The sequence below is a fragment of the Oncorhynchus nerka genome, linkage group LG14, assembly GCF_034236695.1.
Source record: "Oncorhynchus nerka isolate Pitt River linkage group LG14, Oner_Uvic_2.0, whole genome shotgun sequence".
NCBI classification, from domain to species: Eukaryota; Metazoa; Chordata; class Actinopteri; order Salmoniformes; family Salmonidae; genus Oncorhynchus; species Oncorhynchus nerka.
In genome coordinates, this window is record NC_088409.1 from 76,146,821 (window position 1) to 76,218,909 (window position 72,089).

Genomic DNA, 72,089 nt, shown 5'->3' on the forward strand with positions numbered 1-72,089 from the left:
GTTAATGTTGTAAATAGCAGATTTTTATGGAATATCTGCATAGACGTAAAGAGGCCCATTATACGCAAATCATCACTCCTGTGTTAGCTAATGCAAGTGCATCATTTTAAAAGACTAATTGATCATTAGAAAACCCTTTTGCAATTATGTTAGCAAAGCTGAAAACTGTTTTACTGATTAAAGAAGCAATAAAACTGGCCTTCTTTAGACTAATTGAGTATCTGGAGCATTAGCAATTGTGGGTTCGATTGGCCAAAAACAAAGTACTTTCTTCTGAAACTCATCAGTCTATTCTTGTTCTAAGAAATGAAGGTTATTCCATGCGAGACATTGCTAAGAAACTGAGGATGTAGTACAACGCTGTGTACTACTCCCTTCACAAAACAAACAGGCCCTAACCAGAATAGAAAGAGGAGTGGGAGGCCCCAGTGCACAAGTGAGCAAGAGGACAAGCACATTAGAGTGTTTAGTTTGAGAAACAGATGCCCCACAAGTCCCCAATTGGCATCTTCATTAAATAGTAACCACAGAACACCAGTCTCAACGTCAACAGTGAAGAAGTGACTCCGGGATGCTGGCCTTGGCAAAATGGCTAAAGAACATCAAAGTCAAGGTATTGGAGTGGCCATCACAAACCCTAACCTCAATCCTATAGAAAATGTGTGGGCAGAACTGGAAAAACCTGTGCGAGCAAGGAGGCATACAAACCGGACTCAGTTACACCAGCTCTGTCAGGAGGAATGGGCCAAAATTCACCCAACTTATTGTGGGAAGCTTGTGGAAGGCTACCTGAAACGTTTGACCCAAGTTAAACAATTTAGAGGCAAAATAATAATTGAGTGTATGTAAACTTCTGACCCACTGGGAATGTGATGAAAGAAATAAAAGCTGAAATAAATCCGTCTCTCTACTATTATTCTGACACTTCACATTCTTAAAATAAAGTAGGTATCCTAACTGGGGCGGCAGGGTAGCCTAGTGGTTAGAGCGTTGGACTAGTAACCGGAAGGTTAGTTCAAACCCCCGAGCTGACAAGGTACAAATCTGTCGTTCTGCCCCTGAACAGGCAGTTAACCCACTGTTCCTAGGCCGTCATTGAAAATAAGAATTTGTTCTTAACTGACTTGCCTGGTTAAATAAATAAAAATAAGACAGGGAATTTTTACTAGGATTAAATGTCAGGAATTGTGAAAAACTGAGCTTAAATGTATTTGGCTAAGGTGTATGTAATCCTCCGACTTCAACTGTATGTAGATATTCCATATAAAATTTACAACATTAACAATGTCTCCACCGTATTTCTGATCAATTTGATGTTATTTTAATGCACAAAAAAACGTGCTTTTCTTCCAAAAACAAAGACATTTCTAAGTGACCCCAAACTTTTGAACGGTAGTGTAACTTAAGATGCCTCTATTGAGAGCAAAATGTAAATGTTTCAGTGGAATGTTGACGTGTAATAGAACTGGACACGTGCTTTTGAACATTTGACACATATTTAACGCAAACATTTATCATTTAACCTACTGCTTCAGGAAGGAAGGAAAGTGAGACACATTGCGACATAAAATCATATTCAGAGGAACTAGTATGGTCCCTCTCTCTGCGTATTCATACAATATATATACTGCATATTTTAGAGTCAGAGGGAATTTGTCTCACAGCTTCACATTCTCAGAGAGGCTCATGTACATGAGACGACCAGGGTTTGAGCATGCTGATGAGGAAATAATTGTATCCCTAACAGGAAAACTCCGGACTGCATCAGTGACTGGTTCTGAGTGATGGATTGACAAAATAAAGTAGAAGTACTGTTCGTCCTGCTCTCTGGAGAACGGGCCTAAATTGGTGGTCCTTATTGTTTGTTCCTGTTTACACCCAAAATCACACTAGCAAGGAGCAACACAATAAAGGAAGCGGCCAACAAAGACGGTTGTTCCTTGTCTGGGTTTCCTGACAGGAATGCAATCCTCTACGATTGTCTTCTCATCTATAGCACCTCCACGTCAATACCACCCCAGCTCCCTTCATCACAAGATGTAAATCAGCCAGTGGTTGTCACGGCGAATCAAGTGTCAGTGTGGCGAGGGTTTTGCAGGCAGGATGTGGCGGTGGGGCCTAGTGTCAGCAATGTCAGGTTCAGCTTCCTGTGCCTTAATCACTTCAGTATGGGGGCCTAGGCCTCGGGTTGCCTGCCCTGCTCACCACCACCCAGGCCAGTCCACTTACAAAATGCAGGGAGCAGTAGACCAGCCCCTCACCCCCACCCGCTCCCCTGGCTTTGCATCCATAAATATTAAAGATCTGCTATAAGTGACTGGGGGAGGAGGGCGGTATGGATGATTTCACAGTCTAACTATTATAACCCGAGGTAAGGAAATCCAGACTGCTGGGATGCAGGAGCGGAGCGGAGCAGAAAGAGAGAGAGAGACAGAGCGACAAAGAGAGAGAGAAAGTGAGAGGGGGCAGAGGAGGGATCTGTGTGAGAGAGGCAAAGATAGGGATCAAGGGAGAACATGGATTGCTGGAAGGCAGGTAGTTGGAAGAAGTTTGGAACTAGAGCTGGAGCTGGCTTGATATGGAATGAAGCCTCGGTATTCAATTGCACCTCATGTTCTGACAGCCGGGCTACAGCTCTTCACTACAAAGCCATTTCTATCACGCCACCTCAGACCAGAGGGAATGTGATTCAGGCCATGAAAGAATGACAGAGGGCTTCTTATCCTCCCTCCAAGAACCCAGGACCACTGGGTCTGCAGCGCCGCGCAGAGCTGTCAGACAACACTGTGTGTGTGTGTGTGTGTGTGTGTGTGTGTGTGTGTGTGTGTGTGTGTGTGTGTGTGTGTGTGTGTGTGTGTGTGTGTGTGTGTGGTGAAAAGGTCCAAACCAGGAGTAAGGGGCCCATTCAGCTCTGACCCCCCCAATCCCCTCTCCCCATGTCTTCCCTGGGGGCATCTCAGGGAGGCTGCATGTACGTGTTAGTGGAGGTGAGGTCAGGAGGTCAGGGGGTCAAGCCCCTTCTAACCGTTCCAGTGTGTTGGGAGATGTCAACCCGAGTCCGTCAGATTGTAATAGCAGGCTAGGGTTTCACCCAGGAAAGCTGCTAGTAAGAAAGAGGAGATATGGGGACGGCTTAGAACAGAGTGAAGTCCGTGAAACATTTTGAAATCCTATATTCATCCTCTGTTAAGGCAGTGACTGAGGTTTGGTGTGACACATTGGTCAAGGAAATTATTTGAATGTAAATGACAAATCATGCAATACTGGAATGATATAATGCAAGAGATGGTCAAATATCCTCTTGCTTCCATTGTTTCTTTGTTTTATCTCCAAGGCCACCTGTATGTACTGTTTACTTAGAGAGAGAAATCAGTCAACCATTCTTTTACATTACCATTGTATACTGTTCTGTGTCATTTACAACAAGCAGTGGGGACAACAATGGTGCAAAACAGTTTGTTGTTGTTTTTAATCGCAGGCAAACAGATGGGCTTTGCTGAAACGGCCCTGTGGGAGTCCCCCATTTGTGGTGAGTGCGGCGAACTGCAGGATTTACGCCACAAGGAAATGAAGCGATTACCCAGGAGGCTGCAGGGAATGGGCGATGGGCTGTGAACTCAGCGGGGTAGGGACCATCAAATCGTCCCTATGTGAAGCCCTGGCCACCCTCCACTGTTCTGCTGGTCAACCATCTTACCCTGCACTACATTCCCATGCCACAAATAGAATAAGGGAGGAAAGAAACCAAAACAATTATAGATGGACTCTGAGTTACTGTCAGGAAGTCTCACAAACCTCTAGCAAAGGCTAACTCGAGCAAGTGTGACTAACTCGAGAAAGTTTGTCATTTTAGGAAGCATATACAGTGGTAACACAAACGGGTGTCAAAGGTTACTGGAGAGTAGTGGTCCATTATCTACTCAGCACCACTGAATGGACAGATTCACTTTTTTCATCATCATAAAATGATTTTTTATTTAAATCCCCTTTTTCAGAAGCAACAGCTACTCTTCCTTGGGTCCACACAAAACGTGATGAGTGTCAAAACACTGATAGACAAGGACAGTCACAAACATTACATTTACAATGATATGCAAATTATGAAACAAAATAAATATGCTATTGTAACTTAAGCCTTTGTATAAACCTTTGTGCATTTAGAGTCTTACATCCTGAAACCCTCTCATGAATGAACAAACTAGTACGTGTGTGTATTTCTGTAAGACTGTTCACCTTTTTCTATATGGTACCAGTTCAGGTTAAACAATGCTAGCTGGTTTAAACAAGGCAGCCTCTGTCACATCCTCTTACCATTGCCATGGATATATAAAAAAACAAAAACACAAAAAACATGTTACACTACTGTGTCTAAACCAAACGGCCTGGAACAAACGTTCTCACTTAGGGAAAGAAAACAAAAAAAAGGACAGATGCCAAAAGAAGCTGAGCTTAAATCAATGCAATTTCCTCCCCTCACTTCTCTGGCCAGAGGAAACCTTTGGAGTTTTCCAGACTTTTTTTCCTCCTGACATAAATTGCAATGCATATAGTGGGACTGAGGTAGCAGGTGGGGGCTGAAAGGGTGGCAGGGGGGCGGAGGGGGATATATTTGTCTGTCTGCCAGGATGCTCTGTGTTTTTCTTAGATCAGGACACAAGCATAAAAATCTAGTGCATTTCCCCCACTTCAGGAAGCTCTGCTGCCATAACTTCAAATACAATCATTTCCTTTTTGGAAAGAGGGAGGATTATCCCACTTTCATTTATTTATGTATTTATTTATTTCTGCCTTGAAATAAAAGCATTGGAGAAAAGGGGGATAGATGGTTGGACCTCTAGCCTGTGATCCTAAAAGAGTTTTGATAGGTGTGTTGCTGAATTTAGTTACGGTTCAGGGATTAAACCTGGCTGACTCTGTCCCTGGTGAGGCGCCATGGAGGTGGGTTGGGATGGGACAGCCGAGCCTCTGAAGAAAACAATAACACTGGGAGCTGTCAATACAGTGAACAACACAACACACTGAACATCTAAGGTATGCAAAGAACCGCAACCCTTTATTTCAAATGGGTGGATTGTGTGTTTCAACTTTGACAATGTCTTGCTTTCTTCGAATAAAAATGTAATTGATAGGGACATCAAATAGAGAATGTGATTTAAAAACATAATACTATGAATGTGAATATGTGCTCTCATAATACTGAAAATGCTAAGAAAAGGAAAGAGGAACCACAAAAAGGTTATGTAGGTTGTTTTATAATCAGTGAATAGAATAGTAATCATTGGGTCTCCAATGGTCTCCTGTATAGCATCTCAGTCTGTTGACTGGTTTTCAGGGTAAGACAACACTTTGAACACATTGCAATGCTTTCAGCAAGAATGAGTGGCAGAAAATGTAATGCTATTATGTCCTCTCGATTTGACTGGATGTCCAGTGGGAAGGCCTGTCTGTGTAGCCACTCTCATTCATTTAAGCTCGTGAACGTTTTGAATTATATCTTGTATACTTGTTGTGGTTTCCCTGCTCTAACCCCAAATTGGTGGCTTCCTCACATCTCCCCCACAGCTGACCAGCCTTGTCTCTGCGGTCTCAACCCCTCCGAGTAGACCATGGTGCTCACTCCCACATGCTGTTGGTTTGCAGCACATACAATAGACACACTGCCTTAGCAAACCTGAAGGGTCTGTGGGACGAGGGCTTTTGTCGGCCAAAACCAGCAACTCCATACATCCCAGTGTTGGTCTAGTCTAGCCCAGTGTAGAAGTGGAGGTTGGGGTGGTGCAGGGTAGTTAGCATTCATCCCCATGGGATGCTCCAGACGTGTTTCCATCAACAGTGGGAATGTGAAGGCAGGGTGGGAGTTCTGCTCCCCTCAGACTCAGATTATAAATACAGACATTACGTCAGTGGTGTGGTGTGTCGCGGAGGTGGCGGAGATGGGGGAGAGGTGAACCGGGGAGAGAGGCCTTGTCTGGGCAGGGTTTTTCATTTGAATTATTAGGATACCCATTTTCTGATACCAAAGGCGACAGCTAGTCTTACTGGGGTCCGACATACATTTACCCCACTAAGACTAGTTGTCGCCTTTGGTATCAACAAATGGGTATCCTAATAATTCAAATGAAAAACCCTGGACATACATTTAAAAACATTAACATGTAGTTTGTGTGTGCATCTATCAGTTACACATACATGTCAGTACATACACACATTATTGGGAGAGGCATTGTGCTGTGAGTTGTTGCTGTATGTGTTTTGTGAAACCAGGACTGCTGTTCACTTGCACTATATAAGATGGAAGGGAGCTCCATGCACTCATGACTCTGTATAGTACTGTGCATTTCCTTGAATTTGTTCTGGACCTGGGGACTGTGAAAAGACCCCTGGTGGCATGTCTGGTGGGGTAAGTGTATGTGTCAGAGCTGTGTGTAAGTTGACTATGCAAATAGTTTGGCATTTCCAACACATTCATATTTCTTATAAAAACAAGAAGTGGTGCAGTCAGTCTTTCCTCAACTCTTAGCCAAGAGAGACTGACATGCATATTATTAATATTAGCCCCCCGATTACAATGAAGAGCAAGACATGTCGTTCTGTTCTGGGCCAGCTGCAGCTTAACTCAGTCTTTCTTTGCAGCACTTGACCATGTGACTGGACAATAATCAAAATAAGATCAAACTAGAGCCAGCAGGACTTGCTTTGTGGAGTGTGGTGTCAAAAAAGCAGAGCATCTCTTTATTACGGACAGACCTCTCCCCATCTTTACAACCATTGAATCTATATGTTTTGACCATGACAGTTTACAATCTTAGGTAACACCAAGTCATTCAGCTGAGGTCTAGAACTTAGGGAATGCGGGTACCTAATACAATGATCTTAGTTTTAGAGATCTTCAGGAACAGTGTATTACTGGCCACCCACTCCAAAACAGACTGCAACTCTTTGTTAAACAATTTAAAGGCAATGCTATCAAATATTAATTGAGTGTATGTAAACTTCTGACCCACTGGGAATGTGATAAAATCAAATAAAGCTGAAATAAATAATTCCTTCTACTATTACTCTGACATTTCACATTCTTAAAATAAAGTGGTGATCCCAACTGACCTAAAACAGGGATTTTTGCTGGGATTAAATGTCGGGAATTGTGAAAAACTGAGTTTAAATGTATTTGACTAAGGTGAATGTAAACTTCCGACTTAACTGTACGTCTAGAACTGAGAAGCAGCACCCACCCTCATAGAGCCATCCAGAACAGGCAGACTTTTTCAGTAGCTGTGTTGAAGACTGCATGTTGAAACGGAACCTGTTATCTAGTAAATGAATTCCACTTGGCATGTGGAGATAATAGTATACTATGCAGCAAGGACATAGACAATAAAATTAGAAATGAAATAGTTTGTTTCTGAGTATTTTGGGAATGATTTGTGTGCCAGTGGATTAGAATAGTGTCTGGGTCCGGGATTCACTAAAGCCTCTCTGCTCTCCTGTCCTCTCATTCCTTTTTTATTCCTACTGCTTCCTCTCTGCCTATTGTTCATGTGGTGTGGACGCAGCTTCCTGGATTCCCGCTCAGCGAGGCGAAGGCCGAGGCTCCGACTCCCTGCCAAGACACCTTATCTAGACCTGGCAGCCTGAAAACAGGATGGGAGAGGACAGAGGGGCTGGCTGCATGGGGAGGGCTGGCTGCATGGGGAGAGGGGGCTGTAGGGGATAAGGCTACAGGAGAAAGGCATGGTGGTCTGCCCTTTAACACTGGGGGGGGGGGGGGTCTGATGACATTGGGTCTGGAGGATCTCTCTCTCTCTTCTCTGTCTCTCTCTCTCTCTGAGTGAGATCTCAGCTCATCTTCAGCCAGCTGCAGCCCCCTGGTCCTGGAGACTCAGAACAGGGCAGCACGGCTGTTCCTTAATTGTACACAGAGGGTTAACTAATAATAAGCATGTAAATCTCTAATGGCTGAAAGTGGAGGAGAGATTGAACTCATCACTACTGGTTTTTGTAAGAAGTGTTGACATGCTGAATGCACCGAGGTGTCTATTTAAACTACTAGCACACAGCTCGGACACCCATATATACCCCACAAGACATGCCACCAAAAGTATTTTCACAATCCCCAAGTCCAGAACAGACTATGGGAGGAACAGAGTACTACATAGAACTCTATTCCATGTGAATTTCACCAGGTTCATATATTAATATGTCGTGTTGATTCGTTATTATCCATGCCTGCATCCTGGGAGAAGGGGAGTGTGTACTTACTTTTTGCCCTGCGTGCTTGTGCTCAAATAATTTTGATGCACTATGAGAGGTAGGCACGCTTTTTCTGTCTTCAGAAAAGTTTGATTCTTTTAAGTACAATGTCATACACACAGTGTTTTGTTCATGAATAATGATGTATATTTAGAGGTTACTCATAAGTGGATGGTATTGTTAAGATGTTGTACTTTTTACGATGATATCAAAATTCTGAATTCAACATGTGGATAATAGCTAGCTAAGGTATTAGCAGGTGTGAACGATGTGTGAACGTATGTGTGAACGATGGCTAGCTCCTGGAACGATCCCAGTCCCTTGTATTGTGCATCTGTTGTAGAAAGAGGCGACGATTTGCAGAACATATGTGGCTCTACAAATGTTTTATTTCCTTTTGGATGCAGATGCAGGATGCAGAGAGTGAGTTCTGCTTAATTAAAACTACCTGATCTCCAAAGTCCACGTCTATAGTCTCAATCAACCACACACAACGCAGAGTTGCAGCGGTGCAGTATAGCACAAGCAGGAGAATCAGATTTAAAAAACAGATCAAATCAAAGTTTATTTGTCAAGTGCGCCGAATACAACAGGCTCTAACCAAAAGTGCAAAAAAAGGTATTAGGTGAACAATAGGTAGGTAAAGTAATAAAACAACAGTAAAAAGACAGGTGATATACAGTAGCGAGGATATAAATGTAGCGAGGCTACATACAGACACAGGTTAGTCAGGCTGATTGAGGTAGTATGTACATGTAGATATGGTTAAAGTGACTATGCATATATGATGAACAGAGAGTAGCAGTAGCGTAAAAGGGGGTTGGCGGGTAGCTATGCAGATAGCCCGGTTAGCCACTGTGCGGGAGCACTGGTTGGTCGGCCCAATTGACACACAATGTAAATCATCCGGGTAGCCATTTGGTTACCTGTTCAAGAGTCTTATGGCTTGGGGGTAAAAACTGTTGAGAAGCCTTTTTGTCCTAGACTTGGCACTCCGGTACCGCTTGCCATGCGGCAGTAGAGAGAACAGTCTATGACTGGGGTGGCTGGGGTCTTTGACAATTTGTCGGGCCTACCTCTGATACCGCCTGGTGTAGAGGTCCTGGGTGGCAGGCATTTTAGCCCCAGTGACGTACTGGGATGTACAAACTACCCTCTGTAGTGCCTTGCGGTCAGAGGCCGAGCAATTGCCATACCAGAAAGTGATGGAACCAGTCAGAACTCTCTCAATGTTGCAGCTATAGAACCTTTTGAGGTTCTCAGGACCCATGCCAAATCATTTTAGTTTCCTCAGGGGGAATAGGCTTTGTCGTACCCTCTTCACGACTGTCTTGGTGTGTTTGGACCATTCTAGTTTGTTGTTGATGTGGACACCAAGGAACTTGAAGTTCTCAACCTGCTCCACTACAGACCCATCGATGAGAATGGGGGCATGCTCGGTCCTCCTTTTCCTGTAGTCCACAATCATCTCCTTAGTCTTGGTCATGTTGAGGGATAGGTTGTTATTCTGGCACCACCCGGCCAGGTCGCTGACCTCCTCCCTATAGGCTGTCTCGTCGTTGTCGGTGATCAGGGCTACCACTGTTGTGTCGTCTGCAATTAATGATGGTTTTGGAGTCGTGCCATGGCCATGCAGTCGTGGGTGAACAGGGAGTACAGGAGGGGACTGAGCACGCACCCCTGGGGAGCTCCAGTGTTGAGGCTCAGCGTGGCAGATGTGTTGCTACCTACCATCACCAGGATCCAGTTGCAGAGGGAGGTGTTTAGTCCCATGATCCTTAGCTTAGTGATGAGCTTTGAGGGTACTATGGTGTTGAACGCTGAGCTATAGTCAATGAATAGCATTCACACAAGTGTTCCTTTTTTCCAGGTGGGAAAGGGCAGTGTGGAGTGCAATAGAGATTGCATCATCTGTGGATCTGCTTGGGCGGTATGCAAATTGGAGTGGGTCTATGGTTTCTGGGATAATGGTGTTGATGTGAGCCATTACCAACCTTTCAAAGCACTTCATGGCTAGGGACGTGAGTGCCACGGGTCTGTAGTAATTTAGGCAGGTTACCTTTGTGTTCTTGGGCACAGGGACTATGGTGATCTGCTTGAAACATGTTGGTATTACAGACTAAATCAGGGACATGTTGAAAATGTCAGTGAAGACACCTGCCAGTTCGTCAGCACATGCCTGGAGCACACGTCCTGGTAATCCACCTGGACCCGCAGCCTTGTGTATGTTGACCTGTTTAAAGGTCTTACTCATGTCGGCTATGGAGAGTGTGATCACACAGTCATCTGGAACAGCTTATGCTCTCATGCATGCCTCAGTGTTGCTTGCCTCGAAGCGAGAATAGAGGTGATTTAGCTCTTCTGGTAGGCTCGTGTCACTGAGCAGCTCGCGGCTGTGCCTCCCTTTGTAGCCTGAAATAATTTGCTATCCCTGCCACGTAAGACGAGCATCGGAGTCCGTGTAGTATGATTCAATCTTAGCCGTGTATCGACGCTTTGCCTGTTTGATGATTCATCGCAGGGCATAGCAGGATTTCTTGTAAGCTTCCGGGTTAGAGTCCCGCACCTTGAAAGCGGCGGCTCTACCCTTTAGCTCTGTGTGAATGTTGTCTCCATGGCTTCTGGTTGGGGTATGTACGTACAGTCACTGCGGGGACGGCATCCTTGATGCACTTATTGATAAAGCCAGTGACTGATGTGTTGTACTCCTTAATTCCATCTGAAGAATCCCGGAACATATCCCAGTCTGTGATAGCAAAACAGTCCTGTAGTGTAGCATCTGATTCATCTGATCACTTTTTTATAGACCTAGTCCCTGGTGCTTCCTGCTTCAATTTTTGCTTGTAAGCAGGAATCAGGAGGATAGAGTTGTGGTCGGAATTACCAAATGGAGGGCGAGGGAGAGCTTTGTACACGTCTCTGTGTGTGGAGTACAGGTGATCTTGAATTTTTTTCCCTCTGGTTGCACATTTAACATGTTGATGGAAATTTGGTAGAACTGATTTAAGATACACCTTATGGAACAGCAGAGACTGTGAAGAGACACACATAAACATGATAAGACACGGACTCTACACACATGGATGTTGTATTGTAGATATGTGGTAGTAGAGTAGTGGCCTGAGGGAACACACTTAATGTATTGTGTAAAGTGTTATGAAATGTAACGTCAAGTAATATTTTAAAATTGTACATAACTGCCTTAATGTTGCTGAACCCCAGGAAGAGTAGCTGCTGCCTTGGCAGGAACTAATAGGGATCGTTAATTAAAGAAATAATAAAGAAAGGTCCAAGGCCAGACATACCAGCTAGCCAAACACAGGCCTTTACAAGGCAGCCGTCTCATTAAAGGGACATAATAAACACGGCTGTTGTTTGTTGGTCTGTGATATGGCTCACCACCTCTTTTCAAGGCCCAGTCATTGTTGTTTTTATTTTGGTTCTCACCTCTCACTTTGATATCAAATCTATTTGATGAGTGAATGAGATGTAGGCCTACTGTTGTTCAAAGTTCACTCTCTCTCTCTTCAAGATCAAGCTAATTTGATGTTATGTGTGAAGCTATCTTGTCACGATGAACACCCAGAAAGAGAAAGGCAGGGATAGCGGATTTCTAGAGGGTTTGGGGACAAGCAGTCAAAGTGAAAGAAGATTGGCACATGTTGAATCAAAAGTAGTGAAAATTCATAGCCCCCTGAGCCCTTGGGTTTAGACTTCAGGATGAAAATGTGTGAGTTGTCTTCAGGTTGGCATTTTAACAATTACTTGGTTCATGTATTTTTCAGCATTATCTGTTTCAGGAGCAATGAGTCATTTACTATTTTCAGGTATTTGATGTATAACTTCAGATATCATGTGTATTTGGCAGAGACACCTATCCAGAGCAATGTTGTCAGTGCATTCAACTAAAGTAGGTGAAACAGCCACATATCGCATTTTTTTCCTAAATTCTCAGCTGAGGCAAATGAACTCACTTTGCCAATTAGTTTGCCAATTTAAAAAAAATTATAGTCACTTTACTTTGAAACACACAATGATCTAGGCTACACTACATGGTGAACATTCCCCATGATTTTAGTTATGGATTGAAAGAAGAAGAAGTATGTTTATTAAAATGGCACATCAATTGATCTTGCCTTTTACGTAATCAGAGGGTAAATATGACCTGTGTGTTGCTGACTGACTAAAGCCGTAACTATACTTTGAGCCAGAGGGAGCACACAATAAGAAGCCTTGAGAGTGTGACATCAAACCCCTCCACAGGAGGTCCTCATCCTATATCCAAATCTTCTATATCACCTGCCTCTGGACTACATGGAGCAACTCCCCAGGAAATTGCCTAACTACAAAATTAAGTTCATACTTTTGTTGCGGCTGTTAGGCAGGCGTGCGTTTTGGAAGGACGATGCAGCACAGGATAGCCTGGGGAGTTTACTTTACCAGTGAATCGGGGACACTTGGAACCAATTAAAGATGAGAGGTCTGCCAGCGTTCCTGTCTTTCCTCTCCCCCATGTACCGTTTTAAATCTTGTTTCCCTCTCTACCGCTCTCTTTTTTTGCTGTGCAGGTAGGGTAGCTTCCTTCCACCTTTTTCTGACTGTAGAATATGGTGCAGGGAGGGGAGGGGTGGTGGGTTGGAAGTTGAGATATACTAACCCCTGGCTGCTCCCTTGTATCCTGCTGTTTCCACACACACACACACACACACACACACTTTGTAGAACATGGCCCAGCCTCTTACAGTAGGAGAACCCCAGCAGGGCAGCAGGGCAGCAGGGCAGCAGGCCTGTGTTTAGGCCAGAGTCTCTCTGTGTCCACAAGCACTTGCACTGTATATAATACTACCATCAGGTGATCTTCTGAAAGAACAGGAAAACAAACCAAGTTGCAATTTCTCAATGATATCAGTGAAAAATGAGCGAAACAATACAAAGAAAGAGAGTGTGGAGGGATTTAAACATTGTCAGGTTAACAGGATGAGCGCTTAGCACCTAAGTCCACTGCATTTCACACTAGCAGGTTTGCTGATGGACCACAACCCCTCTGCAAGTGCTGTGTGAAGCCGGGGAAATCGCAATTAGCATTCCCATGTATGTGTACAACCTGTGGGGATGACATGCAAGTACCACCACCTACCACTAGATGGCAGGCAAACCCTGCACATTTCTACTTGTAGATCGCTAGGGCATAAGCAATAGCATTCAACCAGCATATGATTAGGGTTAGTATTTGTGAAGCCTTCTTGATTTTTTTATTTGATGGAATATGCAGTCGGTTGATGTAGGCAAAGTATGTGCACATAACTTCTCAATGACTTCTCCAGATGTGTGTGCGTGTGTGTGTGTGTGTGTGTGTGTGTGTCTCTTTCTGCCAGACTGTTTTTGCAGAGCCATCTTTGAGGGTTATCAAAAGCTTAATTAGATATTTAACAGGCTACCAATTCCCATCAAGTACTTTGTCCTTATTGCTCTGATCCAAAGAGAGGAGGGAAGGAGCCCAACGTGACATTACTCTTCTAGAGTTGAGAACATGGAGTCCCTCAGTGCACCTGCCTGTTCCATGATGTCTCCAGGGTTATGTGTAACTTGGGGGAGAAGCACTATCCCAGCATATTTGATTGCATTGACTAAGAGCTTCATTGTGCTTTAAAAAAGTGTTGTACTTTGTAAAGGATGACCTCTTAGATAGACAAAGATACCGGCATTTCTGCTGGGGTGGCAGGTAGCCTAGTGGTTAGAGTGTTGGGCCAGTAACTTAAAGGTTGCTGGATTGAATCCCTGAGCTGACAAGGTACAGTTTGTTGTTCTGCCCCTGAACAAGGCAGTAAACCCATTGTTCCCTGGTAGGCTGCCATTGTAAGTAAGTTTTTGTTCTTAAATAAAAGGTTACATTTCATTTTTAAAAGAATGGTCTTATTTGGACATCATTCTCGAGGGTCCTTGTTCGTTTCATTCTTAGAAAGCATCTCTCAGCAGGCCTTGTGCAAACACTGGCCTCTTGTTTAGGGCAGGGTGTGTTCTCTCAGACCACTCCCTGGGTCTAATTACCACAGAGTTCTTTCCAAATTGCAATTACAGATAAACAGAGTGGGTGATGGGGACGGCCGATTGTGGAGGCCGAATGGGCATTATCTGGCATCAGCCTAATTGTTACAAACAATCTGCCCAGTTTTCTTTACCCTCCCCTCTGCTGTGATTGTGTAGTGCGTACTACAGGGGCAAACTGTTTATGAGCCAGCTCATTTGGGAGCACTTTGAAGTCAGCGCCCAACCTTTCAGAAGCATTTTTTCAACAGCCTAGCTGCGTTCTGGGATCCTTTTTTAAACAGTTGTTTTTGTTGGAGTCAGACGATAAACAGCCCATTTGGAAGTTGTTTTTGATTCGTCATCGGAGATGGAGGGAATGCTAAGAGCATGACATACACTTAACTTTTGATGTCATGTTCCCAAGACACCGAAAGCACATTTTTATGTTTCAATCTGTTTTCCTTTATCCTGATTTTGTTGTATCTTCAGGGATTGCTGCGGCTGTGTCATTCACAGAGCCAATGTGTTCTCCCTTTCACTCTCACACTGTTCCATTCAAGGCACATGTGCAGCAGTATGAAACATGCTACATGTGACGTGTGGTTTTCTCAGGGTGTCACTGGTGAACAGATGCTTGGACTGTCGGAAACCCCAGACAGCGGTTTGGTCTCTACATCATGTTGTGAGGGAAGGAGAGAGGGCGTTAGGGAGAGAGAGAGAGAGAGAGAGAGAGAGAGAGAGAGCGAGAGAGAGAGAGAGAGAGAGAGGAGAGAGAGAGAGAGAGCTGGGAGTGTTTCACAAAGAGGGGGTGAAACCAGGAAACTGTGGCCTAGTCTTTCCCTCGTTCTCTCTATTCTTTAGTCACAGTGAAGAATAATCATCAGACCCTCCTGCATGGGGAGAACAGGAAATGACACAATCCGAAGAGGAAGTGCTGCATGGTGACCAGTAGCTAGCCAATTCGGGAGGGGGGTGAGTGAGGGGGTTTGTTTGTCTTGGCCTAACCCAGGGCCTAGCTACGCCACTGTTTCAGCAGTTTGAAGGAAGGAAACAGCTGGATAGGGGAGGCAGCTAGGGGCAACAGTCTCCAGACAGCCGTTGGCTTGCTACAGTTTGAGTGAACATCAATCAAAAGCACAAGGTCAGACCAGACCTCTGCTATATTTAACCACAGCATGTTAGCACATTTACACGAACATACTGTCACTGTCTCAGAACAGTAGCCTAAACTCACACACACCTTGAGGAGCAGGAATAATGGAATTAAAGCTATCCAGGTGTTCTCAGACAGGCATAGTTTGCATGATTGTTTTTTTAAAGTAAAGGTATGATTCAATTAGAGGTAAAGTTAAAAGTCGTTAATGAAAGCTTCTAACTTTCCCAGTCAACCGTGCCACCGAGCCGCCCACATCATCACAAGCAGGCCAAATGGGTGGGTTGCTTCTCTGTGGCTTTCTACCAGCAAGCCTAGCTGCATCTATGCCATTTGGTAATGAACAACACATCAAATTTATTTATATAGCCCTTCGTACATCAGCTGATATCTCAAAGTGCTGTACAGAAACCCAGCCTAAAACCCCAAACAGCAAGCAATGCAGGTGTAGAAGCACGGTGGCTAGGAAAAACTCCCTAGAAAGGCCAAAACCTAGGAAGAAACCTAGAGAGGAACCAGGCTATGTGGGGTGGCCAGTCCTCTTCTGGCTGTGCCGGGTAGAGATTATAACAGAACATGGCCAAGATGTTCAAATGTTCATAAATGACCAGCATGGTCGAATAATAATAAGGCAGAACAGTTGAAACTGGAGCAGCAGCACAGTCAGGTGGAAGTTGAAACTGGAGCAGCAGCATGGCCAGGTGGACTGGGGACAGCAAGGAGTCATCATGTCAGGTAGTCCTGGGGCATGGTCCTAGGGCTCAGGTCAGTTGAAACTGGAACAGCAGCATAGCCAGGTGGACTGGGGACAGCAAGGAGTCATCATGTCAGGTAGTCCTGGGGCATGGTCCTAGGGCTCAGGTCCTCCGAGAGAGAGAAAGAAAGAGAGAAGGAGAGAATTAGAGAACGCACACTTAGATTCACACAGGACACCGAATAGGACAGGAGAAGTACTCCAGATATAACAAACTGACCCCAGCCCCCCGACACATAAACTACTGCAGCATAAATACTGGAGGCTGAGACAGGAGGGGTCAGGAGACACTGTGGCCCCATCCGAGGACACCCCCGGACAGGGCCAAACAGGAAGGATATAACCCCACCCACTTTGCCAAAGCACAGCCCCCACACCACTAGAGGGATATCTTCAACCACCAACTTACCATCCTGAGACAAGGCTGAGTATAGCCCACAAAGATCTCTGCCACGGCACAACCCAAGGGGGGGGCGCCAACCCAGACAGGAAGATCACGTCAGTGACTCAACCAACTCAAGTGACGCACCCCTCCTAGGGACGGCATGAAACCGCACCAGTAAGCCAGTGACTCAGCCCATGTAATAGGGTTAGAGGCAGAGAATCCCGGTGGAGAGAGGGGAACCGGCCAGGCAGAGACAGCAAGGGCGGTTCGTTGCTCCAGAGCCTTTCCGTTCACCTTCACACTCCTGGGCCAGACTACACTCAATCATATGACCCACTGAAGAGATGAGTCTTCAGTAAAGACTTAAAGGTTGAGACCGAGTTTGCGTCTCTGACATGGGTAGGCAGACCGTTCCATAAAAATGGAGCTCTATAGGAGAAAGCCCTGCCTCCAGCTGTTTGCTTAGAAATTCTAGGGACAATTAGGAGGCCTGCGTCTTGTGACCGTAGCGTACGCGTACATCACAATGTATAGATGGAAAACAAAATGCAACGTTTATATTGTGTGCATTTCTGTGTGTGTAATGGGTGCGTGCTGGTGGCAGGGAAGTCAGGCGCAGGAGAGGGAACTTGGTATAAACGGAGCAGTTTAATAAAAATTCAAAAACTCCGGAAACCAACATATACAAAATGAAATAAGCGGATGCAAACCCGTCACGCACCAGAACATAACTAGCACCAATACATACAACAAACAATCACTGACAAGGACATGAGGGGAAACAGAGGGATAAATACACAACATGTAATTGATGGGATTGAAACCAGGTGTGATGGAAGACAAGACAAAACCAATGGAAAATGAAAAATGGATCAGTGATGGCTAAAAGGTCGGTGACGCTGACCGCCGAACACTGCCCAAACAAGGAGAGGGACTGTCTTCGGCGGAAGTCGTGACAGTGTGTGTGTGTGTGTGTGTGTATGTTTGTGTGAAAGCGGGAGAAAGAAAAAGAGAACAGAATGCTGACCAGACCTGTCAGTTGTGTTGAACCTTGGCTGTGCTGTGACTGACTGTGGTCCAGAGGGGAGGCTGAGCAGGTAAGAAGAGAAGGCCCTCAGGGATAGGGTTAGGGTTATTGGGGGAACCCTGGGTGCCCCAGTGAAAGATGCCGTCAGCTCCACATCCATGACCTCAGCGTATTATTCCTTCTAAATCTCTACATAAACCAGCACAATAAGACAGACTTCACAAAAACAAAAGCCTGTCCCAGGGGATGTCCTTGAGGCCCCCTTATGCTGAGAAAGGTTATTAATAAGCACGGTGTAATCTGTGGCACATTTTAATAATCATCTGATATTAATTAGAAGCAGCTGGTTTTGGTATTTATAGGATGATATTACATTTCATTGAATCTGTCACCCAGCTGCAGAGAGTACATCTGGCAACCGGACTGCTCTGCCTTGGATGCAGCCTCTCTCCTCTTCCTCGCTCTCTCTCTCTCTCTTCCGCCCTCTCTCTTCTCTTGTTCTGCTCAGCTGTTTTTCATTTTTAAATGCTACAAAAAAGTCCCTTTTTGGATGGATAATAAAATGGCAATGTTGCACTACTTGGCTTCTAAAGAAACAACGTGAGGTCTGGAAAGAATCGCAGTGCATTTGTTGATGAACGAGACCTTTATCTTCACTTGTAAAGTCACCCTGGATAAGAGTGTCAGACAAATGAAGGTATGCTACTATGTTTAAACAGTTTATAATATTAACTACTGATCCTAAAGTGTCACAACAGCTAGGCCTAATATCACATGCTAAAACAGTGCTACGTCCACAAATGTAATGACTAACATCTAATATATCTGTATACTTTCACATTGTCAAACAGCCTTCGGTCTCAAATCATGTCGTACCTTGAATACAATGAGACATGATCAAATGTCTATTTTTTTATTTGTGGGAATACTTGAGAAGAGATTTCAAAAAACTAAAATCCCACAAAAATATAATGTTAGAATAATAATGAAGACACCAAAACTATGAAATAACACATATGGAATCATGTAGTAACCAAAAAAAGTGTTAACAAATCAAATTATATTTTATATTTGAGATTCTTCAAAGTAGCCATCCTTTGCCTTGATGACAGCTTTGCACACTCTTGGCATTCTCTCAAGCAGCCATGACCACAACCCCATCGAACACAGTTGGGATGAATTGGAACACAGACTGCGAGCCCGGTGTAGTCTCCCAACATCAGAGCCCAACCTCACTAATGTTCTTGTAGCTGAATGGAAGCAAGTCCCCGCAGCAATGTTCCAACATCTAGTGGAAAGCCTTCCCAGAAGAGTGGAGGCTGTTGTAGCAGCAAAGGGGGACCAACTCCATGATTTTGGAATGAGATGTTCGACGAGCAGGTATCCACATACTTTTGGTCTTGTAGTGTATTTGTGTCCCTATAATAAATCACGGTCAGTGCAGAGGCTCAGATCTGGCTACAGACTTGTGGCTCTCACGATATGTTGGATTGCATTTCTTTAAAAAAAAAATCAGACTTAATGTTCTCATCCCTTGGGCTATAAACAAGGACGCAAAGACAAACATGTAAAAGCTGTTTCCATGGTCACATATAGACATACACACAGACATACACACAAACATATGCAGAAACACCCCCCACCCACAACACACACACACAGCCTTCTCCTCCTAATAATGCTAACCAGGCCTGATTTACACTCCCCATGATGTGTGACCCCGACCCACAACATGCTAAACTGGGAGCTAATATTTACAGACTGTCTGCTGTGTCTCGCCATGGAGATTTTCACTGGATCCTCACGCGTCTGGGTCTGGCAGAGAGAGACTCACGCTACATCCACAAGCCCTGGGCTGAGGCTGCCACTCCCTGCTCCATTATCAGTCTGTTTGCTTGTGGCTCAGACTGCTGTAGTGTAGCCTGTACAGTACAGACATCCTGACCCAGTCACTACTCACTACAGGACAACAGGTAGGTACAGGAGCTGTCTGTCCTCACAGATTCTCTTCTTATCCTCTCCTTTTCCGTTGGCAACCTTTCTGCTGGCTTCCGCAAACAGTACATACCCTCTCTTGTACGTAGGTTAGTGGGGTCTGTCTTCACTGGAAAGGATGGATAAAGACAAACATTGGGATCAATATAAACTGATGGGTAAGCAGGGATATTGAATGGCCTGGCTACTAGTTCAAATTCAGTTCAGGGTGACTATCTCTTCAACTCACTGGTCCAATTGTTGAACTGGATACTGTGTGTCATCATGAGGCCATGACAGAAGTGGTGTGTCAAGAGTTCAGAACATGTGGGCCTGTCTGACTTACTTTAGGGTCACTGAGACAAGAGCCAGCGAGGTACATAGAAACGATGTGCTGTTGGAGCAGCGGGCCACATATTTTGGGCCAAGTGTATTTGAGCAGAGTGGACCCAAATGAAAGACACATTGGATCGCAAAAATGTTGCATTTGCAGTTGTACGAGTTACTGTGGAAACAGGATGGTTGGTCGAAAATAATCGAGGACGAATGTCAGGGCTGAGTACTCTGGGCTTGTACTCCAACACAAGGCTAAACAGTTAATCCTGCATTGTGGGTTTTATTTACTTTGCATTATTGAAAAGCCTGATAAGTGTGTCTAACACATATAAAAGGGATCCAAGCCTGCAGTGAGGCACATAGTTTGACAGGGGGCAGCAATAAGCTGCTGAGAGGATGATGTGGTTTAAATGGATCTCCAGCGAGTCGACAGCCACACACTAAGGACATGAAGTCATGAACTTAAGTAGATCACACTCGTCCTAGTTTTTCCCATTTTGTCTCCATTTGATTCTCCCCAAGCAAAAGACAAACATTTTTTGCTACATCTTTTTTTTTTTAAATAGCATCTGCCAGCACTTTCTGGGTTGCACTCATTTCACCAAGAGAGGCAATTTGTCACCTCGGAACACAGCGTAACTTGAGATATGAAAAGGCTTGTAGTCTAGGCATTCCAGTATTGTGCAATTGTTCCCTGTTCTAGAAAAACAGTGGTGGAAAAAGTACCCAATTGTCATACTTGAGTAAAAGTAAAGATACCTTAATAGAAAGTTACTCAAGTAAAAGTGAAATTCACCCAGTAAAATACTACTTGAGTAAAAGTCTAAAAGTATTTGGTTCTAAATATACTTAAGTGTCAAAAGTAAATGTAATTGCTGAAATATACTTAAGTATCAAAAGTAAAAGTATAAATCATTTCAAATTCTTTATATTAAGGAAAGCAGACGGCACCATTGTCTTGTTTTTCAAATGTATGGATAGCCAGGGTTACACTCCAACACTCAGATATAATTTACATACAAAGCATTTGTATTTAGTGTCTGCCAGACCAGAAGCAGTAGGGATGACCATGTGTTAAGTGCATGTAAGTAAGTATGTAAGTGCATGAATTTGACCATTTTCCTGTCCTGCTAAGCATTTATCATATAACGAGTACTTTTGGATGCCAGGGAAAATGTATGGAGTAGAAAGTACATTATTGTTTTTATGAATGTAGTGAAATAAAAGTTAAAGTTGTCAAAAATATAAATAGTAGTGTAAAGTAAAGTGCAGATACCCCCCAAAAAGTAGTAAGTAATACTTTAAAGCATATTTACTTAAGTACTTTACACAACTGTAGAAAAGGGGAATATAGTGCTGAAGATGACACATTGTTTGCTCTATGTCTTTCTCATTCAAATTATTCAGATTGTTGTGCAGGTCCTCAAGGCCATTTTATCACCGGGCCTTTCCACATAGAAGAGACAAGCTCTCAGCTCACAGGCTTTATGAGCCCACAGAGCCACCTGCAGAGTTTACATCACCCCAAAGACACAGACTGTGAAAGGTGATACCCTCTATGACAGGGAGTAAAGAAGGGACAACTCACAGCTTTCTGCTTTTATTTCCCTGTCTTCATCCCACTGCACTGGCCTTCTGTGGTGGTGCAGGTTACACATGTCTCCAGGGTCTATGCCTGAGCTCCACTTAGGTTTGATTTAGTTGACGTTCAGAAAGTGTACTACTGTTCATACAGATCAATCCTTTACGACAGTGTTATAACCATAGGTAGAAACACTACCAGGCTATTTTATTCTTCATCATCAGACTTATCGTTGAAATAAAGGCAAATGTTATTCCTCCCAGTATAAATCATATAAAAGCAGTTGGATGATTTTTGGTGATCATCATCAGCCTCCAATAGTCTGGAATGTGGGTCGTTGTGAGACTGACCGGATCTCCTCAGTGTTGGCCTCCTTATCGCTCCCTATCCCTCACTTCCCTCAGTGGCAGTCAACCAAGATGGATGCTGTGTTGCCAGGTCCAGGGGGTAAGAGAGGGAGGCAGCTCATTATAAGGCCCAGGGAACTGGCCGTTCTAACTGGCAACCCTCCTCTACTGTACTCTCCTATGGAAATGGAGGTTACATTGGGCCAAAAGATCCACGCAAGAGTTCAGGCACTTGAGCTTGGCATTTATCATAATATTTACATTCCTTGATAATCTCAGTAGATCTGTTTATGATATTTCTCCCTCTTTGATTGTTTTTAGTTCTTTTTCCTCCAGCCTCATATCAGGACCTACGGCGAGGATTGCCATGGCCTGAGATTTGGACTTGATGTTGTTTTACTGTTTTAGAAATAACAGAGTATTTTTTGTCTTGTTCATTATTTTATCTATAATAGATTATAATATATGATCAAGGTCATAAAATATGATCTTTTAAACAAATTCCACACATTTCAGTGTGCGTTAGTGTTTTACACACTAGAGGTGAAATGATAAACACACAATATGAAAACAGATCCATTGTTGTATTTCTGTCATGTCTATTATCGAATGATTCTGAAAAGCACTTTGTTTGGACAAAAAGTTCAAAGGTTTGACCAGACTGTTGTAGATGCTGTGGCTTTCCTCTAAGCAGACAGAAAGCACCGGCTCTCTACCCCTGGAAAACCTGTAAAAAAAAAACCTAGGCCATGTAATTTAGAGGGGGATCCATTTCCACCGCGCTCCATTTACTTTTAACTGTTTCAGCCGCTCTGTCCCACACCTGGCCTCTGAGTGTGGCACTGAACAGAGCGTGCACTGTTCTGCACCCAGACAGAACTGCAGAGCCATGCAGAAAATAAATCAGATCCATGTTCATTACACAAAAGCTGTGGGCAGATTTATTTCATTGTTGGACTTTCTCATTCTGAGCCACGACTTCTCCTCTTTTTTTCTCCTTTCCCTCGCAAGTGAACCTCTAGAGGGGGGCGTCTATTGGTTTTGCGTCTCCACCTCCGTGCTATCTTGACTCTGTGGTTTTGTAGTGGTCTGAAAAATGCTGGCCAAGCCACCCAAAGGACTCTGTAATGGCCCTATCTGGAGCGCCTCAACTCCCTGAAACAACATAGACAAACCTGCATAAATACGCTTCTCTCCGCAGATCAAGAAGGAAGAGCCCGTGGATATAATCGGCCTATTAAGGTCAAGTTTTTCAAAGTGAGCTACTGTACCACACCCACTCCCCTCATTCTGATACAGCAACCCCCCCCAGGCCCCTGCAAGCGCTTGTGATAAAATCCAAGGGATGACTTTCATCAATGTACTATGACTTGAGAGAGGGCGACCTCTCTCAAGTCATAGCACATTGATGAAAGTGTTGACTGAATATCATTCTGTCTTGATATAGCTGCTGAGTCTAGGTCACAGTGGAGAGAAACTGTGAAACCACAGAGCCCAATCTACCATCCTAACAGAAACAAAACAGGAAGAAGTTTCTTCAGATAATCAGACTGAACAAAACCTGGAGAGTATAACATTAAATATTTCATTAGTTTATGACATTTTCTTCTCAAAGAGTGAGAAACGGGATCCAATGGAAGTATCCAATGAGGCAGCAAGATGTGTCCAATATACTGGCCAGAGAAGCAATATAAAAATGTCTTAAATGGCAGCACAATGTGTCATCAAGTGTCATCAATAATGACAAGAATCACAAACATACAGTGGCTTTCAGCACCCCTTCTAGACAGTGCACAACTTTTAGCTAATACTGCAGGCACCAGGGGCTCTACCAGAGGCTCAGAGTGGCAGCAGTGGTAGTGAGAGACTGAATGGGTAGCCTACGTAAAGTCGCTATCAGTGCGAGAGCATCCTCTCAGGAAGGAAGCAAGCTGCGTTAGTGCCTCTCTGGCTTCACAGCATCAGCTCCAGCAGTGACAGCGGTTATTTTTGGACTGGGGGTCATGTTACGACTATGAGAAGAGCCTTCGGACAGGAACTCACCAAGCGAGACACCCAGCAGCTCCAGCATTCTTGGCACATATGCCGAGGTGGGGCTAGCTCACCCCAGAGCTGAACAGTACAGGAAAACCAAAAGAAAACCAATCTCATCTTCAACTCTAGCTGAACTCTTCTCAACAGCCTCAGCCCTATTTCTAGTAAGTTGAACTCAAAGTCAATAAAGAATGTTATGCAGTACTGACTCAAAACTAAATGAGTAGTCACATCAACAACATTTAAGTTATAACAAATTAACTATTTTCCCAGCACATTACTGCAGGTAGATTTTTTGGAATTGTTTTTGCATTTAAATTGAGTGATTAGTCAATCTTAGGCTACACAAAGATACAAAAACTAACATTTTTCTTGTAAAGCATAAGAGTCGGGAAGCAAGTTCAGGGAGTGAGTGTTTTAATAAAAGAAACTATGAACACGAAACACAAACAATGCACCGACATGAAAACAGAGTCAATAACACCTCCGGAAATAACCAAGGGGAGTGACAGATATAGGGAAGATAATCAAGAAGGTGATCGAGTCCAGGTGAGTGTCATGAGGCGCAGGTGCACGAGACGATGGTGACAGGTGTGCGGGATAATCAGCAGCCTATAGGTGACAGTACCCCCTCCCCGACGTGCAGGATGCCGTCAGAGGGGACGAACCCGGGGGATCAGGAGCGGACCGGTCACCCCTGCTGATGCGCGAGAACCTGTCACGCCAGCTGAGGAACGGGAACCTGTCGAGTCAGCTGGGGCGCGGGAACCTGACAGATCGATTGAGACAGGGGAGCCTGGCGATCCAGCTGAGGCATGAGAACCTGACGAGCCGGTGGAAGCAGGGGAGCCTGACAATCCGGCGGAGGCATGAAAGCCCAATGAGCCGGCTGAGGCAGGGGAGCTTAGCGATCCGGCTAAGGCATGAAAGCCAGATGAGCTGACTAATAGGGGACCCTGGCATCCGACTAAGGCAGGGGAGCCTAGCAACTCGGCTGAGGCATGAGAGCCTGACGAGCCGGCTGAGGCAGGGGAGCCTGGCGATCTGGTTGAGGCATGAGAGCCTGTAGCAGTTCCCGGACCAGCCGTCATTACTCTGACACACACAAAACAACACTCCCTGATGCTTCCCTTAGGTGAGGTGATATTCTGTAATGAGCGAGCTGAGAGTCGGTAAGCACGTTCAGGGAGTGAGTGTTTTAATAAATAAAAGAAACAATGAACACGAACCACAAACAATGTAGCGACAAGAAAACAGAGTCAATAACACCTGAGGAAAGAACCAAGGGGAGTGACAGATATAGGGAAGATAATCAAGGAGGTGATGGAGTCCAGGTGATGGTGACAGGGGTGCAGGATAATCAGCAGCCTGATGACCTAGAGGCCGGAGAGGGAGAAAACGTGACATTTCTAAACTCATCCAGTCATTTAGTTACATTTTGCACCCTTTACTGAAACGGTTGTTCCAGTTTAAATGGCTTACTGTAGGTAGCCTCCTCACACTGTTCCTAACCCTGGCAGTCATTATGAATGCAGGCTGCGGGTGAATACACATTTTAACTGTTGGATTCCAATAGGAATTACATAATTAGGAATTACACAATTACAAATCAGCATAATGGGATTTGCATGTATGTTGCAAAATTCAGTTGTTTTTCAGAAATTCCAGTTAGAAGATTCCTGGAAATCCTTCAACCAGGGTACTATAACTTTGCTAGACCTCAACATAAGGCCTTATGATATACAGTACCAGTCAAAGGTTTGGACACACCTACTCATTCAAACATTTTTCTTATTGTTACTATTTTCCACATGGTTGAATAATAGTGAAGACACTACCCCTACCTTGTCACAACACAACTGATTGTCTCAAACACATTAAAAGGAAAGAAATTCCAGAAATGAACTTTTAACAAGGCACACCTGTTAATTGAAATGCATTCCAGGTGACTACCTCATGAAGCTGGTTGAGAGATTGCCAAGTGTGCAAAGCTGTCATCAATGCAAAGGGTGGCCACCACCACATGACTCCATATGCGTTGTTTCATAGTTGTGATGTCTTCACTATTATTCTACAATGTAGAAAATAGTTTTAAAAAATAAGAAAAACCCTTGAATGAGTAGGTGTGTCCAAACTGTTGACTGGTACTGTATGTAATGTCATAAAGAGTTTAATTATAATGATAATGTTCACCTAGGAACTCACTTGGTGAAGGCCACGGGACTGAAAATGAATGAATTTAACAACCATGTCTGTCCTTTACAAATACAGTCATGGGTGATAACTCCACAATTCACTTTCAAAGTCAAGGCACACTGGCAAATTATATTTGAGGCGTGGCTTAGTGCGGATGTATGTTCAAGCTGATACAATTTTCATCTGGACCCCATACACAGTTACTCTGTCGGTTTAAGGAATGACTACAAAATGACTTTAAGTAACTGTACTCAGATTAAGTGCAACGGGTTTCCTCAAAAGTTTGGTGTAATGACAGCACATTGGGGTTTACAGTGTGGACATGGAGAGATCAAGTGTGTTGTGGTTTGAGGAAACATTTTTAGGTGATACCTATGGTTTTGTAAGGGATCTAGTGAAAGTTAGAATTTGACATGAATCAGATGTCTTCTGGATCACCACATGGCAAAGCAGTGACATATTGTGATATGTTTTTGGTGAAGGCATTCCTGAGGCTGGGTTAGGAACCACAGAGTTACTAGGCGAGAAATATCAAAGGCCTAGCACCCACCACTGCTGTAGCAGAGAATGTGGGAGGTTTACAACAAACCCAGATCCTAACCCATTCACCCTGAAAATGTGTGTGTGTGCCTGTGTGCAGACGTGTGTGTGAGAATATACGTATGTGTGTCTGTGTTTCCAAAGTAGTCATTTATTGGCATTTCCATTGATCTGACCTCAGGGTGTAGAGGTTGTTTCTCCAGAGCAACTTCAGCAGCTCAGGTTACACAGTCCACCCTGGGAGAAAACAAGATGGAGAACACTCCCCTGAGACGCCTCCATCTCTCTCTCCCTCTTGTGCCCCGTCTATCCCCCACAACACAACAAAACACAACATATGGGATCCATTAACCCTGGTAGGTAGGGCCACGTAAAAGTTTAGTTAAATTTTCTACAACCCCACTCCTCACTGTGGCCCCAGCAGCCAGTAAATGAAATGCTCCAGGGCCCACGATGGCTGCTAGTGAACAGCAGGGGCCATTTGGAAGGCTGTGGTGACACTTCAGATCAGCTGACTCACTATAACTACTACACATACATGGGAGGGGAAGGGGAGGGGGGTGTTGACCTTGGAAACAGATATCTGGATTTGATCTTCTGACAACAGCCGACCAACGACAGAGTTTTGCATTCAACTTTTCCTGACAGACTCCTCACACAACAATAAGTATTTTATGGAAACATGTTTTTTTTTGTATTAAGATCAAATGTCAACACACAATGACTCAGTGGAGTGACACTTGACACTGTGATAGATGCTGTAAATGTGTGTGTCTTTATGAACCTGAGTAGTACTACCCCAGCTCTATGAGTCAGTCCACAGTGTGGAGTTTCAGTTCAGAACAATGAAAAGCAGTAGGTGTTTTCAGGGTCTATGAATATTACTGACACAGCAGGCATTTCATAGTATTTATTGGTCTGGTTTGTTACTCTCAAACCACCACTCTGCTCATGGCATTCACCTTCTTTCCAATAGAATTGTATGGATGGAAAGGGAATATGATAAGATTGGAGGAAGCTGAAAACAAACGAGAAGAAATTCAGTTAAAGTTGTAGTCACTTGTCTGAGATCTGGCTCAGGTATCATATTCATCGGACAGGGGTTGAGGTGGAATGGGGGTGGGGGAGTTGACCCTCCCTCCATCGTCCTCCCACACTCCCCTGGCCTAGTAGTGAAACAGCCTTCATTAAAACCCACTGGAGGGTTATGAATGGGCCTGTCTGGTTCTCCTACACCCTTGAAGCTCCAGCTGCTTCCCATTACAGAGAAAGAGAGAGATAGAGAGAGGGGGGGGGGGGTAGCACAGGTCCCAGCTCTAATCCCTGGCAGGCAGGTAGCTCTGCTCTGATGAGGCCCAGAGTTCAGTGCTCTGAGGAGGAGGAGGAGGGGAAGAGGGTGGGCTTCACTTCCGGAGCTAGTGTCCATCGAAGTCTAATATCTCCCTTTTTTCCTACTCCTCTGTTCATATCACTCATCCATTTTATTGCTTTTTCTGCCCCACTTTTTTCACTTGATGATCCTCTAATTTATACTAATAAATGAAGTGTTGTCTTTTTCTGGTGAGCCGTAACCATTACTTTCCTGGCAGCGGCCCAAAGGTGAGAATAGGAGATTTGGGCCTGCCAGACTGTTTGGGCCAGTTTTATGAAAGTGTATAAATCTGAGTGGCAGTAGAGAGGTAGATGCTAAGTCCCCTGGCCTTATGTTCTCATGTGTTTTCATGCAGCAGACAGTGGGGTGGTTGGGGAGTAATGAAACAAAAACAGATGAACCGAATATAACCGAATATAATGTCATGTTATCTCACAACGAAGAAAGAGAGCTTTAATTTGATGTACTGTATGTTTGGGTTTATGGGTAGATTAGACTATCCAGCAAATCTCAGATTAGTAAAATACTTTTTAGGTCTTATATTTTCCCTTTAGATTGATGGGGAGAAAACCCATAAATGTGCTTCACCACAAATAACCTAAATGGGAACCATCATGTAACAACCCTACACACCACCACCACTGGTACAGTCCATATTTAGACCATCTGCAGATGGTGTCAGAAAGCACTGAGTGACTGACACTGGATAGCAGATCGTTGTGGTCATAGTGGGGCAGAGATCATGTCCAGATTTATGGTTTGATGTTATTCTATTGTTTATTGGACAATGTGGTTTAGATTGAGCTCACTCAAAAACACCATTCCCCCTCGTGCGTTCCCATGGACTCAGTAGGGGTTTACATTCTCATGCCCTTCCAGCCACCAGCTACCCACCTCCAAACCATGTTTTTTGTCTTTCTCACATCAGCAACACACTCATTCACAATAGCAGCACCCGCTTTCTCCACCTCCTGCACAGCACAACACAATGCTGAACATGTGCCTCCAATGAGCTTTTCATTTGCTATAACACACACACATAAAATGCTCACTGAACAAATGTGTATTTATTTTCTAAATTGATTATAGGATGTCATTGAGATTTGCCCCTGGAGATGTAATGTAAAAACAACATGTAAAAAAGGACCTAACAGTGGGAATCTGACTGAAGGCCCCCTGCCTCATGGTGCAATTCTCATACACACCACTAGAGGAGCCCCTACCTCACCAGACAAGTTCAGACAACCACTACGAGTTTTAGTAGTGAAAAGCACAAAGCATTGACAAGCAGGAAACATAACTTCAACTACACAACTTAGTGATATTGATAAATACTTGTAAGTTTCCAAAACTTCCTTCACATGTTATGGGAATAGGCTATTTTATCTAAGATTTTCTCTATTGGATTGCATTAATGTGGATGTAATGTCAGAGCCATGTGAAATAAATGTGCTACTTTCTAACAGGCAGGCTAATGATGAGTCAGAACGTATTTACCTACCCCATGACAATAGTGGGGTAGTGGATAACTTTCAACAGGTAGGCTACGTTATTTGTATATTTGTTTAGAGTGACTAGTCATAAATTAAGCGTGAAGGTGCAGTAGGCAAGCAACAGCTCACTGACATAATCTTACCTCTCTGGTCCTTTCAGCGGCCAAACTGAGGCCAAGATGGCGTAGTTGTAAGCAGGAACCAAGATGGTGTAGTTGTAAGCAGGAACCAAGATGGTGTAGTTGTAAGCAGGAACCAAGATGGTGTAGTTGTAAGCAGGAACCAAAATGGCGTCGTTGTAAGCAGGAACCAAGATGGCGTCGTTGTAAGCAGGAACCAAGATGGCGTCGTTGTAAGCAGGAACCAAGATTGCGTCGTTGTAAGCAGGAACCAAGATGGCATCGTTGTAAGCAGGAAACAAGATGGTGGCAAAACGTCATAATTTCAAACAGAAATGTAAAAGTTGCCACCAACTATGTAAGGCATGGATAAAAAGATGAGACAAACAACTTCTCTCATCGATGATGAATCTAACTTTTAGCTTCAAATGACAAAAATAGTAGTTTGAAGACAACCATGCTGTAGTCATGACTTCTCTCACAAGCATGCGCGAGGGTCGGGGTGTTCTGGTTAACTTCCACCAACATGGCGTCGCATTTTTCTTCGGTTACTTTGGCTTTCAAATATAGCTCCGTGCTCCCAAACTGATTTGCTATCAAAGGCAGTGGCCACTATATGGTATTGATTTCTGCTAATGTGCTAATTTTGAACATTCAAAATAGTGGTGTAGTGCTTAACTACGTACAGACATGTCTTCTGCTTATCTGTTTGTTTACAATGAGTCATAAATGACTGAAGGTAAAAACAGAAAGACCTACAGTTCTGTGTAGTGCTATTGATAGGTCTTACCTCAGTGTCAACAGCTTAGCGGGAACACTAGGTGAATCTCAAGGGCCACACATATTTCAAATCTATATATCTCTCTGAAATAATGAGCTTGCCAAGAGGTTCATCAAACCATAGCTACAGTGGTCATTGTACTGCAGGCCTTGTGATTTGCCTGCAACTAAAGAATAGCCCTTACTAACCCTTAGGCAGGTCTTCTTGGGTCTCTCTGCATACTTGGTGGATGAGACTCCATGTCCATGGTATGTCCACTGATCATCTAACCATAGGGGTCGAATAATAAACCCTTGTGTCAGAAATCAGTTTGATAATGTAAAAGTCAGACTGCATTACTAACATTTACAATAACCCTGGTTAATAGGTTAACTCAATTCAGACATTGAGTGCATGTAGCATCATAAAAGGCTTCTTTTTTCTCTCAACATCATTCAATGTTCATACTTACGCTGCTTTTTGCATGAAGCACATCATAGGTTTGCGTGAAGTAGTTTATTCTAGGCCAGCGTTGCACACGTGATTGAATTTGTTGTTGCTAGTACGATGCTCTAATTTGGCCCTTGTTGTAGACATTGTGGTGTACAGCAACAGGTGCCTGTTATTTTGGTCCTCTTGTTGCAAGGTACTGTGTGTGTGTGTGTGTGTGTTACCTTTGTGCCTTCAGAAGGACTGAAATACACACCCGCAGACTGAGACAAGAGGGAGCAAATGAAGCCTCTGTGGTTCGCCGAGCACCGCACCCAAGGGATCCACAGCATTTGTTTACCGGCTCCCTGTGAAGGTGCGAGGCTTGAAAAAATGTGTGTGTGTGTGTGCTAAAACTTCAATAAGCACACACACACTGCATATACAACGCCTAGTCCCTTTTCTACCTCTCTCCTATTCACATTCACAAGTAACCAACCGCCACCCAGCTTGACCTTTCAATGTTTCCATTGCACTACTCAGGCGAGGAGGTGCATGCTAGGTTAGATCAGAGATTATGTGGGTGACAGGGTGTTGGTCTCTAGACTGGTTCTAGTGCAGATTTATACTACTCTGCATTTGAGTGGGACACACTGCTCTGCACTGGGCTTGTACAGAGGACATGCTTATTTCAGCCTCCCCATCTTGATGGATACCATGGATATATTCAGCAGTTAGTGCTTTACAAATACTGCAAATGTTATTTTTGGAATATCAGACTCATTCTTTGAAAACTTTCATTTTTGCCAACTGTGCGCTTGCTGTAAATAGTTGTGTGACTACTCAATATGATACCATCTGAATTGACAGTAATTGCTATCACCTGGAACAGACTGGCAGAGTGTTCCATGTCAGGTGTGAGTTAAAGGGCCACGCTGCCAGGAAAGAGATGGGTTAGGTCAGAGAGGAAGAAGCAAGAGGTTTTACTACACCCAAAATTTTTCCACAAAAAAAAGCCCACGAAGTGAGAAATGTTTGTATGGAGGTCTAAAAAAATCAACAACAAAAAATCTATGAGACAGTGAAGAATTTGGCAAAAAATGACAAAAAATGTCATTATTAATTTTCTACGTGAGGCTTATTTTATTGAATACAAGTCTCATAATAATTAGGTTGTTACAAATACACTGATATAAGTGGACGCACATGGCATTTTGTCAACTTTGAAAAAACAAATACAAAAATTGGAGTTGTGCCTGTTGTCATAGAGATATATAGAGGACTCATCATGGATATAATCTGTTTTAGCGTCGACCTTGCCATTGAGGGCTTCCACCATTTTAAAACAGTCAACTGCGTGTGGATTCATATGAGTTGGGAGTGTTCAGCTGATGAAAATGCTGTCAGAGATGCAATTGTGGCACAGATACAAAGATGAGTCCTCTATCTATCTCTATGGTGTAACGGCGTTCTTCGTTTGTCAAAAGAGAGTCGGACCGAAATGCAGCGTGGTGGTTACTCATGTCTTTAATGAAGGATCGCGATACATGAAATAACTTATAAATACAAAACAACAAACGGAACGCGAAACTTATTACAGCCTATCTGGTGAAACTACACAGAGACAGGAACAATCACCCACGAAATACACAGTGAAACCCAGGCTACCTAAATACGGTTCCCCATCAGAGAAAACAAGAATCACCTGACTCTGATTGAGAACCGCCTCAGGCAGCCAAGCCTATACTAGACACACCCCTAATCAACCACAATCCCAATGCCTACAAAAACCCCAATAAGACAATACAATAACCCCATGTCACACCCTGGCCTGAACAAATAATTAAAGAAAACACAAAATACTAAGACCAAGGCGTGACAGAACCCCCCACCCTAAGGTGCGGACTCCCGGACGCACCTCAAAACCATAGAGAGGGTCCGGGTGGGCGTCTGTCCATGGTGGCGGTTCCGGCTCGGGACGTGGACCCCACTCCATTAAAGTCATAGTTCCTCCCCTTCGCGTCCTGGGATAATCCACCCTCGCCGCCGACCATGGCCTAATAGTCCTCACCCAGAACCCCACTGAACTGAGGAGCAGCTCGTGACTGAGGGGCATCTCGGGACTGAGGGACAGCTCGGGACTGAGGGGCAGTTCGGGACTGAGGGGCAGCTCGGGACTGAGGGGCAGCTCGGGACTGAGGGGCAGCTCGGGACTGAGGGGCAGCTCGGGACTGAGGGGCAGCTCGGGACTGAGGGGCAGCTCGGGACTGAGGGGCAGCTCGAGACTGAGAGGAAGCCCCGTACTGAGAGGAAGCTCAGGTAGGTAGTAGGCTCCGGTAGATCCTGGCTGGCTGGCGGATCTCGAAGATTCAGGCTGACTAGCAGATCTGGAAGATTCTGGTTGATTGGCAGATCTGGTAGAATCTGGTTGACTGGCAGATCTAGAAGATCATGGCTGACTGGCAGATCTAGCTGCTCTATGCAGACTGGCAGATCTGGAAGAGACTGGTTGACTGGCAGATCTGGAAGAATCTGGTTGACTGGCAGATCTAGAAGATCATGGCTGACTGGCGTATCTAGCTGCTCTATGCAGACTGACAGATCTGGCTGCTTCATACAGACTGACATCTCTGGCTGCTTCATGCAGACTGACAGCTCTGGCTGCTTCATGCAGACTGACAGCTCTGGCTGCTTCATGCAGACTGACAGCTCTGGCTGCTCCATGCAGGCTGACAGCACCCTGCAGACTGGCAGCTCCTTGCAGACTGACAGCTCCTTGCAGACTGGCAGCTCTTTACAGACTGGCAGCTCCTTGCAGACTGGCAGCTCTTTACAGACTGGCAGCTCCTTGCAGACTGGCAGCTCTTTGCAGACTGACAGCTCTGGCTGTTTCATGCAGACTGACAGCACTGACTGCTCCATGCAGGCTGACAGCACCCTGCAGACTGGCAGCTCCTTGCAGACTGACAGCTCCTTTCAGACTGGCAGCTCTTTGCAGACTGACAGCTCTGGCTGCTTCATGTAGACTGACAGCACCTTGCAGACTGACAGCTCCCTGCAGACTGGCAGCTCAGGCTGTTCCGAACAGGCAGGAGAGGAGAAAGGCTCTGATAGCGCTGAACAGGCGGGAGACTCCGACAGCGCAGGAGGGAAGGAAGGCTCTGGCTGTGCTGAACAGGCGAGGCGCACAGAAGAGAGGCACTCTCTCTGGGTCGGCCGCCCACCTGTCTATTTCTTCCCACGTCGTATACTCCAAGCCTCTGCTGTCCATAACGTCCTCCCTTCACTGCTGCCTGTTAACACGCTGCTTGGTCCGAGTGTGGTGGGTGATTCTGTAACGGCGTTCTTTGTTTGTCAAAAGAGAGTCGGACCGAAATGCAGCGTGGTGGTTACTCATGTCTTCAATGAAGGATCGCGATACATGAAATAACTTATAAATACAAAACAACAAACGGAACGTGAAACTTATTACAGCCTATCTGGTGAAACTACACAGAGACAGGAACAATCACCCACGAAATACACAGTGAAACCCAGGCTACCTAAATACGGTTCCCCATCAGAGAAAACAAGAATCACCTGACTCTGATTGAGAACCGCCTCAGGCAGCCAAGCCTATACTAGACACACCCCTAATCAACCACAATCCCAATGCCTACAAAAACCCCAATAAGACAATACAATAACCCCATGTCACACCCTGGCCTGAACAAATAATTAAAGAAAACACAAAATACTAAGACCAAGGCGTGACATATGGCCTGTTGTGCACATGCGTATCTGTCCTCTCATTGGCTAGAAGGGTCCCACCTAATCTCGCCTCTTCCCGCCTGCCTTCCATCTTTGAGGATATGTATTTCCATTGTTAGACTGGTCACTTGACTATCCTGTAAATATAATAGACAATCATTGCTTAGGCCCAGATTTGGTTATAAAAAAGCTAACTTCTCCTTTAAGTCTCTAACATGGAGGCCCATTGTTGTTCTAATTGGTCTTCAGAAGTACCACAGCTTTCTTAAGTCTCTAACATGGAGGCCCATTGTTGTTCTAATTGGTCTTCAGAAGTACCACAGCTTTCTTAAGTCTCTTACATGGAGGCCCATTGTTGTTCTAATTGGTCTTCAGAAGTACCACAGCTTTCTTATTTTAAGGGACTGGGGTTCACCCAGACCCATATTTTGAACTCTAGCCACTGAGTGGCGCAGTGGTCTAAGGCACTGCATCTCAGTGCTAGAGGCATCACTACAGACCCTGGTTTGAATCCGGGCTGTATTACAACCGGCCGTGATCTGGAGTCCCATAGGGCGGTGCACAATTGGCCCAGCGCTGTCCTGGTTAGGGGAGGGTTTGGCCGGGATAGGCCGTCATTGTAAAATAAGAATTTGTTCTTAACTGACTTGCCTAGTTAAATAAAGGTTACATTTTAAAAAATGAGTTAAGGCCTGGTGTCTGTGGTCCCATATGAGTGGGGAAAAGGAGAGTAGTGCGTTGGTATGAGGGCTATAATATTTATGACCTGGTCTGGCCTGCATGCCTGATGCTCTGCTCTGGGCATGGCCCTGCCTTGGTAGTTAAGGCAGACGGCGTGTCCACCTTTGAACCGCTGATCTCCTGGCTAAAGCCTGACACGTTTGGGTCTGTAACTCAAAAAGCCCCTCCCTCTCTTCTCTCCCGGGTCTCCTGGCCCATCTAAAGTCTCTCTGTGATATACGCTTCCAGGGTGGGGGACTCCTCTGACCCTAACCCAGCCACCCTGAGACCCCTCCCCATGACCCTCTGCAAGAGCACAGAGTTGGGTTCTGCCCATGCTGCGTGAGGCACCACCGGTGTTCCCTGTTCTGTTATTCCAACTCTCTGGTTACAGTCCTAAACCCTGGAGAGTCTTTAACGTCCTGGAGATCAGGACCCTGGCTGTTAACAGCTACAAGGGGAAAGGCCCTCTACATTCTGCCCTAGACTCTCACCATGTTACCAAACCTCCTCCCTCTCAGTAAAGGAACCCCCTTGTAGACATATTTGATTGCTTAAACCAGGCCATTGAGATGTTGGTTGGCCAAATACATGTAGGATGAGGAAGTATTTGCTATGCTTATCCCAAATTCTTAAGCCACTAAATCCCACACGTGGTACAGGTGAGACAGGTAAGATTATGTCACGGCCAACCACTGATTTACAGTTTTGTATCTTTATTTCATCAGATATTGAGTCAAAAAGTTGAGTCATAATTATATTAAGGCTACCATACAGTTAAAATAAATAAAAATGTACTTAAATTTCACAGTTAGAATAAGATGTTTTCCAAGGTAGTTTGCGATGTAAAATTAAATCATGATCATTCAAATATATGCTAAATGCATGGGCAAGTTTTCAACTGAATATTCCGTTTGAGTTTTGACCCCTGTTCTGACCTGGCCATTTGTCTTTTTGACAGTGGCAGTTTTCAACCCAGTTTGAAATTTCGATTATCTCCTAGACTATTATCATTTTATGTACCACAGTTGAACTTGTCAGAGCCAATTGAAATGCTGTAATTGAAGCTTGATCCGAAAAATGCCCAAAGACCTTTTGCTATTTTTGTCAAAATGGCACCTGTCATTTTTTATCTATGAGCATGTCTTTCAAGATAACGATTGTACGTTGGCCATGGGAATATTTTGTCTCTCATGTCATTTGTGGTGATCTCAAGTTCATTGACAGTGATAATTTAATCTCAAACGTATTCAACAATAAAAAGTGAGAGAGCTTGACAGCAGGTGCTGAACTGTAAAACATTCACTTTCTGTACCCTCAGAAGCTCATTGACTGGAAGTTACTGGAAGTAAACTTTGTTTTAAATAAACTGACATCATTCTAAAAGAATGACTGACTAGATAATGTGTCAATAGAACAACTTGATGCAGGCTAATGCCATCTACTTCAGCAATGTGTAGGCAGTATCTTTGCTTACAAATCACTACCAATGCAGTAAGACAGTGCATAGTGAGAAAGTGCAGAATGATGATTACATGTTACGTCTGACTAGGCAGGGCGAGGATTTCCTCCTGGAAGTGTCCGGTTAGAAAAGTTGTGATGATGCTTCAGTGGAGTGCTGGTTGGGGTAAATAGCCCCCCAAAATGAGGAGCTGAGCCGGGGGCTTCTGGCTCCCCCTCTCTGGCCCACCCCCCATCTCCCACACCTCCACCGGCCCTCTCCCCCCCTCAGTCTCTCCTATTGTCTCTCAGCCACCGACCATGACTCCTTGACCCCATGCACCGTATCCACTGTGGGGTGGTTCCGGTTCCTATTTATAATGGTGGATTTCCTCCTATTCTTTTGTCGTCATCCCATCCACCTCATTCCACAGCCCCCCTTCCTCTTTTCATTCGTTGTCCTTTCCTCCACTTCCTGTTTGTGAGCTAGCGGGCAGTCATCTGGGGGCTGTTTGGTCATCTCTCCTAATTATCCAGGGCTAAAGGCAGGGTGTGTTGGAGAGAGAGAGCAGAGCATAGACTGCCACTGGACCACCAGTCATGTCTGGACCTGTTACATTCTATACTCATCTTCCTGGCTGGATCACAATGAGTTGGGATGGAGTAGGCCTATGTGCACACACATCAATGGAAAGTGGAAACTCCAGTCAACATCCACTTGATTGGTCATGCTACTCATAATAAATCAATTTAGTCATGTCTCTGCTTAAAGGTCATGCTTTGAATTGAATGTAGCCTCCGCTTATTTTTGAATATTCTATTTTATTCACTTTAATACTGTTGTCTCTTAGTATATGGAAAATATGTTCTGTGAATGTACTGTAAATAGGTCTAATTATTTTCTCAAATGAAAATCACGGGGGTGGCGGGGGTGGAAAAACATAGCTTTCGCAATTGCATATGATTAATGGTTGATTATTTTTATTTTTTTATGACATGATTTAGTGTATCTGAATATGGATAGGCTTATACCATGTAATGTCCATATACCAAACAAAGAAGTCTGTGTTTGGAAAGCAAGGAGACCTTTATTTATCAATCTATAAAGAATAAGGCTAGCGCTAGCAGCATAGTTGTCTCTGATTACAGAGATTTCAGCCAGTCTCACTTAAGATCTCAGGTCCCCAGAGAGGCCTTTTTATAGTAAAACAGGAACCTACCTTCCCCTGTGGGCTTTGCTTCATCGGTGGGCATGACACACTTTCTTTATATTCAGTCTGCTTTTTTCTCCAATGTTTTGACGCCTTCCATTTGTGAAGTGATCAACAGCTAATCTGAGCCAAATTCAAAAATATTACTATTTTTGTTAATGAGACGACGGTCTCCAAAGATGTTTTAGAGCCTTAATTCCAAAACTCAAAAAGTTTCATGTAAACATCACGTGCTGGAATGCAGTGTTTTCTCAACGATTGAGAAGGAAGAATGCAAAGTTGATACAATAATTCAATAAAGAAATTCAACAAATTCATTCAAACTCAACAAAGAGCTGTGGAATGAGGATAATGCATGAATGGTGGACCATTGATACATATTTTGTTCTTTGTTGCACCCCCCACCCCCATCAACTAAACTATGAAAGGAAATGATGCAAACACCTGGATAAGCAAAAACATTGTTAAAAAGGGCCCCCAGAGAGGCTGTCTGACAATGGATCAAAATGAGACCACAGACAATGAGCCCCCAAGTCACTGACAACATCCAAATCCAGATGCTTGTCCCGTCCCGGAACTTGTGGGTGTTTGAGCCAAGGTTACGGCCCACCTGGATGTAAAAACGCCCAGTCAGACAGACGGGGGGGTAAACTCTCTCTGCTCTTATCTCACACAGGCATCAGTTGCTGTGAGCCTCCCAGATGTTTCCTGCCCGGCTGGGCGGCTGCTGCTGGTGTATGGTAGTGGTGGTAGTGGAACACTTGGCTGGAGTCTGCACACTCTCCTGTCCTCTCCAGAGTGGGTGCTAGACCTTCAGGTCTAATCAAATGTGTTTATCTAAGGCCTTTCATGCTGATAGTAACTTGGCAACTTGACCAAACAATTCCAAAATATCATCATGCGTTGTAGGGAGTGGAGGACGTTGTTATTTTTGTACTCAATATGACCAGCATGTCAACTCTTCCATGAGGACAAACAGGAGGGTTTCATGTTTCATTTTGAAGCGTTCTCATCCACAGCACATTACTATATGTAATTGTACTAAGAACCAGTGTGTCAAGTTGTCAACAACACCACCAATGCTTAGCTAAAATAAGATAAATCAAGAATTAAGCTTGTTACAGTAATCTGGCAGGTACTGTATATCAATGTAGGCCTACGTGACAACCTCCACACCGCTCTCTCCTCTATAATGGCCTTTGTTTTTATGGACATGACTTGGAGAAGCACCAAAGTCACCTTTGCCTTCCAGACTGAAAGGTAAATGATTATTCAGCCATTATATTTAATATGCACAAACAGAGATGACTATCTACACACTACCTTTATTAGAATGAGTCATTACATCAAATCTTCATAAAAAGTGTTTTCAATCAACTTCCTTTGAGCACATGAACGTATAGAAGACTAGGTTTGGACATTCATCTACCCAGCCACTATTAGATATCCATGTCACCGCAATATACATTATTATTATCATGTATTAATATATTATTATTATATACATTACATTGATGTATTTGAGGTTTAACATGTTTTATGTATTTTCATTTTTATAATCTAACACGAAGTGTTTTCTAATTAATTTATTCTGCTCCCATTCTTTTCTGTTACTGTGCACACCAACAGTTTATCCAGCCAGGCTAAATTATTTAAGTGATAATGCCCGAGAAGCCGGTGTATGGAGGTTATACTGGCACGGGTGTTGTTCGTCTCATCTCTGGCCGGTGTTGTGCCGAATTTTGGCAAAAATATTCATTTATAGATTAATACACTTGAAACAAATAGCCAAACCGAAAACCGCCCCCCCCCCCCAAAAAAAATGAAACGCAGTCTAACGTGATAATTGACAGTTGCCTTGAAGGACACAAATAAAAAATACTTTCTGCTACTAAAATCAGTGAAATGTAGGCTAAACTCTCAACAGAAATCTCAACTAGCAAGCAAGTCGCAGCATTGAAGAATTGAGTGTGTGTGTAACAGTACAACTTTAGACCGTCCCCTCGCGCGAAACAGGGACCCTCTGCACACATCAACAAATGACACCCACGAAGCATCGTTACCCATCGCTCCACAAAAGCTGCGGCCCCACAAACGTTGCGGCAAGGGGAACTACTACTTGAACGTCACCGATTGAAAAGCTATTTAGCACGCACCACCGCTAACTAAGCTAGCCATTTTTTTGTTTAAGCTGTTTTCTAGTGACATTTATTTGGATTCATCCATAACAATGAGCTAATGAGGCACGATTTCGCTTGGCATAGAAAATATGCTCTCTCGTTAGGACACAAGAACACAGTTAACACAATAACTTCAAATTGAAGCTGGAAAGAATGCAAACTAGCTGCACTTAATTTCCCTTTACCTTTTTTCAATTGCCTTTTCTTTGTATCCATAAACATGATTCCAGCTGATTCATGATTTCGACTGGCTGAGAAACGCTGCCTGCCTCTATCTCGTTCTGACTCCCGACCCCTACACGTTCATTACTATGGGACAGTTGGGGATCAAATTTGAATATTGAAACCATGTTGGAAATGTCGGAGCGACAGACAGCAATGTTAATACAAACCTCCGCTGTTGAAAACTAAATGTTGGTCTAAAATAAATGAAGTGAGATGCTTTTTATAGTGGAGATGACGTTTATAATTTCCCTGCCTGGGTTGATGAGATAGTGGATTGCGCAGTCAAATGGAACAGAGTAAATATGCATTTTAACGTCATAGATTTAGCCTGTGGTAACAATTGGAATAGACACCAGCTGGAATGCGCTTTTAACCAATCGGCATTCAGGATTAGACCTACTCATTGTAAAAATTAAAAATAGGTACAGTCTTTGGATAACTGGGCCAGGGCTTTGAACATTGAAGTAATTTCCACAACTGTTCAGCAAATTGGCTACTTCAGAAGTATGCATATACTTTACAGTTACCGCAGTCTGATAGTAGGATATCTTAAGAAAGGGAGAGCCACTCTATCATCTGTCAAGCCTGGAGCCTGCCTGCCTCTCTCCTCCCTAGTCTCTCCTCAGTCTCTCCCCAGTCTAGGGTTCTGGAATGAGGAGGAGCTATCTATGATGGAGGGGGACAGATAACAGTGTCTGGAGGCCAGAGGGAGCCATGATTCCATACAGTACACAGTGGCTAGAACCAGAGAGGTATAGATACATTGGTCTCGATCTGTCTGACTATAGCTTCATACCCCATATCCTGCCAGTATTGTTCGATGGTTGTTTGTTTATTTCAGCCTGTAACGACCTGTAGTGTATAGCTGTGTGGGTGAAGTATCTGTATATAGATCTTGTTTATATACAGCTCTACAGTTTAATTATCCTATCCATTAATGTACAAACAACCTCAACGTGTGGTTTGATCGCAATGCCCCAGCAAACTAATACCATCCCCTGTGAGATTTTCCCATTGCTAGTGGTTCTTTGGCCTGGCATGTTTCTTTGTATGTTTAACACATTCCACTTGTTTGCTCTGTCACGTAGTGGAAAATAACATGTGGCTGAGTGCACGGAGCAGCGTGAGGTGTCTCTCACACTAGTCTGCGACCTGCAGGCACGAAGCCGCTGCTGCGGAGGATATGCACCATGCATGATGACATCATCACATGGTTTCTGCAGAGTTCTATATCTACGCAGATATCAGAGAGAGACATAGTGTTACTTTTTTTCTTCTTTTTTTTAGCTTGCAGATTTTGCAGAAATGTAGCCGCCATCTCTCCTCTCCTCGCCCACACTTGAAGAAAAAAACTCACAGGCTCCTTGTCTGAATTTTCATTGGTTAATTTTATTTTTTAGTATAGACATGTTTCTGAAGAATGACTGTTTTGAGTGTGACTCCGAGATTGTTCACCTTCTCTGATGTTGGCAGACAGCCATGATAGACTTGGATGCGGTTGTTTACTCTAAAGTTTGATGTTCTATATCTTTCCCATATGGTTAATGATTTTGCAATGTTTTGTCACTGAGGTTTTTGTCATTGTATCACCCCAGGCTCAACGTCATTTATAACTTGGATTTCACTCACCACATCACATTTTTCAGGTAGCTCAAATATGCATCGCTTGATTACAGTTATTTGCATATGAGATCTGAAATAAATATTCAAATGATCAACCAAATGTTGACGATGTTTGGTAGATGACGGTTGACAAGACAATGTCTGCCATACAGGTCTCCAGTGTGCATGCTTTCAGGTATCTACAGTGTGACTAGTTCAACCTGTGCATTTTCTGAACCGTTTTTTAAAGGTACTGGCTTGGAGGAACTGAAGACCATTTGAGGTGCTGGTAGATGTGAATCTGTGATGGATTCAGAGAGAGTTATTTCCACTGAGCATCTATTTCTAGCGAGGAACTGTACCTACTGGCATTGATATACAGGGGCTTTCAGGCAATGGGATCTATTTAATATCCTCCTACGTTTCATTTGAGTTCTAAGGATCACAGGATATTTATAGTACTGCCAAGATGTGTGATTTTTTCCAGACTGTTTGGCTGGGCTTTGGGGAGTGCCCAGGCCCAGCAGATGGTTATTTTATTCACCTTCTTCTCTCTTCTTTTTCTTCTCTCTCTCCCTCTATGTACTTTTTCATGAAAAGAATCAGCTGAGTTTTTTGGAGAAGGAGAGGAAATCCATCAGATCCGCAGCACAGCACCCAACCCCAGTGCCATACATTCTGGATGCTTCAAAGTAGCAGGAAGTGGAGACCTAATAAGGTGTATCCTCCAGGCTTCCTGTTAGGCTAACCCCGGAACCCTGGGCCCAAGGTACTTTAGATCTGCCACTAGATCCTCACATTTGACCCCCACACTTAAACTGGGTCCATTATGTGGTCAAGGCTGCAAACTCACCACTCAACAGGTCTCATTGGTCATTTTGCTTTAGCATAGACCACCAAGGTAGATCTCTGAGTCATTGTTCATTAAAAACACAATCCCATTACACATAATGCAACGTCTAGAATTGCTGGAAGAATGCACTTTATATTATTTTCGAAGAAAACACACAAAAGCCTAAGAGATGTCCATGATTTACTTCACATGATCCTCTGCTCTCTTCAGACTGCATACTGGTGATGAAGGGGTTAACTGCTTCCATCAGCAGGAGACCCCGCCCACCCCAGGGGAGGAGATCAGGTGCCCATCTGGATCCAATCCCACCTGGACCCATGTAGATAAAAATAGAGGCTGCAGGGTGATGGGCCGTAGCTAAGGCACACCAGCCGCACATCAAAGCCCTTGAGACAAGGTACAGAGCTGGGGCGAGGGTCAAGGGCTGGTTTGGAGCAGTGGGCAGCCGCGTGCGTCCACGTTCATCTCAACTGGGCTGGAGCGTCTGCACGGTCTCATCTCCAAATTGAGCTTGGCTTTGAACCATGGGGATCAGCCTCTCCTTGCCCGTTTCACAGATAATATGCGTAGATTAGACATGTTGAAAGGATATGTTTCCAATTTGACTCGTGCCACCCTCCTCCTCCCCCATCTCTCCCCTCTTTCTCTTCTCATCCCTTCCTCCCTCTGTCTGCCTCCCTGTCTGCCTGGGCCATGTGTCTGACAGCTGATTAATTCTCCTGTGGAGAGGGGGAGCCAAACGGTGGATTGATAAATCATTTCTTTATGCATCCTCAGGTAAATAAAAAAAACCTGGCCCTGGTTAAAAATACATTGATCCTCTGTCTGACGTGCCACAGATGCTCCACATTAATGTCTTCCTGGCCTTCCTTGGAGTAGCTCTGTAATTTATTAACTGTTTTTACATACAGACCCAACAGACGTGTTTTATCTCTACAATAGCACAGTGCTCTGCAGACCATTAAATCAAAAGCAATGTTCAACATATTTTTCTCAAAAACAAGCTGTAGCTAGCTAGCTTGTGTGTATGTGCGTGCATGTTTGTGTGTGAGAGAGAGCATAGGTGTGTGTTGCACATGTATGTACTGTATGTACACGTAACGGCCGTCCTCGGTGGAAGAAGGTGAGGACCAAGGTGCAGCGCAGTATGTGTCCATATTTATTAAATGAACACGGAAATAACAAAATAACAAAGAGAAACGACCGAAAACAGTTCTGGCTGGTGCAGACACACAACAGAAAACAAAAAACACCCCCCACAAAACACAATAGAAACCAGGCTCCCTAAATATGGTTCTCAATCAGGGACAACGATTGACAGCTGCCTCTGATTGAGAACCATACCAGGCCAGACACAGAAATGGCAAATCATAGAAAAACGAACATCGATAACCCACCCAACTCACGCCCTGACCATACTTAAACAAAAGACAAAACAAAGGAACTAAGGTCAGCACGTGACAGTACACCCCCACCCCCCCCCCAAAGGTGCGGACTCCAGCTTCAAAACCTGAACCTATAGGGGAGGGTCTGGGTGGGCGTCTGTCCGCGGTGGCGGCTCTGGCGCGGGACGTGGACCCCACTCCACCATAGTTTTTCTCCGCCTCCGTGGCCCCTTAAGAACGGCGACCCTCGCTGCCGACCTCGGACTGGGGACCCTAGCCCCGGGTCCCAAATGAACGGGAGATTCCGAAAGCACCGGACGGACGGGAGACTCCCGGCAGCTCCGGAGTGAAGGGCGATTCCGGCAGCTCCTGGCTGACTGACGGCTCCGGCAGCTCCTGGCTGACTGACGGCTCCGGCAGCTCAGGACAGACCGGAGACTCCGGCAGCTCAGGACAGACCGGAGAATTAAATAGAGTAAATTACTTAAATGGAAGGCTTCCCTAATTACATTTAACAAGGTCTGATATATTCAAGAATCCAAGAGAGATGTGTTAAGTCAATTTATTGAAAAGCCCAAGTGAGTTTTGAAAATGTTTCTTATGAGCAAGGCATGCTGTTCAGTACCCTACCTGCACACACTCTTTGTCCCTCCAGATGTTCTCTCAAAGCAATGCAGTGTAGGGAGATATGAAGATCTGGCTTTGGTCTGGTAGCATACTGACAATCATCACTCACAGTATAGTAATGACAACACACTCAACTCATTGGAGCTCCTCAAGCCCCAGAGTTTACTTTCAAAGCACTGCCATCGCTGGAGAATCTGTGCTATAAACAAACGTCTTTAAGTTGAGAACAGTTTGGTTTGACACAATGTGTTTACACAACCAATGTATGGTGCTGATGTTAGTCAGGTTGGGTTTTCAAATGATATGAGATTTAGTTATGAGATGCAGATGGGAGTCTGTAAATGAATTTGTGTGTAACACACTTATGTTTACAGCTGCATCACATTTTTTTTAAGCTTCTTACAGACTTGAGAATACATTGGGATGCACGTCCCAGAGAGTGCTTTTGTTTTATTTCAAACCCGGTGAGGGCACAGCGCTCTGTTTTGTGGTGCGCTGCAGAGATGTCTTCTGGGGTGTTGTAGCGCTGCGATGTGTGTCTGATAAAGGTGGTTTCCTGCCACTGCTCCACTTAGCTGGGAGAGATAGTGAAAAGTGCAATCACAGCTGAAAGGGAAGATCCAGTGTGTGTGTGTGCGCGCGTATGTGTGCTTGTATGTTTGTGTGTTTGTGTGTCTGATTAGCGGAGCACATCCTCTGGCCAGCCCAGGGAAGGAGTGTCCTTTCTAACAGCCCCTGATTACAGTTCCACAGCAACACACTAATGGCTGCCAGGTCATTGACCCAAAAACAGACCTTTTCTCTCTCCTCCCCCTTATCCACTTTGCAGCACAGAGGGGAATGGGGGACGGGGTGTTCGAGCTAAAGTAGCACTCTTGTTGGGTGCACGTCTGTCCTTTGTCAGTGTTTTGGCAGTGCAGTGTCTTAGTTTGTAAAGTTGGCATATTTGTAGTCTGCAGAGTATATAAATGCAAGTATTCATCAGCATGAACATTTCAGGAAGAGTTTGTTCTTGTCAACCCAAGCTGCTGTAACAAGATAAAACTCCTCTTACTTGTCTGTACACTGCGGTCAATGACTGTCCTGTTCTATATTAGTCTCCTTATCACCTGACACTACTCACACCCCTGCTGCACTGGTTGGCTATCCCATTCCCTGCTTCTCTCCTTTGCACTGGGGCTGGAGGCTGGGAGCACGGGCCAAATCCCCAACCACACATCTGCCTCTGGGCTGCTCCAAGCCTCCTTGCTGTGCTGTAGGGGGAGAATGTGAGAACGGTGGGCCCTGGCCTTTCCCAGCCAACAGCCATGGCCCAGGAGATTGCCATGGAGAGAGTCTGCCTCTCCTCGCTCAACCCCGTGATGTGGGAATTGGAATAGCCTGGGAGAGAGGGAGGGAGTTTGTCCCACTGAATAGACTCAGGCACCCAGCCCGGCCCGTACAGTTAAAGATAGTTAGCTCTGTGTGTGTTTTCTTTTCTGTTGTTTCGCCTTGCCTCAGAGACCTAACAACAGTGCCACACAAGTGGTTGGGACAGGAGTCTATGCGGCCAAGTGGTTCCAGGGGTTATGACCTCTTTGTGACTTCATATAAGAGCAGTGTGTAAATGTGTTTGCATTGTTGCAGAAAATGGTCACTCCAGGTTTATTGATTAATGTTATTCCCCCTTATGCCCCTCAGTTGTTTTTCTGCCCTTTGTCCTTTTTCAACTCGTTGCTATAGTTTCTCTTTCTTCAGTTACCACCTCTCTTGTTCTTACTACAAACAACTGTCAGAATTATTACTAGTATCACAAACACCTACACTGTGTTATGACTCATATCCAGGTACCTCAACAGACTGTTAGTGTGTGTTATGACTCATATCCAGGTACCTCAACAGACTGTTAGTGTATGTTATGACTCATATCCAGGTACCTCAACAGACTGTTAGTGTATGTTATGACTCATATCCAGGTACCTCAACAGACTGTTAGTGTGTGTTATGACTCATATCCAGGTACCTCAACAGACTGTTAGTGTGTGTTATGACTCATATCCAGGTACCTCAACAGACTGTTAGTGTGTGTTATGACTCATATCCAGGTACCTCAACAGACTGTTAGTGTGTGTTATGACTCAGATCCAGCTACTCAACAGACTGTTAGTGTGTGTTATGACTCATATCCAGGTACCTCAACAGACTGTTAGTGTGTGTTATGACTCATATCCAGGTACCTCAACAGACTGTTAGTGTGTGTTATGACTCATATCCAGGTACCTCAACAGACTGTTAGTGTGTGTTATGACTCATATCCAGGTACCTCAACAGACTGTTAGTGTGTGTTATGACTCATATCCAGGTACCTCAACAGACTGTTAGTGTGTGTTATGACTCATATCCAGGTACCTCAACAGACTATTACTGTGTGTTATGACTCATATCCAGGTACCTCAACAGACTGTTAGTGTGTGTTATGACTCATATCCAGGTACCTCAACAGACTGTCAGTGTGTGTTATGACTCATATCCAGGTACCTCAACAGACTGTCAGTGTGTGTTATGACTCATATCCAGGTACCTCAACAGACTGTTAGTGTGTGTTATGACTCATATCCAGGTACCTCAACAGACTGTTAGTGTGTGTTATGACTCAGATCCAGCTACTCAACAGACTGTTAGTGTGTGTTATGACTCATATCCAGGTAGTTCAACAGACTGTTAGTGTGTGTTATGACTCAGATCCAGCTACTCAACAGACTGTTAGTGTGTGTTATGACTCAGATCCAGCTACTCAACAGACTGTTAGTGTGTGTTATGACTCATATCCAGGTAGTTCAACAGACTGTTAGTGTGTGTTATGACTCAGATCCAGCTACTCAACAGACTGTTAGTGTGTGTTATGACTCAGATCCAGCTACTCAACAGACTGTTAGTGTGTGTTATGTATTACACAACCACTATCATAACTGAAGAGACTACAGGGTGGTTTAGTGACTAAACTCTAGTCTAGCGCCACCATGTTACACTGATAAAGAGCAGGACTGTCTGCTCTGGCTCAGACCTGAAAACTAGACCCTCCTCCTCCACTCTTCCCCTCCCAACACCTCTCCACTAGACACCACACCCCCACGGAGAACACTGAGGGCCACCCAAGGGCCAAACTTAGACCAGCAACATTCATCTGGGCTTAGTGAGGGGTTTCAACATCCCTGTTCAGTCTATAATACGCATTCATGCTATGAGAATCAGGAGGACTTCCTCCGTCGCCTACACCTTCTCTTGGAACATAGCTGCTTTTGGGCACACACACGCACACACATAGACATAATACACACAACAACACACATTTACACAGACAGACACACATGCACTCACACAAGTTATGGGAAGTTCTGTTCTTCCAGTCGATGAACAACACTAACTCGAATGTCCATATGTCACTGTGATCCTTGTATGGGAAAGTCGGTGACCTGAGGTGAGTTTGTCTCTTATGCAGCGTGTGAAAAACTGCCTTCCACCCTCCCCCTCACGTTCCCTCACTATTGATGGTATGTGTTACATTGTATTTTCTCTCTTGTCTTTTAAAGTTTCATTGACTCAGCGGGGTGGTACCCAGACGCCTGACTCTGGTTTATATTAGGCCTTAGTCACTTGGAGGGCCCTGTTTATACTGCTGCCTGATTCTGGGGATTGCAGGCTTGGGAAGCAGGCCCAGGGAACTTTTCCTAACCCCCCCCCCCCCCCCCCCCATTTTCTCTCTCTGGCTTTTGTGAAATACACCCATGTAGGCCTAAGCGCCTGGGGTGGGGTGCATGCAGGCACTGCTAGGTCATTGGAGGGAGTTTGGACAGTGTCATCTTGTTGGACAGTGTCATCTTGGACAGTGCCATCTTGTGACATCACACTGAGACAGTGAGAGAGGTGAGAGAGGGCTGATGTGTCTACTTAGTCATATAGAACGATTCTGTGGAAAAATACTACTGGCAACATGGCTTAGTTGATTGCATGATTTCAGCTTCCTTGAAAGAAGTGGTGGTACTTACCAAGCTTAATTCTAGGTATTGTACACTGTGGGTTTGTGGAATGTTGCCTTCCACTGAAAATAGCCATGGGAGATGATGATTTTTGTGTGTGTTCTGAACAAGCAAAAAATATGCCACTGACTAACTTTAGAGCTTGGAGGTCAAACGACTCCAGGAATGACTTCAAGAAACCTCTGTTTCCAAATGTAGACAGTGTTAACCTTTGAACTACAGTGAAACGAGAACATGTTTCCATGTTCTTGCCAAACTGAAACCATATCTAGCCATTAATCACCTGTCTATCAACTCCTTCAGATGTTTCCATATTACAACAGTAAGGTTGTGACATTTTAAATACAGAAAATAAATGAATGAAAACGTAAGGGTGACTATCATCTCTGACCTTTAGGAGCTCTTGAGAGTTCCCTTGAGAACATTGTATTTCCATTAGCAACTGCAGCCCCAAAGAGCAATGATATGCAACTCTGCCTATGACCATCTGTTGCCAGTTTAGGGCTCATAGCTGTCCGTCTAGATGCCCACTCATGGGCTGCAAACCACTCAGAGCACCTCCCAAGTCCCAATGGCCTTCTCCCCTGCCGGCCTGGCTGCCCTAACCACTGGCAAAGCCACCGGCCAGCAGACCGATCAATTTAGGAATGTTTTCTTGTGTAAGTTTACGCCCACCTAGTTTATGGCTCAAGGCAGACGAGATATTTTAATGTGTTATTGCAAGAAAATGTGTCAATTATTGTTGTGTGAGTTCATTCATGTTGTGTATGTGTGCCTTCACACAAACTCTAAATGCTCTTGTCCTTTCCCACAAAGCTTTAACCTCTGAGATGCCAAAGGTTGTCACAGATTACTTAACTCAGTGTGGCCATTGGAAGAAAGGGGGGGGTTGAATTCCTCACAAGGACAATATCTGCTGTAACTTTCTAGTGTTTTAAATCAAAGTAAGACTTTGTGAACATTTTGCATTTTATTTTCTAAACTGCTTACATTTTAAAGTGTCACCTGGTTTGACCTTTAGCTTCAGTTGAGGAACCATTTGTAAGGTAGCTATAGAGATGTATTATAAATTAACGTAATTAATCAGCCTTAAAAATATAGAAAAATACTTAGGGCTCTATTCAATCCCTATTGCGGAAGCGTTACAGATTTTGCAATATAAATGTAAAGGTCATTTCTGATTGAGCCGAAATATGCAGCATTTACCATGAATGCCGTCTCCGCCAACGAGGGAACAATGCCTTTAAATTCTTATTTGGCATTAGCATAGAATTTCCGCAATACGGATTGAATAGAGCCCTTAGTGTGAATCAAGACAAGAAGCGGGTAACCAATTCCCCATGAGTTACTAAGGATTGTGGGATAGCAGGTGCTGAATATTACTCCATTTTCTTTTTCCCCTCTTCTGCTTAGTTAGCACAGGCTGCAGTCACACACATTCACCCATGCTTGTTCTGTGTCCATGTTTGTATTTTTGGTTATGGCAACTCTTGCACTCTTGCATCCTGGTCAGCCACCTCTGAGAGGCTGATGGACGGTGAGAGTAGACTGGTGAAGTGATGAGAGGTGGAGGGGTGAGAGACCACTGTAACCAGAGACCATAGACCAAACGTCACCTGGCTGTCTACTGCCTCCTCAGCTCTGCTCTCTGCCAAGGAGACCGCAATTCCTGCAGTCAGAGGTAACCTAAGGTTTACTCAACTCTTCTACTTTCACAAGTGCCTGTGCAGGAAATACAGGCAAGAAGACGGTCCATTAAAATATCTCTCGTAATGTTTTACTTGCATTCAGTCCAGGTTGAATCAATGCGATTTACCAGAAAATGTCTTAGGCAAAGGATACAACCTAAGAACTCTGTCTGCAGTTTGAACCCTATCTCCCTAGACAGAGACAGTAGATTTACTGCCAGGCCTGGTCCAGGCCAGGCCCTGGATTACCCAGGAAGAGCAGTCAGCACTACTGGGCACTAAATCACAACAGCTTCAGCAGGAGCAGGCCAGAGAGCCAATGATGTTAAAGGTCAAAGGTCAATGGGAAGGAAGCTCAAGAACAGTCTGTCTCTACATCTTAGGTCACTAGAAACCCATGACTTGTGTTTGTGCCTTAGAGCTAACATGTTTGTTATACCCTTTATCAGTGGCTGTTTAATAAATGATGGTAGTGTGTGGTTCACTCCTGGCATCACAGCTACAGTGTTCATTGTCCTTGATTTATTGATGTACACAATTTGACATTCATTGTTTGTCAACAGAACATGTACTGCACAGTACAGGTTGTACAGCACATGTTAGTGTGAGTTGGAAAAATCCTTAACCTTTCTCTGACTAACTTTTCTCTCCAGGAAACTTGTTTCCCATGTTTAGCCTTGAAGCCTCAGAGGCAGAAATAATACAGTGAGACAACCTCCTGCGAACGCCGCTGAGATCTCCAGTAAGAGCTCCTTAGGTTGTGTGTTTTTCTTTGACTACAGTGATTCACCATGCTTATTTCTGAATATGTATGGAAAGTGCCTGCTATGATAAGCAGGGTTTTCACTGTTTATTGACTCTCTCTGCATGGTTGAAAGTCACGCAAGAAGAGCTACAACTGACCACACATGAGGCTGAAGTAGTTTAATTAAGGGGAGGGGCTGGGGGTTGAAAGCATTAGTAAAGGGGAAAGGCAAGCTACATACAAGAAGAAAGAGAAAAGACAGAGAGTGGAAGCCATGGGGCTTTGGTGAAGAACGAAAAGGGTTGACTTTGTTTTCTCAGGGAGAGGGTGGGAGTGGGGTGCTGAGAGCAGCAGTTCCATGATGCAGCTGTGCGTGTGCGTGTGCGTTAGTGTCTGTGTGTTCACTTTACCTTCATTTAAGACATCCATATCTGATCCACTCTCTTCTCACCCACTTTATAAAATGTAATGAAATCAGCTTAATTTGCTGACAGACTTAATGAACCTCAGACAAAGCTAGATAATTAATACTTTCCTCAGTTCTTGAAGGTTATTTGAAAGTTTCAAATCCAAACCATGGAAAAAATCATACTCATCATGAATGTAATGCAGGGAGTCATTACAAGCGAGGGGGGAGTAGAGAGGGCTAGGGAGTGGAGGGTCCATAACAGAAAGAGAGAGGACTGTGGGCCTTTGAGGGGTGGGCGGCAGCAGTGGCAGGAGTTGAGGGGGTGGCCAGCATGGGACTGGTGTGTGTTTGTAAGAAAGCCAGACTGGGGGGGGGGGGGCTACTCGCTAACTGTGATTGGAAGCAGATGTTGGCGAGAACCAAGGCAGAGAAGAAAATGTTTCGGAAAATTCTCAGGCCTTCCCTTTCTGAGCCCTGGCTCCAGCTGCCAATCAAAGCACGCACACACTGGTCTGAGGGGCGTTCAAAGCCGTCTGATTGGCCAAGGGCTCTAACGTGGGCGCTCTGAGCAGATGTCCTGGGAAAGTTGTTGAATCCCAACCGACCCGCTGTAAAAGAGAAGTGAAAACATTCGGTCCTACAACTGGACAGTAACCAAAACCTGTTCTAATCCAGCTGCACACACACACACAAACACCCGTGCATGCTCACACACACACAATCCACTTGTACAGACAGAGGAACATGCATGGAATCACATTCTTACAGTATGTCCAACTGAAACGCTTCTACACCTATAAATATCAAATTCAGTGTCTGTATTCAAGTCAAGTAATAAATTGGCCTCTTAAGAACCAAATTTGAAAATGACCTTTATTCAGGAAAATAAATTATAGCGTATTACCGTTCCCCTTTGTTCTTGTGGTCTGGAGAATACGTTTTATAATCAATGCAGGAGAGTGGCTCCACACATTCACGACCATCCCTTCACCCCACCAACCCTCCTCACTCTCCCCTTAACCGGGCAAGACCACTCCACTCACTCCTCAAACACACATCTACTCCTTCACCTCCTCACAAAGAAGCCACCCCCCTCATTGTGGCCCTGTATCTGACAGGTACTGTAGTGCCTGGGTTGTAAATCAATCACCATTACTAATGGAAAGTCCACATTACCATGTGAAGCCAGTCCATTTCCTGCCCAGAATGCCAGGTCCCTGGTACCCAGGCCCTCATGAATGCAGGGCGGGCAGTCCACCAGCCCCAAGACTGCCTCTCATTTCAGCAGGGCTACCAGGAGGACCAGGGGTGCCTTTGGGAGTCAATGGCATATTAACTGGGGATGCGACAACAGCAATAAAAATGCAAATTGCAGCCCAAGCTGAGGATGCCCCAGCCGTGACCTTCATAAACCTGTATAATACAGTCCTCCACCTGCAATGACATGTGGGTCAACCCATCTCCTCCACCACAATACACACAGATGAATGAGAATGAAAATAAAAAAAGCAGGAGATTGACTACCTCCTTTTCCCCGAGTGGGAAGTCATAGTAAATACAATGTCTTCTTTTGTATGTCAATCAAGTTTGTTAATTACATGAATGTTCCGTAAATGTCAAACATCTTAAAAGTGTCACTGCTTTCTGGGTGTTTACTCAGTCTCTGACAACTGTGGTGATTGTGTAAATCCTTCGTCTCTGAATGATGTTTGGTCACAGCAGTAACCATGAGAAGGGTCAGACCGTTGGAAAAGATACTGTCTCTTGTAACGGACATGGGCCAATGTGTTTATGTGTTCCCCAGACACCACTCCTACCCTGGGTCCATATTGACTCAAACAAGAAAACTCTACCATGGAGAACAATAAGACCAGAATAGAACCAACTCTGTTGTGTTACTGCCAATGGGGGGCCAAGGGGAATGTTGGTCATATTTCATGCCTTCTCTGCGTAATGGAAGCAGTGAGCTGTATCTGTCTGCGTCAGACTCTCCCTCTCTCCCTACAAAGGAGCTGTGATTAAGTACTGAGAGAGGCAGAGATCAGGGAGGAATCATGGGCCCTAATATCCTAGACAAATTGCTTAACCAACTACGCAATAGGCCTGCACAACATACAGTGCTTACTAAGTAGGACCAGGAGTTTTGCCTGGTAAGGTTCGGTGGTTAGGAGAATCTAATGGCGGTAAACACAGCACACAGCCAGTCAAAGGTCCTATCCCACTCCTGCATCTCAGTCTTTTCGTCTTAACAGAACATGTCATCCTGAACCGTGTTGAACAACACATTTCACCAACCTCTGTAGTGCAGCTATCTCAGTGGGAACCTTAGTGTGCTCTATCCTCTTCCTTTCTCACTCCTGTTTAAAAGGCGTAGGAGACAGATGAAGCTCTGCATTTCACCAACCTCTGTAGTGCAGCTATCTCAGTCGGAACCTTAGTGTGCTCTATCCTCCTCCTCCATTCTCACTCCTGTTTAAAAGACTAGGCGTAGGAGACAGATGAAGCTCTGCATTTCACCAACCTCTGTAGTGCAGCTATCTCAGTGGGAACCTTAGTGTGCTCTATCCTCCTCCTCCTTTCTCACTCCTGTTTAAAAGGCGTAGGAGACAGATGAAGCTCTACATTTCAACAACCTCTGTAGTGCAGCTATCTCAGTGGGAACCTTAGTGTGCTCTATCCTCCTCCTTTCTCACTCCTGTTTAAAAGACTAGGCGTAGGAGACAGATGAAGCTCTACATTTCACCAACCTCTGTAGTGCAGCTATCTCAGTGGGAACCTTAGTGTGCTCTATCCTCCTCCTTTCTCACTCCTGTTTAAAAGACTAGGCGTAGGAGACAGATGAAGCTCTACATTTCACCAACCTCTGTAGTGCAGCTATCTCAGTGGGAACCTTAGTGTGCTCTATCCTCCTCCTCCATTCTCACTCCTGTTTAAAAGACTAGGCGTAGGAGACAGATGAAGCTCTACATTTCACCAACCTCTGTAGTGCAGCTATCTCAGTCGGAACCTTGGTGTGCTCTATCCTCCTCCTCCATTCTCACTCCTGTTTAAAAGACTAGGCGTAGGAGACAGATGAAGCTCTACATTTCACCAACCTCTGTAGTGCAGCTATCTCAGTGGGAACCTTAGTGTGCTCTATCCTCCTCCTCCATTCTCACTCCTGTTTAAAAGACTAGGCGTAGGAGACAGATGAAGCTCTACATTTCACCAACCTCTGTAGTGCAGCTATCTCAGTGGGAACCTTAGTGTGCTCTATCCTCCTCCTCCATTCTCACTCCTGTTTAAAAGACTAGGCGTAGGAGACAGATGAAGCTCTACATTTCACCAACCTCTGTAGTGCAGCTATCTCAGTCGGAACCTTAGTGTGCTCTATCCTCCTCCTTTCAACCTCTGTAGTGCAGCTATCTCAGTGGGAACCTTAGTGTGCTCTATCCTCCTCCTCCATTCTCACTCCTGTTTAAAATACTAGGCGTAGGAGACAGATGAAGCTCTACATTTCACCAACCTCTGTAGTGCAGCTATCTCAGTGGGAACCTTAGTGTGCTCTATCCTCCTCCTCCATTCTCACTCCTGTTTAAAAGACTAGGTAGGAGACAGATGAAGCTCTACATTTCACCAACCTCTGTAGTGCAGCTATCTCAGTGGGAACCTTAGTGTGCTCTATCCTCCTCCTCCATTCTCACTCCTGTTTAAAAGACTAGGCGTAGGAGACAGATGAAGCTCTACATTTCACCAACCTCTGTAGTGCAGCTATCTCAGTGGGAACCTTAGTGTGCTCTATCCTCCTCCTCCATTCTCACTCCTGTTTAAAAGACTAGGTAGGAGACAGATGAAGCTCTGCATTTCACCAACCTCTGTAGTGCAGCTATCTCAGTGGGAACCTTAGTGTGCTCTATCCTCCTCCTCCTTTCTCACTCCTGTTTAAAAGACTAGGCGTAGGAGACAGATGAAGCTCTACATTTCACCAACCTCTGTAGTGCAGCTATCTCAGTGGGAACCTTAGTGTGCTCTATCCTCCTCCTCCATTCTCACTCCTGTTTAAAAGACTAGGCGTAGGAGACAGATGAAGCTCTGCATTTCACCAACCTCTGTAGTGCAGCTATCTCAGTGGGAACCTTAGTGTGCTCTATCCTCCTCCTCCATTCTCACTCCTGTTTAAAAGACTAGGCGTAGGAGACAGATGAAGCTCTACATTTCACCAACCTCTGTAGTGCAGCTATCTCAGTGGGAACCTTAGTGTGCTCTATCCTCCTCCTCCATTCTCACTCCTGTTTAAAAGACTAGGCGTAGGAGACAGATGAAGCTCTGCATTTCACCAACCTCTGTAGTGCAGCTATCTCAGTGGGAACCTTAGTGTGCTCTATCCTCCTCCTCCTTCTCACTCCTGTTTAAAAGACTAGGCGTAGGAGACAGATGAAGCTCTACATTTCACCAACCTCTGTAGTGCAGCTATCTCAGTGGGAACCTTAGTGTGCTCTATCCTCCTCCTCCATTCTCACTCCTGTTTAAAAGATTAGGCGTAGGAGACAGATGAAGCTCTGCATTTCACCAACCTCTGTAGTGCAGCTATCTCAGTGGGAACCTTAGTGTGCTCTATCCTCCTCCTCCATTCTCACTCCTGTTTAAAAGACTAGGCGTAGGAGACAGATGAAGCTCTACATTTCACCAACCTCTGTAGTGCAGCTATCTCAGTGGGAACCTTAGTGTGCTCTATCCTCCTCCTCCATTCTCACTCCTGTTTAAAAGACTAGGCGTAGGAGACAGATGAAGCTCTACATTTCACCAACCTCTTCAGTGCAGCTATCTCAGTGGGAACCTTAGTGTGCTCTATCCTCCTCCTCCATTCTCACTCCTGTTTAAAAGACTAGGCGTAGGAGACAGATGAAGCTCTGCATTTCACCAACCTCTGTAGTGCAGCTATCTCAGTGGGAACCTTAGTGTGCTCTATCCTCCTCCTCCATTCTCACTCCTGTTTAAAAGACTAGGCGTAGGAGACAGATGAAGCTCTGCATTTCACCAACCTCTGTAGTGCAGCTATCTCAGTGGGAACCTTAGTGTGCTCTATCCTCCTCCTCCATTCTCACTCCTGTTTAAAAGACTAGGCGTAGGAGACAGATGAAGCTCTACATTTCACCAACCTCTGTAGTGCAGCTATCTCAGTGGGAACCTTAGTGTGCTCTATCCTCCTCCTCCATTCTCACTCCTGTTTAAAAGACTAGGCGTAGGAGACAGATGAAGCTCTACATTTCACCAACCTCTGTAGTGCAGCTATCTCAGTGGGAACCTTAGTGTGCTCTATCCTCCTCCTCCATTCTCACTCCTGTTTAAAATACTAGGTAGGAGACAGATGAAGCTCTACATTTCACCAACCTCTGTAGTGCAGCTATCTCAGTGGGAACCTTAGTGTGCTCTATCCTCCTCCTCCATTCTCACTCCTGTTTAAAAGACTAGGCGTAGGAGACAGATGAAGCTCTACATTTCACCAACCTCTGTAGTGCAGCTATCTCAGTGGGAACCTTAGTGTGCTCTATCCTCCTCCTCCATTCTCACTCCTGTTTAAAAGACTAGGCGTAGGAGACAGATGAAGCTCTGCATTTCACCAACCTCTGTAGTGCAGCTATCTCAGTGGGAACCTTAGTGTGCTCTATCCTCCTCCTCCATTCTCACTCCTGTTTAAAAGACTAGGCGTAGGAGACAGATGAAGCTCTACATTTCACCAACCTCTGTAGTGCAGCTATCTCAGTGGGAACCTTAGTGTGCTCTATCCTCCTCCTCCATTCTCACTCCTGTTTAAAAGACTAGGCGTAGGAGACAGATGAAGCTCTACATTTCACCAACCTCTGTAGTGCAGCTATCTCAGTGGGAACCTTAGTGTGCTCTATCCTCCTCCTCCATTCTCACTCCTGTTTAAAAGACTAGGCGTAGGAGACAGATGAAGCTCTACATTTCACCAACCTCTGTAGTGCAGCTATCTCAGTGGGAACCTTAGTGTGCTCTATCCTCCTCCTCCATTCTCACTCCTGTTTAAAAGACTAGGCGTAGGAGACAGATGAAGCTCTACATTTCACCAACCTCTGTAGTGCAGCTATCTCAGTGGGAACCTTAGTGTGCTCTATCCTCCTCCTCCATTCTCACTCCTGTTTAAAAGACTAGGCGTAGGAGACAGATGAAGCTCTACATTTCACCAACCTCTGTAGTGCAGCTATCTCAGTGGGAACCTTAGTGTGCTCTATCCTCCTCCTCCATTCTCACTCCTGTTTAAAAGACTAGGCGTAGGAGACAGATGAAGCTCTACATTTCACCAACCTCTGTAGTGCAGCTATCTCAGTGGGAACCTTAGTGTGCTCTATCCTCCTCCTCCATTCTCACTCCTGTTTAAAAGACTAGGCGTAGGAGACAGATGAAGCTCTGCATTTCACCAACCTCTGTAGTGCAGCTATCTCAGTGGGAACCTTAGTGTGCTCTATCCTCCTCCTCCATTCTCACTCCTGTTTAAAAGACTAGGCGTAGGAGACAGATGAAGCTCTACATTTCACCAACCTCTGTAGTGCAGCTATCTCAGTGGGAACCTTAGTGTGCTCTATCCTCCTCCTCCATTCTCACTCCTGTTTAAAAGACTAGGCGTAGGAGACAGATGAAGCTCTACATTTCACCAACCTCTGTAGTGCAGCTATCTCAGTGGGAACCTTAGTGTGCTCTATCCTCCTCCTCCATTCTCACTCCTGTTTAAAAGACTAGGTAGGAGACAGATGAAGCTCTACATTTCACCAACCTCTGTAGTGCAGCTATCTCAGTGGGAACCTTAGTGTGCTCTATCCTCCTCCTCCATTCTCACTCCTGTTTAAAAGACTAGGCGTAGGAGACAGATGAAGCTCTACATTTCACCAACCTCTGTAGTGCAGCTATCTCAGTGGGAACCTTAGTGTGCTCTATCCTCCTCCTCCATTCTCACTCCTGTTTAAAAGACTAGGCGTAGGAGACAGATGAAGCTCTGCATTTCACCAACCTCTGTAGTGCAGCTATCTCAGTCGGAACCTTAGTGTGCTCTATCCTCCTCCTCCATTCTCACTCCTGTTTAAATGACTAGGCGTAGGAGACAGATGAAGCTCTACATTTCACCAACCTCTGTAGTGCAGCTATCTCAGTGGGAACCTTAGTGTGCTCTATCCTCCTCCTCCATTCTCACTCCTGTTTAAAAGACTAGGCGTAGGAGACAGATGAAGCTCTACATTTCACCAACCTCTGTAGTGCAGCTATCTCAGTGGGAACCTTAGTGTGCTCTATCCTCCTCCTCCATTCTCACTCCTGTTTAAAAGACTAGGCGTAGGAGACAGATGAAGCTCTACATTTCACCAACCTCTGTAGTGCAGCTATCTCAGTGGGAACCTTAGTGTGCTCTATCCTCCTCCTCCATTCTCACTCCTGTTTAAAAGACTAGGCGTAGGAGACAGATGAAGCTCTGCATTTCACCAACCTCTGTAGTGCAGCTATCTCAGTGGGAACCTTAGTGTGCTCTATCCTCCTCCTCCATTCTCACTCCTGTTTAAAAGACTAGGCGTAGGAGACAGATGAAGCTCTACATTTCACCAACCTCTGTAGTGCAGCTATCTCAGTGGGAACCTTAGTGTGCTCTATCCTCCTCCTCCATTCTCACTCCTGTTTAAAAGACTAGGCGTAGGAGACAGATGAAGCTCTACATTTCACCAACCTCTGTAGTGCAGCTATCTCAGTGGGAACCTTAGTGTGCTCTATCCTCCTCCTCCATTCTCACTCCTGTTTAAAATACTAGGTAGGAGACAGATGAAGCTCTACATTTCACCAACCTCTGTAGTGCAGCTATCTCAGTGGGAACCTTAGTGTGCTCTATCCTCCTCCTCCATTCTCACTCCTGTTTAAAAGACTAGGCGTAGGAGACAGATGAAGCTCTACATTTCACCAACCTCTGTAGTGCAGCTATCTCAGTGGGAACCTTAGTGTGCTCTATCCTCCTCCTCCATTCTCACTCCTGTTTAAAAGACTAGGCGTAGGAGACAGATGAAGCTCTACATTTCACCAACCTCTGTAGTGCAGCTATCTCAGTGGGAACCTTAGTGTGCTCTATCCTCCTCCTCCATTCTCACTCCTGTTTAAAAGACTAGGCGTAGGAGACAGATGAAGCTCTACATTTCACCAACCTCTGTAGTGCAGCTATCTCAGTGGGAACCTTAGTGTGCTCTATCCTCCTCCTCCATTCTCACTCCTGTTTAAAAGACTAGGCGTAGGAGACAGATGAAGCTCTACATTTCACCAACCTCTGTAGTGCAGCTATCTCAGTGGGAACCTTAGTGTGCTCTATCCTCCTCCTCCATTCTCACTCCTGTTTAAAAGACTAGGCGTAGGAGACAGATGAAGCTCTACATTTCACCAACCTCTGTAGTGCAGCTATCTCAGTGGGAACCTTAGTGTGCTCTATCCTCCTCCTCCATTCTCACTCCTGTTTAAAAGACTAGGCGTAGGAGACAGATGAAACTCTGCATTTCACCAACCTCTGTAGTGCAGCTATCTCAGTGGGAACCTTAGTGTGCTCTATCCTCCTCCTCCATTCTCACTCCTGTTTAAAAGACTAGGCGTAGGAGACAGATGAAGCTCTACATTTCACCAACCTCTGTAGTGCAGCTATCTCAGTGGGAACCTTAGTGTGCTCTATCCTCCTCCTCCATTCTCACTCCTGTTTAAAAGACTAGGCGTAGGAGACAGATGAAGCTCTACATTTCACCAACCTCTGTAGTGCAGCTATCTCAGTGGGAACCTTAGTGTGCTCTATCCTCCTCCTCCATTCTCACTCCTGTTTAAAAGTCAAGGCGTAGGAGACAGATGAAGCTCTGCATTTCACCAACCTCTGTAGTGCAGCTATCTCAGTGGGAACCTTAGTGTGCTCTATCCTCCTCCTCCATTCTCACTCCTGTTTAAAAGACTAGGCGTAGGAGACAGATGAAGCTCTACATTTCACCAACCTCTGTAGTGCAGCTATCTCAGTGGGAACCTTAGTGTGCTCTATCCTCCTCCTCCATTCTCACTCCTGTTTAAAAGACTAGGCGTAGGAGACAGATGAAGCTCTACATTTCACCAACCTCTGTAGTGCAGCTATCTCAGTGGGAACCTTAGTGTGCTCTATCCTCCTCCTCCATTCTCACTCCTGTTTAAAAGACTAGGCGTAGGAGACAGATGAAGCTCTACATTTCACCAACCTCTGTAGTGCAGCTATCTCAGTGGGAACCTTAGTGTGCTCTATCCTCCTCCTCCATTCTCACTCCTGTTTAAAAGACTAGGCGTAGGAGACAGATGAAGCTCTGCATTTCACCAACCTCTGTAGTGCAGCTATCTCAGTGGGAACCTTAGTGTGCTCTATCCTCCTCCTCCATTCTCACTCCTGTTTAAAAGACTAGGCGTAGGAGACAGATGAAGCTCTACATTTCACCAACCTCTGTAGTGCAGCTATCTCAGTGGGAACCTTAGTGTGCTCTATCCTCCTCCTCCATTCTCACTCCTGTTTAAAAGACTAGGCGTAGGAGACAGATGAAGCTCTACATTTCACCAACCTCTGTAGTGCAGCTATCTCAGTGGGAACCTTAGTGTGCTCTATCCTCCTCCTCCATTCTCACTCCTGTTTAAAAGACTAGGCGTAGGAGACAGATGAAGCTCTACATTTCACCAACCTCTGTAGTGCAGCTATCTCAGTGGGAACCTTAGTGTGCTCTATCCTCCTCCTCCATTCTCACTCCTGTTTAAAAGACTAGGTAGGAGACAGATGAAGCTCTACATTTCACCAACCTCTGTAGTGCAGCTATCTCAGTGGGAACCTTAGTGTGCTCTATCCTCCTCCTCCATTCTCACTCCTGTTTAAAAGACTAGGCGTAGGAGACAGATGAAACTCTGCATTTCACCAACCTCTGTAGTGCAGCTATCTCAGTGGGAACCTTAGTGTGCTCTATCCTCCTCCTCCATTCTCACTCCTGTTTAAAAGACTAGGCGTAGGAGACAGATGAAGCTCTACATTTCACCAACCTCTGTAGTGCAGCTATCTCAGTGGGAACCTTAGTGTGCTCTATCCTCCTCCTCCATTCTCACTCCTGTTTAAAAGGCTAGGCGTAGGAGACAGATGAAGCTCTACATTTCACCAACCTCTGTAGTGCAGCTATCTCAGTGGGAACCTTAGTGTGCTCTATCCTCCTCCTCCATTCTCACTCCTGTTTAAAAGACTAGGCGTAGGAGACAGATGAAGCTCTACATTTCACCAACCTCTGTAGTGCAGCTATCTCAGTGGGAACCTTAGTGTGCTCTATCCTCCTCCTCCATTCTCACTCCTGTTTAAAAGACTAGGTAGGAGACAGATGAAGCTCTGCATTTCACCAACCTCTGTAGTGCAGCTATCTCAGTGGGAACCTTAGTGTGCTCTATCCTCCTCCTCCATTCTCACTCCTGTTTAAAAGACTAGGCGTAGGAGACAGATGAAGCTCTACATTTCACCAACCTCTGTAGTGCAGCTATCTCAGTGGGAACCTTAGTGTGCTCTATCCTCCTCCTCCATTCTCACTCCTGTTTAAAAGACTAGGCGTAGGAGACAGATGAAGCTCTGCATTTCACCAACCTCTGTAGTGCAGCTATCTCAGTGGGAACCTTAGTGTGCTCTATCCTCCTCCTCCATTCTCACTCCTGTTTAAAAGACTAGGCGTAGGAGACAGATGAAGCTCTACATTTCACCAACCTCTGTAGTGCAGCTATCTCAGTGGGAACCTTAGTGTGCTCTATCCTCCTCCTCCATTCTCACTCCTGTTTAAAAGACTAGGTAGGAGACAGATGAAGCTCTGCATTATACCAACCTCTGTAGTGCAGCTATCTCAGTGGGAACCTTAGTGTGCTCTATCCTCCTCCTCCATTCTCACTCCTGTTTAAAAGACTAGGCGTAGGAGACAGATGAAGCTCTACATTTCACCAACCTCTGTAGTGCAGCTATCTCAGTGGGAACCTTAGTGTGCTCTATCCTCCTCCTCCATTCTCACTCCTGTTTAAAAGACTAGGCGTAGGAGACAGATGAAGCTCTACATTTCACCAACCTCTGTAGTGCAGCTATCTCAGTGGGAACCTTAGTGTGCTCTATCCTCCTCCTCCATTCTCACTCCTGTTTAAAAGACTAGGTAGGAGACAGATGAAGCTCTGCATTTCACCAACCTCTGTAGTGCAGCTATCTCAGTGGGAACCTTAGTGTGCTCTATCCTCCTCCTCCATTCTCACTCCTGTTTAAAAGACTAGGCATAGGAGACAGATGAAGCTCTGCATTTCACCAACCTCTGTAGTGCAGCTATCTCAGTGGGAACCTTAGTGTGCTCTATCCTCCTCCTCCATTCTCACTCCTGTTTAAAAGACTAGGCGTAGGGAGACAGATGAAGTTTCTACATTTCACCTCTGGAGACAGATGAAGCTCTGCATTTCACCAACCTCTGTAGTGCAGCTATCTCAGTGGGAACCTTAGTGTGCTCTATCCTCCTCCTCCATTCTCACTCCTGTTTAAAAGACTAGGCGTAGGAGACAGATGAAGCTCTACATTTCACCAACCTCTGTAGTGCAGCTATCTCAGTGGGAACCTTAGTGTGCTCTATCCTCCTCCTCCATTCTCACTCCTGTTTAAAAGACTAGGCGTAGGAGACAGATGAAGCTCTACATTTCACCAACCTCTGTAGTGCAGCTATCTCAGTGGGAACCTTAGTGTGCTCTATCCTCCTCCTCCATTCTCACTCCTGTTTAAAAGACTAGGCGTAGGAGACAGATGAAGCTCTACATTTCACCAACCTCTGTAGTGCAGCTATCTCAGTGGGAACCTTAGTGTGCTCTATCCTCCTCCTCCATTCTCACTCCTGTTTAAAAGACTAGGCGTAGGAGACAGATGAAGCTCTACATTTCACCAACCTCTGTAGTGCAGCTATCTCAGTGGGAACCTTAGTGTGCTCTATCCTCCTCCTCCATTCTCACTCCTGTTTAAAATACTAGGTAGGAGACAGATGAAGCTCTACATTTCACCAACCTCTGTAGTGCAGCTATCTCAGTGGGAACCTTAGTGTGCTCTATCCTCCTCCACCATTCTCACTCCTGTTTAAAAGACTAGGCGTATGAGACAGATGAAACTCTGCATTTCACCAACCTCTGTAGTGCAGCTATCTCAGTGGGAACCTTAGTGTGCTCTATCCTCCTCCTCCATTCTCACTCCTGTTTAAAAGACTAGGCGTAGGAGACAGATGAAGCTCTACATTTCACCAACCTCTGTAGTGCAGCTATCTCAGTGGGAACCTTAGTGTGCTCTATCCTCCTCCTCCTTTCTCACTCGTGTTTAAAAGGCTAGGCGTAGGAGACAGATGAAGCTCTACATTTCACCAACCTCTGTAGTGCAGCTATCTCAGTGGGAACCTTAGTGTGCTCTATCCTCCTCCTCCATTCTCACTCCTGTTTAAAAGACTAGGCGTAGGAGACAGATGAAGCTCTACATTTCACCAACCTCTGTAGTGCAGCTATCTCAGTGGGAACCTTAGTGTGCTCTATCCTCCTCCTCCATTCTCACTCCTGTTTAAAGACTAGGTAGGAGACAGATGAAGCTCTGCATTTACCAACCTCTGTAGTGCAGCTATCTCAGTGGGAACCTTAGTGTGCTCTATCCTCCTCCTCCATTCTCACTCCTGTTTAAAAGACTAGGCATAGGAGACAGATGAAGCTCTACATTTCACCAACCTCTGTAGTGCAGCTATCTCAGTGGGAACCTTAGTGTGCTCTATCCTCCTCCTCCATTCTCACTCCTGTTTAAAAGACTAGGCGTAGGAGACAGATGAAGCTCTGCATTTCACCAACCTCTGTAGTGCAGCTATCTCAGTGGGAATCTTAGTGTGCTCTATCCTCCTCCTCCATTCTCACTCCTGTTTAAAAGACTAGGCGTAGGAGACAGATGAAGCTCTGCATTTCACCAACCTCTGTAGTGCAGCTATCTCAGTGGGAACCTTAGTGTGCTCTATCCTCCTCCTCCATTCTCACTCCTGTTTAAAAGACTAGGCGTAGGAGACAGATGAAGCTCTACATTTCACCAACCTCTGTAGTGCAGCTATCTCAGTGGGAACCTTAGTGTGCTCTATCCTCCTCCTCCATTCTCACTCCTGTTTAAAATACTAGGTAGGAGACAGATGAAGCTCTACATTTCACCAACCTCTGTAGTGCAGCTATCTCAGTGGGAACCTTAGTGTGCTCTATCCTCCTCCACCATTCTCACTCCTGTTTAAAAGACTAGGCGTATGAGACAGATGAAACTCTGCATTTCACCAACCTCTGTAGTGCAGCTATCTCAGTGGGAACCTTAGTGTGCTCTATCCTCCTCCTCCATTCTCACTCCTGTTTAAAAGACTAGGCGTAGGAGACAGATGAAGCTCTACATTTCACCAACCTCTGTAGTGCAGCTATCTCAGTGGGAACCTTAGTGTGCTCTATCCTCCTCCTCCTTTCTCACTCGTGTTTAAAAGGCTAGGCGTAGGAGACAGATGAAGCTCTACATTTCACCAACCTCTGTAGTGCAGCTATCTCAGTGGGAACCTTAGTGTGCTCTATCCTCCTCCTCCATTCTCACTCCTGTTTAAAAGACTAGGCGTAGGAGACAGATGAAGCTCTACATTTCACCAACCTCTGTAGTGCAGCTATCTCAGTCGGAACCTTAGTGTGCTCTATCCTCCTCCTCCATTCTCACTCCTGTTTAAAAGACTAGGTAGGAGACAGATGAAGCTCTGCATTATACCAACCTCTGTAGTGCAGCTATCTCAGTGGGATCCTTAGTGTGCTCTATCCTCCTCCTCCTTTCTCACTCCTGTTTAAAAGACTAGGCATAGGAGACAGATGAAGCTCTACATTTCACCAACCTCTGTAGTGCAGCTATCTCAGTGGGAACCTTAGTGTGCTCTATCCTCCTCCTCCATTCTCACTCCTGTTTAAAAGACTAGGCGTAGGAGACAGATGAAGCTCTGCATTTCACCAACCTCTGTAGTGCAGCTATCTCAGTGGGAACCTTAGTGTGCTCTATCCTCCTCCTCCATTCTCACTCCTGTTTAAAAGACTAGGCGTAGGAGACAGATGAAGCTCTACATTTCACCAACCTCTGTAGTGCAGCTATCTCAGTGGGAACCTTAGTGTGCTCTATCCTCCTCCTCCATTCTCACTCCTGTTTAAAAGACTAGGCGTAGGAGACAGATGAAGCTCTGCATTTCACCAACCTCTGTAGTGCAGCTATCTCAGTGGGAACCTTAGTGTGCTCTATCCTCCTCCTCCATTCTCACTCCTGTTTAAAAGACTAGGCGTAGGAGACAGATGAAGCTCTACATTTCACCAACCTCTGTAGTGCAGCTATCTCAGTGGGAACCTTAGTGTGCTCTATCCTCCTCCTCCTTTCTCACTCCTGTTTAAAAGACTAGGCGTAGGAGACAGATGAAGCTCTACATTTCACCAACCTCTGTAGTGCAGCTATCTCAGTGGGAACCTTAGTGTGCTCTATCCTCCTCCTCCATTCTCACTCCTGTTTAAAAGACTAGGCGTAGGAGACAGATGAAGCTCTACATTTCACCAACCTCTGTAGTGCAGCTATCTCAGTGGAACCTTAGTGTGCTCTATCCTCCTCCTCCATTCTCACTCCTGTTTAAAAGACTAGGTAGGAGACAGATGAAGCTCTGCATTATACCAACCTCTGTAGTGCAGCTATCTCAGTGGGATCCTTAGTGTGCTCTATCCTCCTCCTCCTTTCTCACTCCTGTTTAAAAGACTAGGCATAGGAGACAGATGAAGCTCTACATTTCACCAACCTCTGTAGTGCAGCTATCTCAGTGGGAACCTTAGTGTGCTCTATCCTCCTCCTCCATTCTCACTCCTGTTTAAAAGACTAGGCGTAGGAGACAGATGAAGCTCTGCATTTCACCAACCTCTGTAGTGCAGCTATCTCAGTGGGAACCTTAGTGTGCTCTATCCTCCTCCTTCATTCTCACTCCTGTTTAAAAGACTAGGTGTAGGAGACAGATGAAGCTCTACATTTCACCAACCTCTGTAGTGCAGCTATCTCAGTGGGAACCTTAGTGTGCTCTATCCTCCTCCTTTCAACCTCTGTTTAAAAGTGCAGCAGATATCTCAGTGGGAACCTTCTCAGTGGGAACCTTAGTGTGCTCTATCCTCCTCCTCCATTCTCACTCCTGTTTAAAAGACTAGCGTAGGAGACAGATGAAGCTCTACATTTCACCAACCTCTGTAGTGCAGCTATCTCAGTGGGAACCTTAGTGTGCTCTATCCTCCTCCTCCATTCTCACTCCTGTTTAAAAGACTAGGCGTAGGAGACAGATGAAGCTCTACATTTCACCAACCTCTGTAGTGCAGCTATCTCAGTCGGAACCTTAGTGTGCTCTATCCTCCTCCTCCATTCTCACTCCTGTTTAAAAGACTAGGTAGGAGACAGATGAAGCTCTGCATTATACCAACCTCTGTAGTGCAGCTATCTCAGTGGGAACCTTAGTGTGCTCTATCCTCCTCCTCCTTTCTCACTCCTGTTTAAAAGACTAGGCGTAGGAGACAGATGAAGCTCTACATTTCACCAACCTCTGTAGTGCAGCTATCTCAGTGGGAACCTTAGTGTGCTCTATCCTCCTCCTCCATTCTCACTCCTGTTTAAAAGACTAGGCGTAGGAGACAGATTAAGCTCTGCATTTCACCAACCTCTGTAGTGCAGCTATCTCAGTGGGAACCTTAGTGTGCTCTATCCTCCTCCTCCATTCTCACTCCTGTTTAAAAGACTAGGCGTAGGAGACAGATGAAGCTCTGCATTTCACCAACCTCTGTAGTGCAGCTATCTCAGTGGGAACCTTAGTGTGCTCTATCCTCCTCCTCCATTCTCACTCCTGTTTAAAAGACTAGGCGTAGGAGACAGATGAAGCTCTGCATTTCACCAACCTCTGTAGTGCAGCTATCTCAGTGGGAACCTTAGTGTGCTCTATCCTCCTCCTCCTTTCTCACTCCTGTTTAAAAGACTAGGCGTAGGAGACAGATGAAGCTCTACATTTCACCAACCTCTGTAGTGCAGCTATCTCAGTGGGAACCTTAGTGTGCTCTATCCTCCTCCTCCATTCTCACTCCTGTTTAAAAGACTAGGCGTAGGAGACAGATGAAGCTCTACATTTCACCAACCTCTGTAGTGCAGCTATCTCAGTGGGAACCTTAGTGTGCTCTATCCTCCTCCTCCATTCTCACTCCTGTTTAAAAGACTAGGCGTAGGAGACAGATGAAGCTCTACATTTCACCAACCTCTGTAGTGCAGCTATCTCAGTGGGAACCTTAGTGTGCTCTATCCTCCTCCTCCATTCTCACTCCTGTTTAAAAGACTAGGCGTAGGAGACAGATGAAGCTCTACATTTCACCAACCTCTGTAGTGCAGCTATCTCAGTGGGAACCTTAGTGTGCTCTATCCTCCTCCTCCATTCTCACTCCTGTTTAAAAGACTAGGCGTAGGAGACAGATGAAGCTCTGCATTTCACCAACCTCTGTAGTGCAGCTATCTCAGTGGGAACCTTAGTGTGCTCTATCCTCCTCCTCCATTCTCACTCCTGTTTAAAAGACTAGGCGTAGGAGACAGATGAAGCTCTACATTTCACCAACCTCTGTAGTGCAGCTATCTCAGTGGGAACCTTAGTGTGCTCTATCCTCCTCCTCCTTTCTCACTCGTGTTTAAAAGGCTAGGCGTAGGAGACAGATGAAGCTCTACATTTCACCAACCTCTGTAGTGCAGCTATCTCAGTGGGAACCTTAGTGTGCTCTATCCTCCTCCTCCATTCTCACTCCTGTTTAAAAGACTAGGCGTAGGAGACAGATGAAGCTCTACATTTCACCAACCTCTGTAGTGCAGCTATCTCAGTCGGAACCTTAGTGTGCTCTATCCTCCTCCTCCATTCTCACTCCTGTTTAAAAGACTAGGTAGGAGACAGATGAAGCTCTGCATTATACCAACCTCTGTAGTGCAGCTATCTCAGTGGGATCCTTAGTGTGCTCTATCCTCCTCCTCCTTTCTCACTCCTGTTTAAAAGACTAGGCATAGGAGACAGATGAAGCTCTACATTTCACCAACCTCTGTAGTGCAGCTATCTCAGTGGGAACCTTAGTGTGCTCTATCCTCCTCCTCCATTCTCACTCCTGTTTAAAAGACTAGGCGTAGGAGACAGATGAAGCTCTGCATTTCACCAACCTCTGTAGTGCAGCTATCTCAGTGGGAACCTTAGTGTGCTCTATCCTCCTCCTTCATTCTCACTCCTGTTTAAAAGACTAGGTGTAGGAGACAGATGAAGCTCTACATTTCACCAACCTCTGTAGTGCAGCTATCTCAGTGGGAACCTTAGTGTGCTCTATCCTCCTCCTTTCAACCTCTGTAGTGCAGCTATCTCAGTGGGAACCTTAGTGTGCTCTATCCTCCTCCTCCTTTCTCACTCGTGTTTAAAAGGCGTAGGAGACAGATGAAGCTCTACATTTCACCAACCTCTGTAGTGCAGCTATCTCAGTGGGAACCTTAGTGTGCTCTATCCTCCTACTCCATTCTCACTCCTGTTTAAAAGACTAGGCGTAGGAGACAGATGAAGCTCTACATTTCACCAACCTCTGTAGTGCAGCTATCTCAGTCGGAACCTTAGTGTGCTCTATCCTCCTCCTCCATTCTCACTCCTGTTTAAAAGACTAGGTAGGAGACAGATGAAGCTCTGCATTATACCAACCTCTGTAGTGCAGCTATCTCAGTGGGAACCTTAGTGTGCTCTATCCTCCTCCTCCTTTCTCACTCCTGTTTAAAAGACTAGGCGTAGGAGACAGATGAAGCTCTACATTTCACCAACCTCTGTAGTGCAGCTATCTCAGTGGGAACCTTAGTGTGCTCTATCCTCCTCCTCCATTCTCACTCCTGTTTAAAAGACTAGGCGTAGGAGACAGATTAAGCTCTGCATTTCACCAACCTCTGTAGTGCAGCTATCTCAGTGGGAACCTTAGTGTGCTCTATCCTCCTCCTCCATTCTCACTCCTGTTTAAAAGACTAGGCGTAGGAGACAGATGAAGCTCTGCATTTCACCAACCTCTGTAGTGCAGCTATCTCAGTGGGAACCTTAGTGTGCTCTATCCTCCTCCTCCATTCTCACTCCTGTTTAAAAGACTAGGCGTAGGAGACAGATGAAGCTCTGCATTTCACCAACCTCTGTAGTGCAGCTATCTCAGTGGGAACCTTAGTGTGCTCTATCCTCCTCCTCCTTTCTCACTCCTGTTGAAAAGACTAGGCGTAGGAGACAGATAAAGCTCTACATTTCACCAACCTCTGTAGTGCAGCTATCTCAGTGGGAACCTTAGTGTGCTCTATCCTCCTCCTCCATTCTCACTCCTGTTTAAAAGACTAGGCGTAGGAGACAGATGAAGCTCTACATTTCACCAACCTCTGTAGTGCAGCTATCTCAGTGGGAACCTTAGTGTGCTCTATCCTCCTCCTCCATTCTCACTCCTGTTTAAAAGTCTAGGCGTAGGAGACAGATGAAGCTCTACATTTCACCAACCTCTGTAGTGCAGCTATCTCAGTGGGAACCTTAGTGTGCTCTATCCTCCTCCTCCATTCTCACTCCTGTTTAAAAGACTAGGCGTAGGAGACAGATGAAGCTCTGCATTTCACCAACCTCTGTAGTGCAGCTATCTCAGTGGGAACCTTAGTGTGCTCTATCCTCCTCCTCCATTCTCACTCCTGTTTAAAAGACTAGGCGTAGGAGACAGATGAAGCTCTACATTTCACCAACCTCTGTAGTGCAGCTATCTCAGTGGGAACCTTAGTGTGCTCTATCCTCCTCCTCCTTTCTCACTCCTGTTTAAAAGACTAGGCGTAGGAGACAGATGAAGCTCTACATTTCACCAACCTCTGTAGTGCAGCTATCTCAGTGGGAACCTTAGTGTGCTCTATCCTCCTCCTCCTTTCTCACTCCTGTTTAAAAGACTAGGCGTAGGAGACAGATGAAGCTCTACATTTCACCAACCTCTGTAGTGCAGCTATCTCAGTGGGAACCTTAGTGTGCTCTATCCTCCTCCTCCTTTCTCACTCCTGTTTAAAAGACTAGGCGTAGGAGACAGATGAAGCTCTACATTTCACCAACCTCTGTAGTGCAGCTATCTCAGTGGGAACCTTAGTGTGCTCTATCCTCCTCCTTTCAACCTCTGTAGTGCAGCTATCTCAGTGGGAACCTTAGTGTGCTCTATCCTCCTCCTCCTTTCTCACTCGTGTTTAAAAGGCTAGGCGTAGGAGACAGATGAAGCTCTGCATTTCACCAACCTCTGTAGTGCAGCTATCTCAGTGGGAACCTTAGTGTGCTCTATCCTCCTCCTCCATTCTCACTCCTGTTTAAAAGACTAGGCGTAGGAGACAGATGAAGCTCTGCATTTCACCAACCTCTGTAGTGCAGCTATCTCAGTGGGAACCTTAGTGTGCTCTATCCTCCTCCTCCATTCTCACTCCTGTTTAAAAGACTAGGCGTAGGAGACAGATGAAGCTCTACATTTCACCAACCTCTGTAGTGCAGCTATCTCAGTGGGAACCTTAGTGTGCTCTATCCTCCTCCTCCATTCTCACTCCTGTTTAAAAGACTAGGTAGGAGACAGATGAAGCGCTGCATTTCACCAACCTCTGTAGTGCAGCTATCTCAGTGGGAACCTTAGTGTGCTCTATCCTCCTCCTCCATTCTCACTCCTGTTTAAAAGACTAGGCGTAGGAGACAGATGAAGCTCTACATTTCACCAACCTCTGTAGTGTAGCTATCTCAGTGGGAACCTTAGTGTGCTCTATCCTCCTCCTCCTTTCTCACTCCTGTTTAAAAGACTAGGCGTAGGAGACAGATGAAGCTCTACATTTCACCAACCTCTGTAGTGCAGCTATCTCAGTGGGAACCTTAGTGTGCTCTATCCTCCTCCTCCATTCTCACTCCTGTTTAAAAGACTAGGCGTAGGAGACAGATGAAGCTCTACATTTCACCAACCTCTGTAGTGCAGCTATCTCAGTGGGAACCTTAGTGTGCTCTATCCTCCTCCTCCTTTCTCACTCCTGTTTAAAAGACTAGGCGTAGGAGACAGATGAAGCTCTACATTTCACCAACCTCTGTAGTGCAGCTATCTCAGTGGGAACCTTAGTGTGCTCTATCCTCCTCCTCCTTTCTCACTCCTGTTTAAAAGACTAGGCGTAGGAGACAGATGAAGCTCTACATTTCACCAACCTCTGTAGTGCAGCTATCTCAGTGGGAACCTTAGTGTGCTCTATCCTCCTCCTCCATTCTCACTCCTGTTTAACCTCTTGCTTCTACCTGAGACGCTTGCGTCCCAACTAGAGCTCTGGAAATGCAAATGCGCTACGCTAAATGCTAATAGTAT

The 72,089-nt window shown here is 45.1% G+C and overlaps 2 long non-coding RNA genes and 1 pseudogene across 2 annotated transcripts; 2 read left to right on the top strand and 1 right to left on the bottom strand.

Moving 5' to 3' along the window:
- Positions 1-3,615, top strand: part of LOC135575062 (somatolactin-like) — a 9,436-nt pseudogene extending 5,821 nt beyond the window's left edge.
- A 20,159-nt stretch (positions 3,616-23,774) lies between these two features.
- Positions 23,775-43,759, top strand: LOC135575012 (uncharacterized). Its single transcript, XR_010465675.1, has 3 exons — positions 23,775-24,033; positions 42,507-42,675; positions 42,970-43,759. It is a non-coding gene; the product is annotated as an uncharacterized LOC135575012 (long non-coding RNA).
- Positions 24,270-31,008, bottom strand: LOC135559692 (uncharacterized). Its single transcript, XR_010458535.1, has 3 exons — positions 30,559-31,008; positions 29,614-29,638; positions 24,270-25,245 (listed from the first exon to the last, which is right to left on the bottom strand). It is a non-coding gene; the product is annotated as an uncharacterized LOC135559692 (long non-coding RNA).
- Positions 43,760-72,089: the final 28,330 nt, after the last annotated feature.